The sequence below is a fragment of the Marmota monax genome, unplaced genomic scaffold (assembly GCF_021218885.2).
Source record: "Marmota monax isolate L192 unplaced genomic scaffold, Marmota_monax_Labrador192_F-V1.1 WCK01_AAM20220418_F8-fsc00596, whole genome shotgun sequence".
Classification (NCBI taxonomy): domain Eukaryota; kingdom Metazoa; phylum Chordata; class Mammalia; order Rodentia; family Sciuridae; genus Marmota; species Marmota monax.
Window position 1 is genome coordinate 54,404 of NW_026692069.1, and position 72,089 is coordinate 126,492.

Genomic DNA, 72,089 nt, shown 5'->3' on the forward strand with positions numbered 1-72,089 from the left:
TCCATCTGGATGCTCCACTATCTATAAATACAGAAAACTTAATAAAATGCACATTCATTGCCCCTAAGAACAAAGTAAGTCCTAAAAGAACAGAATGATTAGAAGAGACTCAATCTCTACAATGCCATGGAAAGTCTGCTGAAATACTTATTATGTCATTTAGTTTTGATTTGGCCACAGACATCACAGCAGTGATGATGTGTCCTTTTATATTCACTGACACTTTGTACCAATTTGTTCTATTTGTTCTTCAACTCTTTTAACCTTGTTTGCTTGGTTTAAATGCTGTCTGCCACATTTTCCCTATAATGTTATATTTCTTTGTCTTTGTCTTGAAGTGTTTTGGTAGGATTTTCTAAATTATCTACATAAACCATCATATTTGATACAGAAACTCTTTTTCTTAGTAATTTTTATTTTTGTGGCTTGCTTTGGGGAATGCAATCTCTGCTGCCTTTTTTTTCATACAGACATCGGCTCTATTACTGGAGCTCCTGAAATAGACCACAGTCCTGTAGGCTTTCATTTTATTCTACCTGCAGTTCACAGACATTAACCTCATTTTATATAATGGTTGTGCACTTAAAATCATCCTTCTTCTCACCATAATTTTCTTCTGTGAGAAATAGACAATTTATCATATGATATATAAATTCACAATTAAAATGAATATGCTCTGTTGGTGCCTTAATTTTTCATTTTATTTTGTAAAATTAGAGTATAAAAACTTTTTTTGTGGATTTGTGACACTCTTTTCTCAGAGTTTTATAATAGAGAAAATCACTATTATGAAGTATTTTCTTGAATAATAAACAACACTCACCAGTTAAGAGCCAGGTCTACTAACTCTCATTTCATCTTCAGCCAACTTTCAAGCTCTGTGAATGATCAAATGGTCAATGTGCTCTTTATTTATCTATTCCTATTTCAGGAACTGTTGGCATTCACCGATGTGACCATTGATTTCTCTGAAGAGGAATGGGAATGCCTGGAGCCTGCTCAGAGGAACTTATACAAAGAAGTGATGCTAGAGACCTACAGAAACCTGGTCTTCCTGGGTGAGCAGAGTTCCCTTCAGAATTCCAAATAAATCAGAACTCCTAATTGTATAATTTTCTTACCTTGCAGAATATCTTTTGGGTACTTCTGCTCTTCAAGAATGAGTTTCAGATTCTTGCTTTCAAGAAAAAGGATTGGGCAATTTTTGTTACAGAGAAGAAAATGTTAATGCCATTTATTTCAGTCCTTAATCTTTCTTTTTCCTGAAATGATGTATACTTTTCACTTAAAATTCGTGGTACTTATAGTAATGCAGTGATATAGAATGATGTGACCCACATGTCAAAATCCAGATTCTTCCCTTTATAGATAGAATAGAAGCTTCAATATTCTCAGTGATAATCCCAACAAATAGTCAATTCATTTTCCGATGAACATATTGCCTCTAAGCTGTATTTGGACACCCTCCCCTGGTGCAAAGAAGAGAGCCCTGAGCTATGTACCCAGGTGGGCAGAAATTCATGAAACAGAGGACACAATTGAGAGGTCCAAAGGCAAGAAGGAAGCCAAATTCAAATGTTGGTGGAGAAGTTATTATGCCACAGAAATGGTCTTGCAGGAGCTTAGGTTTATTTCCTAGATGTCCTAGAAGGACATCTACTGTCCTATATTGAGCATGGTTTCCTCTTCTTTAGTCCTCCTTCTCCTCCATGGATGTCTGTGTTGAGTCAAATCAACATCCCAAGCACTCCCCTTTGCTTGTGAGGTCAGCATGATCTGATGGCATTTTCATCATTTGACATGTCTCTCAGAAATCTGTGCACATTTCTGGAGACCTATAGATGAATTTATTATAATATAGTAGTGTCAGAAAGTAGTTTCTCTTTTATCCTTATGTTTTTATTAATTGAAATTTCCTTATCAGAGCTCATTATGAATACTTATAATGAATATTCTGTGGAACTTTTCTGTCATTAGTGAATGACTGCTCATTTTGCTTATATGGTCATAGGTGATAACTACAGTTATATAAAAGGGTTTGCACAATAATCAATCAATGGTTATTCTGAATTTTGTTAGTTAAATTTTCTTTTTATTTTTTCCTTTTCTGTATTTCATAGTATACAGTAGATTTTGAGTTGTACTGTAGGTTTCCTCCCATCATCTAATGTTTCTATTTTTTTACCTACACTTTATAATTCGATGGTCATTTCCAATATTTCACAAATTAGGGCAGTGTAAGATGAAATTAAATTATGTCTGATTTTTGTTTCCATTGTCAGTACAATTATATTTGCTTCTATCTTTATTTAATTTTTAATTTTTTCTTTTGCCAATAAAATTACAGATAAAATACTTTCTATCTCATAAGTTTTTATTTTAAAGTATGTTGCACATACAATAATCATTTTCACACCAGCCTCTGATCACTTTTGTGTGTAATATTCTTATACACTTTGCCTTCAAATTGCATCTTTAGATTTAGTCTCTGATAATCTGCATATAGTTGTAATTTTTTATTTGTTTCCTCTGCTTCCTTTAATTCTCTTTTCCTTCTTTTTTAATTGGGTTATCTTGTGGTTCACAGATTGTTATCATGATATTAATTGATTCCTCTTTCACTTCCCTTTATTCTATGAGTATTTTGTCTTTTACTTTGATATTTTATAAAAATCATTTTAAGCTTACACTAGGTTTTTAACTGGCAACAAGTTGACTTCAATTCATAACAAAATTTATTATATTTATGTATCCTTTGAAAATTATGTTATTGATGACACATTTATTTTTATATTCCATACATATTTAGAGGATTATGATGATTTTTATGTTTTTATACTTTAAATTCTATAGAAAAAGTGTTCTATGACCCATTGGTCCAGTAAAATTGAATTCTATATTGGTACATGAATTTTCCTTACAATGAAAGTTTTAAAATTTTATATGACTTGTGTTGCTGTGCACATTTATTTCATTTTTCAATATGAATAATTCACTTGAGTATTTTTGGAAAAAGAGGTCAAGTAGTTATACTGTTTGGGTGCACTTATACATATTTAAAATCTTTATTTTTATTCATGTTGAAGTATAGTATCTCTGGTTATAGTATTCTCAGTTGGGAAGTTTGTTTTATCACCCCTTTGATGCTATTCACCTTTGGGCTTAATCCTAAGCACCACACATAAAAAAATTAAAAGTGGAATGACCCTGTTATCCAGAAATACAAGTTCTAAATAGGTATCCTGAGGAGATTAAATCAGCATGTTGAAGAGAGAGCTCCACTACTGCTTCAGTTCAAATGTTGTTCACAGTAGTCAAGACATAGACTCCACCTATGTGCTCATCAGGAGTTGGATGAGTAAAAAAGATGGTATTTATACACAATCAATTACCAATAGAAAAGAGATATCTTTTCAATTAAAGTGACAAGGGACGAATATGCAGGACTTTGCATTGCATGAAATAAGGCGGCCACAGAAAATAATTTGCAACCTCATCTGACTCACATGTGGAACTCACAAGTGCAGAGAGTGAAATGGTTACCAACTCCTGCATGTTCGGAGTGTTGATGAAAGACCGCTATATATTTATTTTATTTTATTATTTTTTTAAAGAGAGAGACGAGGAGAGGTGGGGGGGGGGGAGAGAGAGAGAGAGAGAGAGAGAGAGAGAGAGAGAGAGAGAGAGAGAGAATATTTTTTAATATTTATTTTTCAGTTTTCGGTGGACACAACATCTTTATTTTATTTTATGTGGTGCTGAGGATTGAACCCAGCGCCCCGCGCATGCCAGGCGAGCGCATTACGGCTTGAGCGACATCCAGCCCAATATATTATTTTAAAGGATATAAGAAGTTTTGAGCCCATGGTGTGACACTTAAATACTAAGCCACATCCCAAGCCCTTTTACTATTTTTTATTTTGATACAGGGTCTTGCTAAGTTATTTACAGTCACACTAGTTTGCTGAGGCTGAATTTGAACTTGGGATCCTCCTGCCTCAGACTCCTGAGCTGTGCAGAATCAAGGCTTGTACCACCACACTGGCAAATGTACTGTATTTTTGACAAATGCTAATCGAATGAATACAATGATTTCTAAACACTAAAATGATGATTAGATAAAGTGTTCCTTAGCTAGAATTAGTCATTTCACCATATATTCTATTTTAAAATACCATTAAATACTTGGTAAATACATGAATTTAACAAATTTAATTTGTTAATGATTTGAATCAGTAAATAACCAAAGTTATAAAATTAAAAACCAAGTTATTTGTCTTGAACTCCATGTGTTGAGTTTATCTAGGTAATACTGACATAGGCTGTGCCTGTGTGTGTGTGTGTGTTTGTGTGTAATGTGTGCTTACCAATAAAAATATTTTTTTCATATTTCTCCTTAGAGACCATATACTCTTTGCCCCTATTGAATACCTGTGTTATTGTCATCCAACATTTGTTATATCCAGGTTTCTCACGGTAGACAGAAAGTGCTTTTCAGGCAGTCGCCACGAAAGCCAAAAATGTTCATGTTTACATTTCCCTTTTCCTTTTGAGAGAAAAGAAAGAAGTTGGTAGATTTTTCCTAATTGTAGAATTCTTGAGGAAAAAGGCCTGTAGTGAATAAAAGTAACACATTTTCCTTTTCTCTGCTATATTACTCTTCTTAATGATGTACTTCTCTTGCACACTGAATTCTCAGATGATTTGGGTAATTCTTACAAAGTACATTTGTCTGTCCATTGTTATTTAGTTCATATATTTATGGAGAAATGATGGTCTTTGATGCCACACTATTGAAGTTCTGACTGCTATAATTGTATGTTAGATTTGTAAAGTGTATTATAAGTATAATATGTAAAATAATTGTTATACTCAATTTTTTCCAGCCATGACCTCTCATCATACCCAGGATATTTTACCAGAACCGAACAGAGAACATTTATTTATAAAAGTGATAAAAAGAAGACATAAAAATTGTTACCTTGACTATTTACAACAAAATAAAATACAGAATAGTGTAGGTAACAATGAAGATCAGAAATCATATTATAAAGAAGACACATTAATAGCAACAGTTTTTAATAAAAATGTCCTTAATAATATCGACAGTCCTCAAGAAGATTTAATAGCTCAGAAAAGTATTCAATTTATAACTGAAGGACAAGTTTCTGAAAGTGTTGATTTTGAAAATTTCTCTACACTCTGTCCATCATTCTGCAATGAACAAAAGATTTATTCTTGTGCTCAAAGATACACTTTTAATGATTGTGGGAAGGCCCCTATGTACTCCCTACTGCTTAATCAAAATTCAGATATAGATTTCTGGAAAGTGTGCAATACATGTGATGAAACAAGCAACACCTTCAGTCAGGTCTCTATGCTAAGCAATTACCAGTGCCCTTACATTGGAGAAAAAAAAGCATGAATCTAGCAAAACACATAACAAATTTAGCTTTTGTTGCAATCAAAGCGAACATCAGTGTGGTAATTGTGCCCAGAACATTCACAAAGATGACAGATGTAAGAAAGTCCCTCCTCATTGCTCAAAGCACCATCGAAGTACTCAGAGCCAAGAGATGCCTTGCAAATATGAGGAATGGGAGAGAGCTTCTTATCCAACTGCAAGCATTCCTCAATACAGTGGAACTCATCCTGAAAGGGAGCCCCACATATTTAAGGAATATGTTCAAGCAGGAAGTTCCACACCACTTTCTAAAGACCACAGGTACCATAGCAGTGGTCAACACTACAAATTTAAAGAGTGTGGCAAAACTTTTAATCAAGGATCACTCTCTATTATGCACCCCAGAATTCATAGTGTAGAGAAACCCTACAATTGTGAAGAATGTGGCAAGTTCTTTTTTAAACACCTGGTATTAGTTTTTTTTAGCAGAAGAAGGCTTGTTCCTCAGAGTTGTTAATCTACAATTTCAAGACTTTACAGTGGATTATAAAATAGTTTATTCACATTGTGTATAAATTTTCCCACTAAATAAAAGTAAAAATTTTTAATGTTTAACATGTTAGGTGTTGAATCATGGTAATAAGTCAGAGATATTACTGTGTTCCTGTTTACTAAAGGTTCCATGCAACAGATAGTAAAAACATACTAAAATATCTCCATTAATTTTTTTTAGAAACATCAGCTCATTTGGAGAATAGTATTCGCATAAATCAGATCTTTATTTATTTTTTTCTGTTTGTAATTATGGTGATCTTAAGACAGTTATAGGTAAGATATAAGAACATGAAAATAAGCCCCAGATTTCTCTATCTTGAATTACTACTCTCAAATTTACCCTACACATTCTGGTCCCAGTAGTGGACACCTTTTTTTCCAGCAACTGAGGAGGCTGAGGCAAGAAGATCCCAAGTTCAAAGCCAGCCTCAGCAACTTAGCAAGGCCCCAAGAAATTTAATGAGACCCTGTCTCAAAATAAAAAATAAAAAGCACTGGGGATTGTGGCCCATTGTTTAAGCACCCCTGGATTCAATTCCTGGTACCTCCCAATTTTTTGTACCTTATACAATGAGAGAACTCCTAAGGGCCCTGTAATTTTGGAGAGCAACACAATTTCCCAACACAGGGTCTTTTAATACCCCAGAAACCAGGGGCCACCAGTGCAAATTTTGTGGAAAGAAGGGCCATTGGAGGGAGAGATCCCAATGGTTGCCCAGGAAGTCATGTGATCACCTGGACACTGACCCATCCTGGCTCCTGGCATGTGTGGTAGAAAACAACTAAAATACTGAAGAAGCCAAAGATTTCCTCATGAAGACCTCAGGAATAACCCCCAAGGAGTCTAGACTCACATTAAAAAATTTAGGAAAATACTTTTGCCCAGTAACAAGTATCTATTTAGCCTTGAAACAACCAGAATGGAACTATAACCAGAAACAAGTGCCCAATAATGAGTGTGGGGGAAAAAGGCCATACTCATAGAGCATTTTAACCTCCCACATAATTTATATAATTTTATATATAATCTGACTTTGGCTACTTTTCACTCTACTCTATAATTTATCATGGTTATTTTACATTGAGGATTAAAAGATAGAGAGTATATGGCAAAGTCTCTCCAAACTCCTCTACCACTGAGTCCTTATGAGATACTCCAGATTACACCTGTCCCTTTTTAGGTTTTAACAGGAACAGAAGCACTTGCCACCACACAGGAAAAATCAAAGTTCTTATTTAGATGAGACACTGGAGTATAGATAAGTCATGTTTAAAAGCTAATCACACCTGGGAATGGTGGCACATGCCTGTAATTCCAGCAGCTCAGGAACCTGAGGTAGGAGGATCTCAAGTTCAAAGCCAGTGCCAGCAATTTAGCAATGTCCTAAGCAACTCAGTGACATCCTATCTCTATCTAAAATACAAAAATGGGCAAGGGGTGTAGCTCAGTGATTAAGCAACCCTTGACTCAATCCCCAGTACCAAAAAAACAAACAACAAAAAAGCTAAATGCAAAATAATACATATTACCTTACATTTTTTCTTTGTGTTAACCCTTTGGGTCAATGGAACACTCACATTATCACTTTGATCTAAATTGATTGGATATGTAAACATTGCAGGATACAGATCAATTTTATGCATAGGAGACAAGGAAGCAGTGTATGTCTTTGGGTTCCTTGGATTTCAGGTTCAGCTACACAGTCATCAGCCATTCTGCATTCCGAGGCTTATGGCTCTACCTTTTCTTCTTTTCTCTACTAAAGGTAGTCTCACACAGAGAACTGCTTTAGTTTTGATGTCATTTTAGTTTTGTAAGGCAAGTTAAGTTGTAATTTGGGAGTGCCTGGGGGGTTACTGCAATTTTTAAGAATATTTCTAGTTTTAGATGGACACAATGCCTTTATTTTATTTATTCATTTTTTTTTTACATAGTACTGAGGATCAAACCCAGTGCCTCACATGTGCTAGGCAAGTGCTCTGCCACTGAGCTATACCCCCGGCTAAAGTTACAGAATTTTTGGAATAATTTTCAATTTACAGGTTACAATTGTCATATTGTGTTCAGAGGGAAGTGTTGATATACGTTTTTACATGATCCAATTAGTAAATCACTTATCTTTCACCTCAAATATCTTTCACCTCAAATATCATTATGGAGAAAATATTGAGAGTTTTTCCTTCTCATCTGTGAATGTACCACACATTCCTATGTGTACTCACCTTACTGTGTAATTGGACCCTAGAGCCCTAGACCTTGTTTTTCCTATAAAACTATGTTTATGAGCTCATCGTTTGCTTCCAACACATACCCAGAAGTGGGAAAACTGGATTGCAAGTTTATAAATTTTATGGAAAAGTCCAGTCACTCCAAATGTCTTCCTCTTTTCCCCACTGGTATCTATCCCTATCATAGGCACCAAGAGACCAAAAGCCACCATATGTGCTCATCAGCAAGTCATGACAGCAGGCTTTGGAATGGGAAGTTTATATATCCTTTATAAATGTGAGATGTGCTACTGGCAAGATGACCACATGGCGTGAGAAGATTGGTACATATATGGTGTCAACAGCCCACCTCCATTTCTGACCTCACTTCCACATTATTAGGGTTCAAAAAACCTAAGGCAGGGCCTCCCCCAGGCCTGCTAAAGAGTAGGGGCACTCCAATATGTGACATAAGAAGTGTTGCAGGCCATGGCAGCTTTTCACTATTACCAGCCAGCTCCACCCATACTGTGCACTTATGGCCAGCCCTGGCAAGAACTTTAATACCTGAAATGGGACTACAGTGAGTTCCTACTGTGATTCATGGTCCAATACCCCTGATAATGCTGGTTATCTGATTATGGGTGACAAGTTCTGCTTCCCCACATGTTGAAGTTCAAACTTTATAGAAGCATGCTGAGGAAAGCATATAAATCAGGGTTTATTTAATAAGGGATAACATAGACTTCTCCTGTGAAGGAGAAGGGGGCCCTAGCTGGTATTCTGGTATCCCAAGAAATGAGGTATTCTGCCCTTTTTATATGTCCTAGGTTTCCTTTGTACTCCTGCCTTTCCCCCTCATCTTTCTCTTTCCTGCCTAGGTGACTAGGCCCAGGAATACTCAGTGGGAGGGACAAAAGGTGGGAACCAGGTGGGATGAAGGGGGAAGGGCAGGGTGGAGTATCCAAGGACACATTAACAGCCTTATAGCTCCCTGTAGGGAGGGGAAATACCTGGGACAGGTTACCATGGCACAGGTTGGAGCTGGGGCAGGTTCTTGATAAGATCCCTCAGGAGGACTGTCTCTAACTTCCTAGACTCACTCAAAATTGGCCTCCTAGATCTAAACTGACTTGATTTACCTATCTATACTGACTGCCTGTCTAATTCTGGCTTCACCCCCAGATAACATAGGCCTAATTTGCGCAAACTGCAAGAGGTCTCTGCCCTACTGCGCAGAGACCCGCAGTCCTGAGCCAAATGCCCAGTCCTGCCACAATTAAAACACCACCCTTGAGAATGGAGTCTCTGAAATTGAGGCTGGAGGATCTGTTTTAAAGCCGTGTTGAGTGTAAAACTCTGTAATTGGGTAGGACTAACATCTGCACAAAGGCAAATGAACTCAGAATCCATCCGTTTTTTTGTTTTGTTTTGTACCTGAGCTTGAGCCATCAGGGAATATTGTTAGTGCACCATCCATTCGTTTTGCACATGCAATCCTTGGAAAAATAAATAGAGTTACTAATGCAAATTGAATAATTTTATAATGAGGATAATGACTCTCTACCTGACCAGGAAAATTAGCAATAGCTACTTGCCAAGTATTACAAATTTGAAAAAGCTACAATTACAAAAACTAAAGGGGAGATAGGACTAGGACTCCCCAATATAACCTTAGTGATGCTCTGTTTGTTTTAAATTTTCTAAATTGTGACTCAGAAGTTTGCACTGCAGCTGAGCGACACATGTCTTCCACAGCAACAGGCCCGTTAGGCCAAGTTTGGTGGAAAGATCTGCAGACTGGCCAATGGAAAGGACCAGATCCAGTGATTATGTGGGGTAGAGGTCATGCTTGTATTTTCCCAGAAGGTGCTTTCCATTCTATTTGGGTACCTGAAGGCACCATAAGGCATGGAAGACTTAGAACCAAGATTCAAACGACTGAGGATTGACCCAGAGATGCCAGACCTGGCTGCCCCCAACAGGAGGAATTCTCAAAGGAATAGAGGAAGGAAGACGGCCCAGAGAGACACAATGGTGAAGCTACCGTCATGGAAGGAGCTGAAGAATCTGATGCTGCAAGCTTAACAAATGATTCAACAACAAGAAAAAATTAAATCTCTAAGGATGATGCTTGCTGCAATATTAGCTCTATTGAGCTGTCAGGTAAATGGGAATCAGGGAGAAACCTATTGGACATATTTTCCATATGCACCTTTAGTACACCCAGCAGTGTGGACTGGAGAATCCATCTCAGTATTTACTAATGACTCATATATGATGGGAGGATTTACAGACACCCATATTACTCCCAATCATGTGACTGGGTTTAATTATTCTGGCTATAGTGCTCAATTGCCTTTGTTTTGGTCCCACGATAAACTTGCTGCTGTCTAAAAGTGTCCTTTGAGAAAAAGATAGCATTTGGGAGACCTAGACCAGCTAATTGTACTGTTCCTGGAGACTCAAAATCTTATATCACATCAGTTATTAAAATGGGGCTTTCTCATAACAAACCAGTCATCTCAGAAGAACGTCCACAAATACTTCATTTTACTAACCATTCTGTGATAGAAATTGTCATCTTTCATAAGATGGATTGTATAAATACTTTTCCAGTACAGCATAAGTTATCTAGAAATAGTGGGTATATTTTGGACTGCTCTCCCAAAATTGACAAAAGGCAATGGTGCAAGGGTATTACCATGACACCTGGAGGATTTGTAACATCTTGACCTTCAGCAAAGGTGGCATTCAAAAAGATGTTTGGCGCTTAATTGCTGCCTCAGAATTCTTTACTGACAAACCTTTACCAGATTTAGTAGGCAAAAACTGTAAGGAGGGTTCCTGTTATGGCCTATGGGCCTGTGTTCAATCTCCTGACATTTTAATTATTGGAAATGTGAAAGTTAAAAGAAAGGATGATAGATATCTTGTAACATGTAATAAATGTAATTTAACAAACTGTATCACCAGATATAATAGAGGGAAAGGAACACTGACACTCATCAGCCCTCTTTTGTCTCATTGCCAGCTAATATTTTAGAGCTGTGGTATGCTGATGCTGGTTTTCAAGTCTTACAACAATTTACATGTCCAGCTAGTGAGACCTAAATGTGCTCCTAGGCTCTGTAATAGTGGCAGTTGTTGCTTTAGTTTCCTTTATGGCTTCAAGGGTCACAGCTTCAGTGGCCCTATCTCAAAATATTCAACATGCAAATTTTCTTAAAATTTAGCTTAGAATACTTCCAAGGCTCTTCATAATCAAATAAATATTGATGAAAGGATTGAGGCTAAGTTAAATGCCTCAGAGGCTACAGTCATAAATATTGGTAATGGACTTTCAGCTTTGAAATTCAAGGAAAGACTCATGTTAACTATAAGTATGTGTATGTTACTGCTGCCAAATACAATGCTTCCCAATGGGAATGGGAGGTTAAAAACCACGTTAGGTATTTGGTAAAATAATAATAACAATAATCTTTTTATAATCTAATTATAATAATGATCTTTTATTTATATTAATATTAATAATTTTATTTATATTTATATTAATAACAATAATCTTTTTATAATCTAATTATAATAATAATCTTTTGGTGTTACATCATCATATTCAAGATATACAAAAAAGTAAGATTGATTTTTCAGATCTTACTTCTTTAGATAATCAAATACTTAAAGAATTGAATGAATTTAATCCTGGAAACATTCTTACATGTTCTGCATGGTATATCCTTGTACTGTTCTCTTTGCTACTAATTCTCTCTTGTAATTGAAGGATGACGAGCCTTTAGAACAAGAATTTGGGGACTTGAAATAGTGACCCATCACCTACTTTTTCAAATTAAGAAGGGAAAATATGTGGGAAGCCACTCTGAATGACCCACACCTTCCAGTACTAAAGCAAGAAGCTCTGACCAATCACTACATTGGTGGTGACTTGGCATTGTCCCAACTCAGTTAGCAAAGGTGTGTCTTTAGATGTAGGTGTCACCCCTGGGGTTGAGTTACACTCACCTGTCCCTTGTAACCCTGCCCCTTCTGGCCTTTTTGGATAGAACTTTCTAAAGAACAAGAATCCCCCCAATAAAAGCCCACTTCCAAAGGTACTCGTTCTCTCTCACCAGACTCTTGTGACTTTCTCTTGATTTCCCTTTTGGGGATCCTGAGGCCGATAGTGAAGAAGCCGTCCTAAAGCTTGTTTAAAGGTAAAGGGTGTCTGTGTTTTTATTTGGTGTCCCTACAAATTCACACGAGTGATCTTAAGTTCAGGTGCCCACACAGGTTGGGGGCAGCAGAGATCCTTTTGCCTCAGCCTCCTGAGCTGCTGGAATTACAGGCATGTGTCAACATTTTTGGCTGTGGTAAACTTTTGAACATGACTTGTATATACTCCAGTGTCTCATCTGAATAAGAACTTTGTTTTTTTCCTGTGTGGTGGCAGGTGCTTCTGTTTCTGTGAAGACCTAAAAAGGGACAGGTGTAATCTGGAGTATCTCATAAGGACTCAGTGGTAGAGGAGTTTGGAGAGACTTTGCCATATACTTTCTATCTTTTAATCCCCAATGTAAAATAACCATGATAAATTATAGAATAGAGTGAAAAGTAGCCAAAGTCAGATTATATATAAAATTATATAAATTATGTGGGAGGCTAAAATGCTCTATGAGTATGGCTTTTTCCCCTCACCATAATTATTGGGCACTTGTTCCTGGTTATAGTTCCCTTCTGGTTGTTCAAGGCTAAATAGGTATTTGGTTTTGGGCAAAAGTATTTTTCTAAATTTTTAATGTGAGTCTAGACTCCTGGGGTCTTCAATAGTGGAGTTGGCTTCTTCAGTATTTTAGTTGTTTTCTACCACACATGCCAGGCACCAGGATGGGTCAGTGTCCAGCTGACCACATGGCTTCCTGGGCAACCATTGGGATTGACCAATGGCCATTCCTTTCACAAAATTTGCACTGGTGGCCCCTGGTTTCTGGGGTATTAAAAGACCCTGTGTTGGGAAATTGTGTTGCTCTCCAAAATTACAGGGCCCTTAGGAGTTCTCTCATTGTATAAGGTACAAAAAATTGGGAGGTACCAGGAATTGAATCCAGGGGTGCTTAAACAATGGGCCACAATCCCCAGTGCTTTTTTATTTTTTATTTTGAGATAGGGTCTCATTAAATTTCTTGGGGCCTTGCTAAGTTGCTGAGGCTGGCTTTGAACTTGGGATCTTCTTGCCTCAGCCTCCTCAGTTGCTGGAAAAAAAGGTGTCCACTACTGGGACCAGAATGTGTAGGGTAAATTTGAGAGTAGTAATTCAAGATAGAGAAATCTGGGGCTTATTTTCATGTTCTTATATCTTACCTATAACTGTCTTAAGATCACCATAATTACAAACAGAAAAAAATAAATAAAGATCTGATTTATGCGAATACTATTCTCCAAATGAGCTGATGTTTCTAAAAAAATAATGGAGATATTTTAGTATGTTTTTACTATCTGTTGCATGGAACCTTTAGTAAACAGGAACACAGTAATATCTCTGACTTATTACCATGATTCAACACCTAACATGTTAAACATTAAAAATTTTTACTTTTATTTAGTGGGAAAATTTATACACAATGTGAATAAACTATTTTATAATCCACTGTAAAGTCTTGAAATTATAGACTAACAACTCTTAGGAACAAGTCTTCTTCTTCTAAAAAAAATCTAAGTTAAATTGTTTTCTTCAGTTTTCAAAAGTGAAAATGTTGAGAAGTCTTTGATTTATAATAAATTTACATCCTTCCAGAGTCAAGTTTTCTGCACTATTTTATAGTACTTGTGATAATTTCTTTATTTCTCCCACCTCACCTAGGGATTTTTAACAAATTTTAAAGAAAAGTTAAAAGAATTTTCTCATTTCCCTCTCACATATATCAAGATACAAAGTACAGATAAGGGCTTTGCTATATTTCTTATATTTCTAAAGATGTTTTCTTTATTGTAGATATTTTGCTGTTTTTTAAGGCATATATTTCAGGCAAATATCTTTCCCAATTCCGTATAGGTATCAGGTTTCTAATGTTAAGGAAAACTTGAAATTTGTGTAAAGGCTTGGGCACAGTATTTACACTGTTCTGGATTCTTTGCACATGAATTCTCCAGTGATAAGCAATGTTTGAGCCATTGCTAAAAGGTCTGCAACAGTTTTTACATTTGTACTACCTCTCCTCATTATTATTGGCTGGTGATGAGTAAACCATACTAAAGACCTTTCCGACATTCTTCAACTTGAATCTCTGCATTATGAATTCTCTGGTGCTGGGTAAGGCTTGATTTATACCTAAAAGCTTTAACACACTTATTACATTTGTAGGGCTTCTCTCCTGTATGAAATCTCTGGTGCTGAGTAAGCCCTACTCTTTGAGTGTATCGTTTGCCACATTTTTCACATTTGTAGGGCTTCTCTCCAGTATGAATACTCTGGTGATGAGCAAGGCCTGCTCTTTGAGTATATTCTTTCCCACATTCTTTACACTTGTAGGGCTTCTCTCCAGTATGAATTCTCTGATGTCGAGTAAGAAATGAATTACACCTAAAAGCTTTGCCACATTCCTTACATTTGTAGGGCTTCTCTCCAGTATGAATACTGTGGTGTAGAGTGAGGTGTACTCTTTGAGCAAATCCTTTTCCACATTCTTCACATTTGTAGGGCTTCTCTACAGTATGAGTACTCTGGTGTAGAGTAAGACCTGCTCTTTGAGTATATTCTTTCCCACATTCTTTACATTTGTAGGGCTTCTCTCCAGTATGAATTCTCTGGTGTTGTGTAAGGTTTGATCTTCGATTAAAAGCTTTGCTACATTCCTTACATTTGTAGGGTTTCTCTTCAGTATGAATACTGTGGTGTAGAGTAAGGTGTGTTCTTCGAGTAAATCCTTTCCCACATTCTTTACATTTATAGGGTTTCTCTGCAGTATGAGTACTCTGGTGCTGAGAAAGACCTGCAGTTTGTCTATATTCTTTCCCACATTTTTTACATCTATAGGGCTTCTCTCTAGTATGAATTCTCTGATGTTGAGTAAGATACGAACTACACCTAAAAGCCTTGCTACATTCCTTACATTTGTAGGGCTTCTCTCCAGTATGAATACTGTGATGTAGGGTAAGTTGTGCTCTTCGAGTAAATCCTTTCCCACATTCTTCACATTTGTAGGGCTTCTCTGTGATATGTATTCTCTGGTGTTGAGTAAGTTGTCCTCTTTTAGTAAAACTTTTCCCACATTCTTCACATATGTGGGGCTTCTCTCCCATAGGAATACTTTGGCATTGAGGAAGGGTTGAAAAATTCTTAAGTTTTTTTTCACATTCCTTACATTTGTATGCTTCTTCACTGCTATGCCATCTCAGGTTTTTAGAAATTGTTGAGCAAATATTAAAGGATTTGCCACATTCTTCACATTTGTAGGATTTCTGTCCACTATGAATTCTGTGGTGCTTAAAAGAGGGTTGTTCTTGATTATAAGTTTTGCCACATTCTTTAAATTTGAAGTGTTGTTCACTGTTATGGTACCTGTGGTGTTTGAAAAGTGGTGTGGAATTCCCTGCTTGACCACATTTCTTAAATTTGTAAGGCTCCCTTCCAGGTTGAGCTCCACTATACTGAGAAAGACTTGTAGTTAGATAAGAAGGTCTCTCATATTCCTCACAATAGCAAGGCATCTCTTGGCACTGAGTACTTGGATGGTGATTTGGGCATTGAGAAAAGATATTCTCCCATTTCTCATTTTTGTAAATGTTCTGTGCACAATGACCACACTGATGTTCTCTTTTATTGCAACCAAAGCTAAAGTTGTTATGAGTTTTGCTACATTCATGCTTTTTCTCTCCAATGTAAGGGCACTGGTAATTGCTTAGCATAGAGACCTGGCTGAAGGTGTTGCTTGTTTCATCACATGTATTACATGCTTTCCAGAAACCTATATCTGAATTTTGATTAAGTAGTATGGAGTACATAGGGGCCTTTCCACAATCATTAAAAGTGTATGTTTGGGCAGAAGAAGAAATCTTTTGTTCATTGCAGAATGATGGAGAGATTGTAAAAACATTTTCAAAATCAGCACTTTCAGAAACTTGTCCTTCAGTTATAAATTGAATACTTTTGTGAGCTATTAAATCTTCTTGAGGACCGTTGATGGTATTAAGGACATTTTTATTAAGAATAGTCACTTCTAATTGGTCTTGTCCTTTATAATATGATTTCTGACCTTCACTGTTACCTACACTGTTCTGTATTTTCTTTTGTTGTAAATGGTCAAGTTTGCAATATTCATATCTTCTCTTTATCACTTTTATAAATAAATGCTGTCTGCTGGGTTCTGGTAAAATTTTCTGAGTATGATGAGAGGTCATGGCTGAAAAAATGCAAATAACAATTATTTTACATATTGGTCTGAGAATATACTTTACAAATCTAACATAAAATTATAGCTGTCAGGACATTAATATGGTGGCAGATTGAAAGTCATCATTACTCCATAAATATATGAACTAAATAACAATGGATAGACAAATTTTCTTTGTGAGAATTATCCAGTGTCTAAGATGAGTATACTATTAATGAGAGTATTATAGCAGAGGAAATTCACAGTATCCAAAGGAGTATATCACTAAAAAGTGTAATACAGCGGAGGAAAGGAAAGTATATTATTCACTACAGGCCTTGAGAATTCACCATTGTACAATTAGTAAAAATTAACCAACTCCCTTCTTCTCTCTCAATAGGAAAAGGGAAATGTAAAATGTGAATATTTTTGGCTTTCTTGAGGACTGCCTGAAAACCACTTTCTGTCTATCATGAGAAAGACCTAGATATAAGAGATGTTGGATGACAATAACACAGACATTCAATAGGGGCAAAGAGTGTATGGTCTCAAAGGAGAAATATGAAAAAATCTTTTTAGTGGTAAACATACATCATACACACTCACACACACACAATCCTATGTCAGTATTACCTGGATAAAGTCAACACATGGAGATCAAGACAAATGACTCAGTTTTTAATTTTTATAACTTTGGTTACTTATGAATTTATTTCATTTACAAATTAAATTGCATGTGTTTTCTAAGAATTTCATGGCATTTGAAAATATAAATAAATGATGGCATGACTAATTGTAGCTAAGGAACATTTTATATAATCATCATTTTAGTTCATAGAAAACATTGCATTCATTCTACTATCAAAAATATATACATTGGCCAGTGTGGTGGTACAAGCCTCAAATCCACACAACTCAGGAATCTGAGGCAGGAGGATCCCAAGTTCAAATCCAACCTGAGAAAACAAGTAATGCTGTAAGTGACTTAGAAAGACCCTGAATCAAAATAAAAAATAATAATAAAAGGGCTTGGGATGTGGCTTAGTATTTTAGTGTTTCGGGGCTCAATACTTCTTTTATCCTTTAAAATAATACATTGCGGTCTTTCACCAACACTCTGAAAACACAGGAGCTGGTAACCATTTTACTCTCTGTACTTCTGAGTTCCATATGTGAGTCAGATGAGGCTGCAAATTACTTTCTGTGGCTGCCTCATTTCCTGTAATTCAAAGTCCTGCATATTCAGCCCTTGTCACTTTAATTGACAAGATATCTCTTTTCTATTGGTAATTGATTATGTATAAATACCATCTTTTTTACCCATCTAACCCCTGATAGGCACATAGGTGGGAGTCCATGTCTTGACTACTCTAAACAATGTCTGCACTGAAACAGTAGTGGAACTCTCTCTTCCACACACTGATTTATTCTCCTTATGATATCTATTTAGAACTTGCATTTCTGGATCATAGTGTCATTCCACTTTTAATTTTTTTATGTGTGGTTCTTAGGATAAAGCTCAAGGATGCTATACCAATGAATTACAATCCAAGGCCCTTTAAAATTGTTTGAGACATGGTATGACATGCCTCTTGCATGTCTTCCCAATTACTTGGGATTTCAAGCATGTAGCACTGTGCTTTCTATTTTTCAGTTCTTTACTAACTTTTATATTGTTTTCCAAAATGACTATTAATCTACTACTGGCTGGCTTTTATATGGACAAATCTAAAATTGTACAATACACAAAGAAAAATGAACACTTGGCTAATCAATGGGAAAAAAGTGAAACACAAGTAATTGAACATTAGGAAAGTAAGAGTTATGAATTATCCAAAGCACCTAAATAACCTTTTGAAATAATTTTAGTTTAGTGAACTAAGCAAGAACACAGAAAACTGAGAAAAATTCAGACAAAAAGTCATTACTATAAACAAGCAAAAATCATGTAGTTGAAGACTTTCTTAAGAAATAGTGTCTGAGAGAGTCAGGGGGGGTGGGCACAGCTATAATCCTGTCAACTTGGGCAGCTGAGCCAGAAAGATCACAAGTTTGAGGGCAGCTTCAGCAAGTTAGTGAGACTGTCAAAAATTAAAAATGAAAAGGGATGAGGCAAAGGGCGGTAGAAAGGCAACTGAGTTCAATTTCCAGTATCAATTTTAACAGCCTGAGAAATTATTAATAGGAGCAAAAAAAAGAAGTCCAAATTAAAGAATCTAAATTATGTCTAAGTAGAAACAAACAAAAAGACTCAAAGTTCGTTGTTCTCAATTATTCAGTGGTCACAAAGAGAGAATCCTGAGAGCACCAAAAGAAAAATGTGCAACTAAGAAGCATACTTGAATATAATTATTAGTCAATTTGTTAATGGAAGCTTTGCAATACAGAAAAAAAGTGGGGAATAGCATCAAAGGGGTGACAAAACAAAATTATCAACTGAGAATACTACAATCAGAAATACTATACTTCAACATCAGTAAAAATAAAGACTTTAAATATGTATAAAGGCACCCAAACATTATGCCTACTTGACCTCTTTTTCAAAAAATACTAAAGTGAATTACTCATATTAAAAAAATAAAATAAGTGTACACAGCAACATAATGCATATGAAATTTTAAAGCTTTCTTACTAAGGAAAATTCATATACCAATATATAATTCAATTTTGCTGGACTAATGAGTCATAAAACTCTTTTTCAATAGAATTTGAAACATAAAAACATAAAAATCATCATAAACCTCTAAATATGTATGGAATATAAAAATAATTGTGTCATCAATAACATAATTTTCAAAGGATACATAAATAAATATATGTATTTTGTTATGAAATTGAAGTCAATTTGTTGCTAGTTAAAAACCTAGTGTAAGCTTAAAATTATTTTTATTAAAATATCTAAGTAAATGACAAAATACTCATAGAATGAAGGGAAGTGAAAGAGGAATCAATTAATGCCATGATAACAATACATGAAACACAAGATAACTCAATTAAAAAAGAATGGATAAGAATTATAAGAAGCAGAAGAAACAGATAAAAATTACAACTGTATGCAGATTGCCAGAGACTAAATCTAAAGGTGCAATTTGAAGGCAAAAGTGTATAAGAATATTACCCACAAAAGTGATCAGAAACTGGTTTGAAAATGATTATCATATGTGAAACTTACTTTAAAAGAAAAACTTAACAATGTATTTTATCTCAAATAAATAACAATGTATTTTATCTCAAATGTAATTTTATTGGCAAAAGAAACAAAAATAAAATAAAAAAGAAGCAAATATAATTGTATTGCCAATAGAAACAAAAATCAGACATAATTTAATTTCATCTTCTCCTTAATTTGTGAAATATTGGAAATAGCCATAGAATTATAAAATGTAGGTTAAAAAATGGGAAAATTAAACTGATGTGAGGAAACCTACATTATAACTTGAAATCTACTGTATAAAATAAAATACAGACAAGAAAACAAAAATTTAACCAACAAAATTCTAAATAAGCATGGTTTACAATACTTTTACATAACTGTAGTTTCCACCTGTGTCCTTGTAATTAAAATGAGCAGTCATTGTGAAACACCAACATACACTCTATGGCAGAAAAGTTAAACAGAGTATTCATTATAAGTATACCTAATGAGCTCTGCTAAGGGAATTTCAATTAATAAAAACAGTTTAAGGATATCAGAGAAACTGCTTTCTGATACTAATATATTACAATGAATTCACCTAGAGGTCTCCAGAAATGTGCACAGATTTAGGAGGGACACACCAAATAATGGAAATGCCTTCAGATCATGCTGACCCTCAAAAGCAAAGGGGAGTGTTTGGACTGTTAATTTAACTGAACATAGACATCAATTGGGGAGAAGGAGGAGACTAAAGAGGGACCCATGCTCAACATAGGACAGTAGATGTCTTTCTAGGACAGCACAAGAATTAAACCTAAGCACCTGAAAGACCAATTCTGTGGCATAATAACTTCTCCACCAATATTTGAATTTGGCTTCCTCCTTGCCTTTGGACCTCTCAATTGTGTTCTCTGTTTCATGAATTTCTGCCCATCTGGGTATATAGCTCAAGGCTCTCTCCTTTGCACCAGGGGAGGGTGTCCAAATACAGCTTAGAGGCAAATGTTCATTACAAATTGAATTGACTGTTTGTTGGAATTATCACTGAGAGTATTGATGCTTCTATTCTGGTACCACAGATGGAAGAAATTGAATTTTGACATGTAGGTCACATCATTCTATATCTCTGAATTACTGTAAGTACCACAAATTTTAAGTGAAGAGTATATATCACTTCAAGAAAGGGAAGAACTAAAAACTAAAAGAAATGGCTTAAACATTTTCTTCTCTGTAACAAAAACTGCCCAAGCCTTTTTCTTGAAAGCAAGAATCTGAAACTCATTCATGAAGAGAAGAAGTTCCCAGTAGAAATTCTGTGAGAAGAAAAAATTATACAATTAGGAATAATGATTCATTAGAAATTCTGAAGGGTAGCTCTACTCACCCAAGAAGACCAAGTTTCTGTAGTTCTCTAACATCACATCTCTGTATAAATTCCTCTGAGCAGGCTCCAGGTATTCCCATTCCTCTTCAGACAAATCAATGGCCACATCCCTGAATGTCAACAGTTCCTGAAACAAGAATAGGTAAATTAATAGTACATTGACCATTTGATAATTCACAGAGCTTGTACATTTGCTGAAGATGAAATGAGCATTAGGAGAACTGACTCTTAACCAGTGATTTCTGAGGGACACACCAAATAATGGAAATGATTTATTATTCAAGAAAATACTTTGTAACAGTGATATTCTGTCATCAAACTCTGAGGAGAGTGTCACAAGTACACAAAAAAGTTTTATACTCCAATTTTATAAAATAAATTGTAAAATTGAGGTAGCAACAGAGAATATATACATTTTAATTGTGATTTTATATATCATAAGATAAATTATCTATTTCTCAGAGAAGAAAATTATGGTGGAAAAGTAGGGTGATTCTAAAATTTTAAGTGCACATCCATGAACCAGAGGCTTACTAAAATGAGGTTAATGTCTGTGAGCTGCAGGTAGAATAAAATGAATGCCTACAGGACTGTGGTCTATTTCTAGAGAGCCACTGTCTGCATTAAATAAAAGGCAGGCAGAGGCGAAATTCCCCAAAGCAAGCCACAAAAATAAAAATTATTAAGGGGCTGGGGCTGGGGCTCAGTAGTAGAGTGCTTGCCTAGCATGTGTGAGGAAATGGTTTCAATTCTCAGCACCACATTAAATAAATAAATAAATAAATAAAGTCCATCTACAAAAAAAAAATTAAAAAATAAAAAATACTAAGAAAGAAGAGTTTCTTGATCAAACATGAATGTTTATATAGATTATTTAAAAAATCCTACCAAAATATCCAAAGACAAAGAAAAAAATTACTTTATAGGGAAAATGTGGCAGACAGCATTCACACCAAGCAAATAAGGTTAAAAGAGTTGTAGAAAAAATAGAACAGATTGATACAAAGTGTCAATCAACATAAAAGGACACATCAACATTGCTGTGATATCTGTAGCCAAATCAAAACTAAATGACATAATAAGTATTTCAGCAGACTTTCCATGGCATTGTAGAGATTGAGTCTCTTCTAATCATTCTGTTCTTTTAGGACTTACTTTGTTCTTAGGGGCAATGAATGTGCATTTTATTAAGTTTTCTGTATTTATAGATAGTGGAGCATCCAGATGGAATGTAAATAAAGCAGGGTTCACTTATTCAGCAAATCTAATGACCCAGAAACATCCCCAATGGGAATCTAAGATACCAAGACAATCCAATGTCCATTTATCAAAAAGAAAACCTTTTGAATCTCACAGGTCACGTATGCCTGGCCTGGCTTTGATGAAAGTGAAAGAACAGAGGACTCCTGATAAAGGGGGGACATGTGCACCATATGTTTTAAACAGAGTTCAAGTTGACTGTTTTGATAAGAAAGTGAAGCAAAGTGGATTTAAACATGTTAAACATAATACTGGAACAGTGGAGAAGTAATAGTCTGCATGTTCCATAGTAGTTTGAGAAGAAAATTCAAGTGTGCAAGATTAGCAAGACACCAGAAAACTAAAACTAAAGAAACCCTACAAAGAAATGGTTAAAAATAAAAAGAAAGAAAGTCTTAACATAATCCTAATGGGATAGCAGTGGGAAAAGTAGGTTATACAAAACTCAAAAGTAGTACAATCAAGCAAAAATATAAAAAACGATTCTAAGAAATACATGGTAAGATTATGAGCAAAAAACGTGGATGTGTAATCGATGTGATTCTGCAATCTGTATACGGGGTAAAAATGGGAGTTCATAATCCACTTGAATCAAATGTATGAAATATGATATGTCAAGAGCTTTGTAATGTTTTGAACAACTAATAATAATAAAAAAAGGAAAAAATGATTATGAGCAATGACTAAATAAACTGACTTGGTTTTTCTTTCTGTTTTCCCTTTATGTTTCTCTAACCATGGGGAAAATTAGGTCAGAAAAGACACACAGAACATGGAATGTGGCAGAATATGCAGCAGGTATTAAATCCTAAAAAATGACCAACTGAATTCATTGACCCATCCTTGCTATTCTTCTACAGCATCATATTAGAGATTCACCCTTCCTGATTAGGGCATGGTGGTGCACAGTTGTAACCCCAGCAGGGGATTACAATTACAAAACAGACATTTTTAATGTCTGTTTTCTGCAACAGAAAACAGGAAGCTGAGGCAGGAAGATCAAGAATTCCAATCCAGGTTCAACAACTTAGAGAGGCTCTAAAAAGTTTGGTGAAACCCTGTTTAAGATAAATGTAGAAAGGGGCTGAGGATGTGGTTCAGTGATAAGTGCCCCTGGATTCAATCCCTAGTACTCAGAAAAAATAAAAATATAAAAAGTCTCCCTGCTGATTATAACTTTGATGATTACCTCTATGTTAACTATAACCATCCAAACAGTCACAAACAAATAATTGAACAGTTTGCTCTTAGTGGACAGAACAAAATATTTGTTAACTTAATATTGGCTTTAATTTCCCTCCTGCCTCTAGCCCCATTGAGACTGACTGACCTCAGCCCCAGCCAACACACACTCTTTTTCTGTCCCCTTCTAAGTACATGCTGGCTTCATGGTAAAGCATTCTTTGATCTTATATCTGAATTTTCTTTTGTTGGTGGTATTACTGGGAATTAAACTAAAGGGCACTTTAAAACTTAGCTATATCCCCAACTCTTTCTATTGTTTTGACCTTTCATGGTTTCACTAAGTTCTCCAGGCTGACCTTGAACTTGTGAGCTTCTGTCCTACATGTCTGTGTCCCTGGGACTACTGGCATCCACTACATTGCCCAGCTTGATCTAAACTTTCTATTCTTCATCAACCCCACCCACTCCCACCTGCCAGGTGTTCCATTTGCTTCTCCCAAGGAATGTGTCAGGGTCCTCTTCATGCTTTGAACATAACCCTTGCTCTCTTCCACTGAGACTTATTTTAAAACTGACTTGGTTTTTTCTTTCTGTTTTCCCTTTATGTTTCTCTAACCCTGGGGAAAATTAGGTTAACCTACTTTGTGTGTTACGTCAGAACTTAAGCCAGGTTATATGTCCTTCAGCTCATGCTCCACAGGAACCAAGAAATACAGACTTTACAGCTGGCACTGGAAGTTCTAAAAAATATCTCTCTCAAGGCTAAAAGGGAATTATGACTCCTGACAGCACACAGCCTGTGGGTAGACTTTGAGTCACTACTTTGAAACCTCTATTCACTAGCCATTGGAATCACAGCTTCTGAGACAGGAGTCCCCTCTATTTTTCTTTTGGTAGCAAAGCAATAAAACTTTCTTTTTATTTTTCTCAAAACCTTGTTCTCATTATTGGATCAGGACTAGGGATAAGGACCAAGATTTTGCTATCAGATTTAGTCACCATGAAGAGAACTGAGAGTGCCCCTCCAGCCTTCTCAGGCAGGCCTGGCACTCAGAGCAACCCCACTTCCACACTGAGGATGCAAGGTGCTGATTAATCCATTGACAGCTGAGTCTGGAGAATTAGACAAATTAGTGCATTTGTCTCAGGTTGTCCTGGATGAAGGGTAATTGTAAGTAAAGGAAAGGTCTGATGGGTCTTTCCAGGAGCTGCCAAGGATACTTGGCTTCAAGGACCTCTTGTCTTCTCTTCATGAATAGTGTGGGTTTTTCTAACATGGGTCTACTCTGGGAAAAGGAAAATGAATGCAATGAAATCATGCCAACGTGGACATCTGGCAAGCTCCTCCTGTGTGCACACTGAGACCCTGGAGTCTACACATCAGGTCCCCTACAGGGGAACATCTGGTCCCTCTATCTGTGGACATCTATGGCACAATTGGTGTCAGAGTTCTGGTAAAATAGCAGCTGGGGACCTAAGAGATGTTTCCCCAGCTAGTCTTTTTTAAGGGGTTCCTTCTGTTGCCCCTGGTTGGGGGATCCACTCTGGTTGTCTCTTTTTTTTTGAACTGAATGTCACTGGCCCTTTAACACATAGACAATAGTGCATTGATCCCACCTGTAGACTCTTGGAAACAATCCTGGCTGAGTGGGCCACAAATAGATATAATTCTGCCTAAGGAAAAGCTGATGTTTTACTGTATCAGGCCACTGAATGACTTTCTGAATTGTTATATAATTTTGCTACTGGAATTAGTCTGTCAGAGATAGGTAAATGGAAGAAATTCTACATAGGCAGGTATCCATGCAGTTACATAAGGAGTCCGACTGGCCTAAGACTAAGTTCATGGTATAACCCTCCTGTGTGCAAGAATAGCAAGACACCAGAAAACTAAAGTTTGCCCAGCACTGTTTCTTAGCCCAGTTCCAGGCATCTGCAGAACATCCCACTGTGGGTCAGAAAAACCAGCCTTATGTCAGAAGATAATTTCCAGAAAAGCTGCTGGGGTTTAGAGAAGTAAGTGAAGATGACTCGGACTGTGCCCTGCCTTCAACCTCCTTTGCCCAACCTGGGGAAAGAGACATAAAAGAACATAGCAGTGGCTGTTGAAACTTCTGTATTATGACTTGAGACAGGGATGGTCTCCTTTTCAGGTTTACAGGACATTCCACTTGCTCAGGGTACACTCAGCAAAGGGGAAGAGCTATTATTCCTATGAAAATATCCCATCAGCCTAAATTTACAGGAACATGGACAAGATAAACAATGGCAGAAAGAAAAACAGCTGTGGAGAAAAGCAGATGGCCAGAGTAGAGAGAAATCTCCAGCCTCACAGGCTCTGGACAAAAGCATCAGCTAAGTTCTGGTTAAAAAGGCCAAAGGCCCTGGGCTCCCCAGGCTTCACTGCAGCCACACCACAAGCACAGGGCTCATGACCATGTGGAGATAGATAGGAGCCACTTGTTGGCTTCAGAGCCAGGTCCAACCTCCAAGTCCTTGTCAACTGAGGCCAGGGAAGTTGAGGAGAGGAGGTATGGTAAAAGACAGTCCCTGGCCACGTACCTAAAGCTCTCTTTTGTTTTAATTGGGACTTAGAGTGTTTTCTGAGGCAGCTCCCCATAACAATACCCACTTCCTTTCCATCCCTCCCCTTTTCCCCTTTGCCCTATCTAGAGTTCATCTAATCCTTCCATGCCCCATCCCCAGCACATTATGAATCAGCACAGCATCCTTAAATCAGAGAAAGCATTCGGCATTTTTTGTTTTGTTTTGTTTTGTGTTTTTTTTTTTTTTTTTTGGGGGGGGGGATTGGCCCCAATAGGTTTTTCACTGTGATAGTCCAGCTTATAAAGCTGCAGAATGCTAGGCTAAAATTTTGGTGGCTGATATCCAAGAGACAAGAAAAACGAGTTTAGAACAGGACCCAACCTAAAGGAGCTCTCCCAAGGAGACCATGAAAGCAGGATCCCTTGATACCTTTTTGGGAAATTCCTTCAGGAATCCATGGGACAAGGCCTTTGTCTATATTCACTTACAATTAAGAAAATAGACATTCTCCTCTCTCTGAGTGCCCACAAACCCTAATTTCTCTTCTCAAATTCTTTTCACCTCAGATAAGTAGGACCACATCAGGACAGAGGCTAGGAAGGCTTTTTAAATTCTATTTTAACTCTAATTCTTTGAGTTTCTGATTTGGGTCCAGTGTGCCTATGTTAATATGTTTCCCTCATTAGACCTATTTTATCTAATTATAGAGTGTTTTTGTTGTTGTTGTTACACTCTACTTTGCTCAGTGATTAATTTACAAGAGTTAGCTCTCAATCTAATAGGTTTAAAAATGCTGCATGGCAATTGATCTTTGTTTTGTGTATGTGTGTACACTAATGATTGTCATGTCTACTTTTGTTTGGTTAAAAAAAAAAGTTTAAAAACGATTTTTGTCTTCACTAAAAACAATGTTACTTAAAGTCCCAACAGGTATAAACAAATAAAAGTAAAGATGTCTTTAAAGGTTACTGACTCACAGTTTTTGTTTTAAGGTGGTCAAATGACTGATAAAATGGTGATGTCTATAAAATGTCTATCATCTATTATTTTCTAGAATTTTTCTTCATCAAGGAAGAAATGGCTAATGCTGTTCAATACATTTATCTGATATCTTGATTTTTAAAAATAAGTAAACTAGATTTGACATATCTGTGATTAATCATACATGTGTTTGTTAGAGACATATGATTAATTTACAAAGATAAAGTGCTAACATTATATATAGTACCAAATACTCTTAATTTTTTAAATTTTATGGGTGATATATTTGATTATTGTTTATGTTTTTATAAATAGGTAAACAAACAGATAAAAAGTTAAAAGCTTCTAGGTATAAAAAGTACTTAGTAAAAAAAGAAATTGTTTCTAGGTAAGAAAGTCTTTATGTGCTAAAGTTGAAATACATTTACATAAACAACAAGGGGGTCGAATTCAATTATAAAAGATATATGTAAGTGAAGGGTAAATTTTAAAGGGTTTGTGTGAACTAAGTTGTTTATATGTAACTAACACAATCAGTTAAACCTATTCAAGCTTTATTTCTAAAGTCAAATATTAATGTACTAACAAAAACCAAAGTTTAATATATGTAAAATGACAAGGATTTTTTAAAACATTAATTTACTCTTTTTTAAAATTTTTTAATTTGTTTCAATTAGTTATACATGAAAGGAGAACACATTTGTGCACTTTCATATGTCATACATAGATGGGACATAATTTCTCATTTTTCTGAGTGTACATGTTGCAGAATCATATAGGTCATGCAGTCACCTATACATAAAGTAATAATGTCTGTTTCATTCTACTATCTTTCCTATCCCCACATCCCTTCCCTTTCCCTCCCATCACTTCCCTTTATCTAATCTAAGGTAACACTATTCTTAAGGTTGTGTCTGTTAAGTTTAATTCTCTAGAAAAACTAGTCTTAAAAAATTAGGGTTTGTACAACTCTGGCTAAACAGCAACTATTATTTTAGAGTACTGCACTACATTACAGAATCTAAACTGGTTAATATAAAACTATCAATGTAATTGTGGTACAATTACTCTTCTTTGGATATTAAATGTGTTCATATCTTCAAAATATACAAGTCTTTAAGGTAGAAGGTTTAAAAGAATATTTTATCAAGCTGGTGTTCCCCAAACTAAAGTTGTCTGAACTAGTAATTTTAGACTTATATGATAAAAAAATTATGGGGGATTTATTTATATCATTTAATGTTCTGTAACTGAACCTAAACCTTATGTTATTTTTTACACTGGGGTGAAAATATAAATGTATTTCTAAAAGATAATGAAAGGCTGATCTGTTTAAATGTTAATAATGTAAAACATAAAAACATTTTGCCACTTTTCCACAAAAATAAAGTTAAAAGCTCTCCTAGCCTTTCTTTGATTCATGTTTTAGATTCAATGGCATATTGTGTTAGCTACCATTCATATAGACCCAGGAAACAATATATGTAAACTTTATAAAATAATAATTTTTAAAAAAGGCAAAGATCAACTTCAAAACTAGAACATTTTAGCTAGGACTTGTGAAGAGCTCCACCTTACTACCTGTGCCTCCCACCTTACTACATGGCCTTCAAATTGGGCAGACTTCACTCACTTAAAGTTATATTCCAAAGATTGATTTTATTGTCAATTACTGTGATCTCAAGCACAGAATATAATTGTATAACTCAGTCAATGTTTAAAATTATGTACAAACTAAGTATGTTTTTATTCTCATTAATTTCACTTTGAGCTTTTCTTATAAACTTTAACTGATATGTGTTAATGCCTTACAAAAGTACAACTTTCAATATAGTAACCTAAGTTAATTTCAGATATTAAGCCATTATTTATAGACAGATAGTATATAATATGAAATTCCAGTACTAATACAGACCATACAGACCACAATTAAATAAAAGGGGTAAAAATTACTGTAAAGTTATAAAAATTATTGTTAAAGCTCACTACATTTACTTTAAGACTGGTAAGGCTATCTTGCTAGATGTTTACAATTAAGGGTTAAAAATCAAGGTTAAAATAAAATGATCAAGAAAACTAATATTTGACTCTTGCCCTCTGAGTCAGCTTGATCCCAGGGAAAAGGGAACTTCTGTTAGAGCATGGCAACTCTATGTCACATGACCCCTCCAACAAGAGGGATTACTGGGATTCTAGAAAAAGAAAGCCAATCAGTTCATATATAGCAAAAGAGGAGGCCCACTTGAAATGGGAGACATTAATTATGCTTCCAAGGGAAGCCACATGGTCAGGAAGATCTTGACTAATCCTGGTGGATGGCACTAGTGGAGCTAAAAGGCTACTCATCAGTTTCCTGATAGTGATCCCCAAGGGAAATAGGCTGACTCTCAACAGTAGATAGGAACAAGGTCATTTGGGCCAACTTGATCTTAAATATCGAGCAAAAATAGTTAAAACCAAAACAGCCAATTCTGGACATTAAAAAAAAAAGTTATTTTAATGTAACTTAAGATGTACACTTGTGTTAGCCCCCCCCCACCGCAAAACCAATAAGACTGGAAGTGACAAAAGAGAGATTCTTAGGCAGGAATGCCTGATAACTCTCAAGAGAAACTGCCAAAGTCAAAGTTTTTAGTCCTTTTAAGGTCTACAGATCTTCCTAACCTCCTACACAGGTAGGCTTCATCAATGCTAGTTGATTATCTAGCCCCAAGTAACAAAGGTAAAGCAGAAAGTTTTGTATCAATCTCATTTCAGTACTCAAGTCTTTTTGTTTCTCTCTCATAGAAGCACCCACCCTTAGATGACCATACAACATGTTCTTCCTGAAACAAACTTTTGCCATGGACCCATGGACCAACCCAGTTTCTAAAAGGGGACTCCAAACTGCTTGCGCTACCCTACATTGTCCCCTCTCATCTCTAAGCAAAAAGAGTGGTCAAAGCCCTTTTCCTTTTCCATAGGAGTAGAAAAACTAGAGGGGGAAATGAAGCAAGTATAATAGTCGCAGTAGAAAGGTAATCAGGTCAGATCACCAAAATGGACACTAGTTTGGGTCCAGAAAGTGGAAGGCTGCCTCCAGGGAATTAAAATGTTAATGCCACCAGAGCCCTTCCTCCACCCTTACCTGTCGCCACCCCCTCGCCAGCAAGGAAGACACGACACAGGATTCTTCTTTCAGCGGTTTATTCAGGCCTTAACTCTAGCTTTCTCTCAAGCGCGCTCCTCCCCAAGCACCCACACACAGCCTAATAAAGCTTACTCAAGTCCAATCCAAAGCTGCCACTTTTCTCATAGGGTGTTGAGGGACAGCGCACCAACTTTTCCTAATAAGGAGTTGTTTACCAAGATCTACAACGGAGACCGGCGCCATCTTCTAATGGCGGCAACGGTCTACAACACGGCTCACCACAGTTCCCCCTTATCTCTTAAAAAACAATGCAGGTGAAAGTAGAGGTCCTATCCCACTGTGCAAACATGGCTGCAATGTATGGCTCAGTCCCAAGGAGGCGCCTTCCCTAGATCTGACACCATATCAGCCGGCGCCTTTTTTCGTGGGACGGGGCGTGGACGTCAAACCCGTATGCAATAGGACATGCTTCCCTTGAGGTCCGGAGATCGGATCACTCAAGTGCAGTGCCTTGCCTCGCATCCTGCATCGTGCTGACGGCGAAAAGGAAGGGGGATTTTACAAGTAGCCGGTCAGTGACTATGAGGTTGGAAGTGGCAACACCATCTCTCAGCCCCTGAGAAAACGAAGGGTCCAAAGCATAAAGTGCAGAACCAGCATGGAAGCCCGCCTGCGTGCAATGGCAACAAGGCCTGCAGAGTGCATGGGCCTTCCATAACTGGGAAGGCAGGAAGAGGAGGGCATGCCAATCCCAGTGCAATGTCAAAGATAACTTGGGGTGCAATGGCCAAAACCCGGGAAATTATTGCTTAAGTTGCACAAGCCAAACTAAAAGCCTGGAAGATCATAGCCTTTTTTTGGCTATGACGAGCTCTTAGGCGACAGAAAAGCCACAGACAAAGGACAACCCCAAAACAACACATCGCTCCAAAAATGCCTACTCCCACCCATTCCTTAAAGAAAGAAAAAGCAGAAGACAGCCAATTCGTAAATTGGCCCAATGTCACAGGGTCCACACGAGTGTTGTTCAACATGGCAATTTGTGTCAGTTGGGTCTGGATCAACTTCTCTGCTTCCATGGACCAGTTTCCGGCCAGGTACTGTCCGATGATTTGAGAGGTATTTCTGGAATCATTAAATCTGAGAGATGTTATACATAGATGTGCACGATGATCAACACAACCCAAATGTACTAGGTCTGACAATTCCTCAATCTGAGCTTGGAGGAGATCCACCCTTTGATTAACGGCCAAAATTCCTGATAAAATATGTTGATTGATTTTACTTTGAGACTCTAAAATGCTGGAAGTTTGTTGGATGACCTGATTAACCGTGGCCGCAGTCTGCACTTGACTAGCCATGGCCACTCCAGCAGTGACCGCTGCAGCAGCAGACACTGCAACCGCTGTCACAATAGCTGCCGTGATTCCAAAATCCGTACGGCTCCTGAGCACCTCAATAATAGGGAAGGAGTCCGGATCCGCAGTAACCGGAATCGGGACGAAAGTCGGGATCTTCATAACAACTGCCGTGCTCCAGGATCCATTCCAACACTCAGACAAGACACATGTACAATTAGAACAGTCAGTCATATCCGATCCTGTAGTATTGGTATCATTGATCAAAAGGAACAGAAACGGAGAATGAAGACAGACTGCTGCAGGGGGCAGTGTAGCATTGGACACCTGAGAATTGTATGAAATGTTTTTAAGCCTCCTACCATTATCAGTGTCCTGTACAGAGCCAGACACATTAAACAGCCAACTCTGGACTCCTCTCAATTGAGCCAGAGCAGAGACATCGGCTGTGGCCCCCTTTTCATTGGAAATCAACCATTGAAACCAAGACCAGCCTGTTCCTGTAGTGGAATTAGCCTTGGAAGAATTATACAAATACCTTTTAAGAGAAGGGGAAAGAGAGAAACCCACAGCAACTTGGCGCTTCTCCCAAGAATGATCTTGACAAGGCGTGAATGTCGGGGGGAAAGAATAGTACGGGGTACAATAAGGAGAGGCCTTAGAATAAGTGGCATTACTAGCATTAGAAAAAGCCACTGGGAGTGACACCTGGGAAGTTATAGCCAAAGTGGTGATATTCATTTCGGTCGAATTTGTAGTCTCTCCTGAGCCCTCCTTCATCCCCGCACTCACTTGGCTAAGCACCGCAAACAAGATTCCCAATGAGACCCTACTGTTCTGTAAGGGGTCCTCCCAATTGGTCAAATTGTTGCGCTGTAAGCGAATACAACGGGTTCTCAAGAAACTGAAGCAGAAAGTTTCCGTGATATTAACACGAGAAAGGTTGAAAACCTGTTCCCCGTCTCCTCTAGGGGAGACACAAGGGGCAGACATCTCACATGAAGTAGAAAAAAGAGTGGGGAGGACACTAGAATTTTTATGGACCGGCATCGGCATCGGCCATGTCCGAGCTACCGCCCACCACTGCATCGGTAACATCTGGACCATCATCGTCTGTGATAGAGCCAGGATACTCAGCAGAATGAAGGGTCTCATCATTGGACTCTTGTAGGGTCCCCCGTTGTTGGTCAGTTGTCTTCGAGACTTTTCTCGTTAGTCGTTCAGGGATCCACACCGGTTCCGCTCGGACCTGTGGGAAAACACAGACAGAACCTCGTGCCCATGCCAGCACGGGATCAGGCCCATACCATTGTCCGGAAAGGACATCTTTCCACTTAACATACCCAAAATTCGGGGCAGAGGGCGAACAATGCCTATCTGCAGCAGAGCGCCCTTGAATGTCCAGATTTAAAAAATTGATAGTAAATAGAGCCAGGGAGAGGCGCTCTTTCGGGGAGTGGCCTAAGCCAATTCCCCCTTTTTGTTTTAGTAACATCTCTTTTAGAGTCTTATGAGCGCGCTCTACAACACCCTGGCCTTGTGGGTTGTAAGGTAAACCATGGACAAGTTGGATACCCATCTGGCTGCAAAAGGAAGAAAATTGTCGCCCAGTATATGCTGAACCATTGTCCGTCTTAATGGACTGTGGTAATCCCCAGGCTGCCCAAGCTTTCAAGCAATGTGTGATAACATTTCCAGCTTTTTTTCTAGACAAAGCAGAAGCATAGATAATGTCAGAACAAGTATTTATAGATATATGGACATATTTAAGTTTACCAAAGTCAGGAACATGAGTAACATCCATTTGTCATATAGTTAAAGGCCGTAAACCATGAGGATTTATGCCTATAGAGGGAGGATGATGTAAAATCACACAATTAGGACAATCCAACACAATCTGTCGAGCATCAGCACAGGAGATGGTAAAGCGTTTTTGAAGTGCTCGTGCATTAATATGAAACTTACTATGAAAGTTTCTAGCTTGATCTAAGGAGGAAATAGGGAACACCCAAGAAGGACGAGTAGCAAGATCTGCCTGGGCATTGCCCGCAGAAAGAGCACCCGGTAAACCTGTGTGGGCTCGAATATGCAAGGGGTAAAAACAGGCGGAACGATTCCAAATCAATGTTTGAAGATGGAGAAAAAGGGAAGACATTACTCCTGATGTGTGCATGGAACCCACTGTTTCTAACACCTTTAAAGCTTGAACTACATAAACAGAATTTGAGATTAAATTAAAAGGAAATGGACATTGTTCAAAAACTTTTATGACAATTTGTAGCTCCACCCATTGTGGATTACCAGGAGCAAACTGATGTTGGATAGGAGGCTGATCATTTACCACATAGGCTCCAATACCAGTCTTAGATCTATCTGTAAAGATATTTGGAGTTCCTGGAATAGGCGTAGAAGAAGTGATTTTAGGGAAAATGATAGGATGTTCCTTAACAAATGTAATAAGAGGATGTGATGGATAGTGATTATCTATCTCTCCTGGAAAAGAGCATCGTAATATAGCCCAATTATCCAAGTTAGCACATAAGACCAGAATTTGTTGACATGTATAAGGAACAATCACAGACGTTGGAGAGAAACCAAAAAATTGTACACTTTGTTGTATCCCTAACATAGCTAAGGAAGCAACTGCATCAGGATAATACTCAAGGGATTTTCCAGGGGACATACGTGGATGTATCCACAGTAAAGGACCATCTTGCCACAAAACTCCAGTAGGTTGTCGCACAGTGGCAAGCACACATAGTTGGAGAGGTTTATCCTCTTGAAACCTACAAAGGCTAGCATGTTGTATAGCCTCTTTTACTTTAACCAACACTGACCTGGCTTCCTCAGTAAGAAGTCGAGGGGAAGTAAGATCTGAATCGCCTTTAAGAATTTTATACAAAGGTTTTAATTCAACATTGGGAATATGTAGGTAGCTTTTAATCTAATTTATATCACCCAATAATTTTGGAAATCATTTAGCGTCTGTAATTTATCAGTCCTCAGAGTTATCTTTTGGGGTGTGATAGCTTTACAAGAGATAGTAGCACCAAGATAATTAATGGAGTCCCCTATCTGTAACTCATCAGGTGAAATAAGCAAGCCTTTTAACTGCAGCAAATGTACTAAGTCAGTATAAGCGGCCTCCAACATGCCTTGGGTCTTTGTTGTTAACAAAATATCATCCATATAATGTACACACCTTAATGTTGGATATTTTTGTCTGATTGGAGCAATAGTCACACCGACAAACATTTGACACATGGTAGGACTATTTGTCATGTCCTGCGGCAGAACCACCCACTCAAACCTCTGATCAGGCTACTTGTGATTACACGAAGGCAAGGTGAAAGCAAAACGTTCTGAATCTAGAGGATGTAATGGGATGGAAAAGAAACAATCTTTAATGTCTATACATATCACTGGCCAATTTTTAGGGATAGTAGAAAGCAAAGGCAACCCTCTCTGAATAGATCCCATGAGTTGCATTTGAGCATTAATAGCCCGTAGATCGTGCAGCAACCGCCATTTTCCAGTCTTTTTTTTTTTATAACAAATATGGGTGTATTCCAAGGAGAAGTGGATGGCCTTATATGTCCTAACTTTAACTGTTCTTGAATTAAAACATGTGCTGCATTCAGTTTCTCAGAGGAGAGTGGCCACTGAGGCACCCATACTGGCTCCCCTGATTTCCAGGTAATGGGCACCTGATCCTCAGCGGCCCCTAAGAAAAACCCAACCCATGTCTGTTAAGTTTTGGTATTGATTGTATGGGACGTCTACATCCCTGTAAATTTTTACCTAATCCAAGACCTGGTCTATATCCCATGTCTTGCATCATCTTTTGGGCAACTGCTGAGTATTTATTACTAAGTTGAAACCCCATGTCCTTCATAAGATCACGTCCCCATAGGGAGATTGGAAGATCAAGTACATATGGTTGAAAAATGCCAGAATGTCCTTCAGAATCTTTCCATGATAGATGTCTACAGCTGACTTGTGGAGCTTGAGCATATCCTAAACCCCTCAGCGATTGATCCGAGAGTTGCACCGGCCACCCCTTTGACCAGTCCTTCATTGCTATTATGCTACGATCTGCTCCAGTATCCAGTAATCCTAAAATTGCTTTGCCTTCTATAGTTAATTTTAATGTGGGACGGTCATCCATTTCTAAGGACAAAAATACACAATTTCCCCCTGTTGTTCCAATCTTATCGTTTAATCTCAAATGGGAGCCAGCAGGAAAACGGGTGTGTAGACTGGGTAAAATTAACAATTGAGCAATCCGGTCTCCTGGGGAGATGGACACAATACCTTTTGGAGCTTCTACCATAACCTTTACTGTTCCTATTGTATCCGGATTAATAATTCCAGGGAAGATGTAAAGGCCTTGTAAAGCGGAAGAAGCACGCCCAACTAACAATCCTACAGTACCAGGTGGCAAAGGTCCTTTAAAGTCAGTTTCCACCAATTGGACTCCCATTTTTGGTGTTAATACGAGTCTGGAGGCGGAACAGAGGTCCAGTCCCGTGGCACCTGTAGTGGTTCTCCGCGATCCTTGGGATGTCGTAGAGATGGCCATGTTTCGCTCTCCATGGTCCCATTCTCCATTGCCCCATATATTTGCGGGCCCTGAGGTCGAGGGCCCTTCCGGCCGTTTTTTGGCACCTGTCTATCTGATATTGGCTGGCCATGGATGTCCTTGACTGATCTGCATTCATTAGCCCAATGCTTACCCTTTTTGCAACGAGGACATAGTCCCGGCTGTCGAACAATTGAGGATGACCCTTTTTTGTCCTGTAACTGACATGTTCAGGGACAATCACGCTTAAAATGTCCCTCCTGGCCACATCTAAAGCACTTTCCTGTATGAGGGGGTGGCTTTCGGGTTAGCTGGAGAACGGCAGCAGCCAACCCTGCATTAGTAAGTGGCCCACCTATTTCCCTACAGACTTTCATCCATGCCTCTATTCCTTTATTTTTATATGGGGTTATAGCTGCTTTGCATTCCTTAGTACATTGTTCAAAAACAAGTTGTTTGATCAAAGGCATAGCTCTATCAGGGTCCCCGAATATTTTCCCCGCTGCATCTACCATCCGAGCCACAAAGTCAGAAAAAGGCTCTGTAGGGCCTTGGATGATCTTAGTTAAATTACCAGATACTTCCCCTCTGTTAGGCAAGGACTTCCAGGCTCGGATGCAGATGTTGTTGATTTGCTCATATACTTCCGGTGGGTACCCTGTTTGTTGATTGGCAAATCTGCCCTGTCCCAAAAGCATGTCCTTATCCCAGGCAGGGCATCCCGCCACATGGTTTTGGGCCGCCTGCTCTACTGCCCCCCTAACATAAATGCTCTCCAATCCAGATACTTTCCTGGAGAAACACAGGCGCGCACCAGGCTCGCCCAATCAGACAGAGTCATACAAAAGCGAGAAAGGCCCTCCACCTGGGTAAGTGTAAATACAGCATCCACACCATAGGTTCGGACTGATTCAGCCAATGTCTTGACAATTTTAAAGTCAAGGGGTTCATGATATCGCCCCCGACTGGCATCTTGAAACACAGGGAATGCTAGACCCATGTCCGAATGAACCTTTCTCCATGTTTGTGCATGAAACGTCCTATTGAGTCTTGGGTTAGGGTAGGGTGGAGGGTCAGGAGGAACCTCCACAGCATCCTCCCCCTCTTCCTCATATCCCACATCTGTCTTTGGGTTCTTATGTTCTGTGTAGACAGCCTTACGGGGATCACCTCGCCCTTTAGTTTCACCTTTTCCCCTTTTCTCTCTAGCTTGCCGTGATAGCAATTTCAATACTTCCTCATTGTCTGAACTACTGTCTTCCTCAAAGGCTTTCAATTCAGTCAAATCTGGATAAAGTCTAGTCTTTGGCTGACTTGAACGTTTATCATCTCTATCACTTCCCCCACTCTTAATACTTTCAGCTCCCTCGGACCTCTCCTCATGCAATTGTTCAAGAACCTCCTGTCCTTTGGTTAGGGCGTCCTGACATCTACTGTCAGACAAACAACCCTTTACTAACTTCCATAAAGGAATCACCCCACCTTCGAGGGTCCCTTGTTCGTGTGCAAAATCTAAATCCTTACCTAGTTTTTCCCAGCTGGGGGTCGTGAGACTGCCCGAGTAAGCAAACCACGGGGCCGCTAGATCTACTTGTTTTAAGAACATCTGCAAAGTACTCTGTTTAACTTTTAAACCTTTAGATCGTAGCAGTCCATCCAAGGCTAACAGAATAGGGCTAGAAGCAGAGGCGCCCATTGCGTTAATGCAGAAAGCGAAAGCAAAGAAATAAAGTGAAAGTCCAAAAAATCCCCGCTCTCTCTTTTTACAGAGGAGCGACCCGCTAATTTTCTGCAGATTCCCACTTACCTGGGAACTTACCGGTGCACCACCCTGACCGCTGAAAGTTCTGGATCCTGAGATTGAGAGGTATTCAGTTCCCCGTACGGGCCACCAATTGTCGCGACCCCCTCGCCAGCAAGGAAGACACGACACAGGATTCTTCTTTCAGCGGTTTATTCAGGCCTTAACTCTAGCTTTCTCTCAAGCGCGCTCCTCCCCAAGCACCCACACACAGCCTAATAAAGCTTACTCAAGTCCAATCCAAAGCTGCCACGCGGGGTTTTCTCATAGGGTGTTGAGGGACAGCGCACCAACTTTTCCTAATAAGGAGTTGTTTACCAAGATCTACAACGGAGACCGGCGCCATCTTCTAATGGCGGCAACGGTCTACAACACGGCTCACCATATTTACCCAAATAACCTATTCCTGCTTCAACCTGTTGCTAAATCTCTCCTACAGGTACAACATAAAGCTCGTAAGTTCCTTTTTGAGAACCAGCTCTGAGGGACTACAGATTTCCAACACCCGTTTCAGCCAGGAGACTACTTCTGCATCAAATATTTCCTAAAAAAAAAAAAAGACTAACACTCAGTTGGATGGGATCATACTTAGCCATCTTAACCACTTGAACAATCATGAAAGTAGAGGGACTCACAGCATGGATTTATCACACCTAAGTCAAGACAACAAAAGTGTCTTTTACTACAGAATGGACCGCCCGCAGAGACCAGAGCCATCCTCTAAAGATAGGACTAAAAAAATACTTATATGTTTTCTCTTAACTTTGACTATGTTATAAGGCCCAAGCTCCTGAACCTTGTAGATACAATTTCATCATCTCAAGTGAGAAGATTCTAGCCTGATCAGATGGGTGGATCTGGAAACCAAATCAAAAAGCTGCTTGTGTTAACCCAGGACCAAATTTCACTTTAGGTGATATGTCAGGAAACGCAAACTGCCTTGTATTCCCTAACAATGCAATGGAGCCATCTGATTTTCCCACTGACATCTGTTCTTATACTGTTACTGGAAGACCCACTGTGTCCTATTTTGTTCCCAGTCAAGCATAGTTTGCTTGTGACCTCAGACTGGCCCACTACATCTCCCCAGCCAATTATCTGCATTATGGGACAGGTATTGCCCCAGGTTTATGCCTACAGTGGGCCAGAAGGCACTCACCTCCTTTTAACTAGAGATGTTTTCTAGGTCAAAAGAGCAGTCTGCATTCTTATTCCAGCCCTCTTAGGGTGAGCTGTGGCAGGATCAACTGTGGTGGGAATTGTGGCCTTAATAGAAGGTGAACTATGCCTTTCTGTCCTGACTCAAGAAGTAAGGAAGACCTAGATCATTTAGAACAAGCTATTAACCACCTTTATGACCAGGTTCAATCTCTGACTGAAGTGATTCTTCAAAAACAGGTGAGGTTTAGACCTCTGTTCATGTCCCAAGGGGGACTCTGTGCAGCCCTGAAAGAGGCCTGCTGTTTTTATATGAATAAGTGTGGTATCCTCAAAGCTCCCTAGCCAAGGTAAAATATTCAAGATGAAATTGAGAATGAGAACAAAATGAGTCTATATTCCAGAGACAGTTTAACTAGAATGCCTGGCTAACTACCCTTCTCACTGACCTGGTTGAACCCATAGCCCTGATGTTTATAGGATTATACATTAGGCACCTGCATTTTAAAATGCCCTTTTAAGTTCATTAAACAGTGCATTTCTTCAGTAAAGTTAATGTATAGGAATGGCCATCACAACCCCATACCTCACCTGGAAAGTGAATCAAACATTTAATTGTTTCTAGAAAAGGGGGAAATGCCTTGGTCCAGGTTATATGTGGCTTGACCAAACTTTCTGTTAGCCTGAAATTCCATTTTATGTACAAAATTATTCTCCTGTGACAAAACTCTCTGCAATCCTGATTCTGCTTAACACAGCCTGCTTAGAACCACACAGCTTGGGGAAATGTTTCTGTTATTCTTGTACAATGTAAAATTGTTTTCTTTTTTGGTTCCCCCCACCTTATCTTTTTGGCAATGTACCCTGACTCTACTTGTCATTTTAACCAACTTCTTATGTTGCTATGGTTTTGACTTACTCATGGCTTGCACATTTTTGCTGTAAGGATGCACCCTGCCTTATGCAAGAGTTCTAAGTTTACAGGGGTCACTTGCTTGCTGCCCTTCTGGCCTGCTGGTGAATAATGTCTCATGTCTTGTTTCAAGACTCACCTTGTGATTTAACCTGTAACGTCCCACAACATGTGAATGACCTGCTTAGAGCCATCTGCAATCAAGAACAGCACCTCTGAAATACTTCTGCTGTTCTAAACCGCCCTCTTCATGTGAAAATGAGGCATCCACCAAAATCCCAATTTGTAAAAAAGTCAGGTTATCCAATGAACTTGAGTTTATATGTCACATTGAAAGTAGGCTATATTAAGACGTCAGGATCAGAGACAGTTATATTGTGCCAGAGATTGTTATGGCTCTGCCATATTTGGGTTCCTAATTTTAGTAATAGATACATATTCGCATTAAGCCCTAAAAAGAATAGAAATCAAATATTTGACTTCTACACCATATTTTCAAGCAACTTTTGAGAGGTTAAAGCAAAGCCTCATGACAGCCTTTACCCTAGGCCTGCCTGACTCACAAAGGCATTAAGACTATATATGAATTTCCCAGCACCATATTTTCACCAATGTATGTTTTGGGCACCTTTGTCTAGTATGAGATAACTGTATTTGTCTGAGTTTGCCATTGTGTTTTCTGTCCTATTGTTCTACGTATCTATCTTGATGACAATACTTTAACGTTTTGTTACTGTAACTCTTAGTACAGTTCAAGGTCTGGTATGGTGATGCCTCCTGCTCACTCTTCTTGCTTTGGCTATTCTGGGTCCCTTATTTTTCCAAATAAATTTCATGATTGCCTTTTCTATTTCTATGAGGAATGTTGTTGGGATTCTAATCAGAATTGCATTAAATCTGTATAATGCATTTGATGGTATGACCATTTTGACAATATTAATTCTTCCTATCCAAAAACATGGAAGAGGGCTGGGGATGTGGCTCAAGCAGTAGTGCGCTCGCCTCGCATGCATGCGGCCCAGGTTCGATCCTCAGCACCACATACAAACAAAGATGTTGTGTCCGCCGAGAACTAAAATAAATAAACATTAAAATTCTAAAAAAAAAAAAAACAAACATGGAAGATCTTTCCATCTTCTAAGGTCTTTTTTAATGTCTTTCTTTAGTGTTCTGTAGTTTTCATTGTATAGGTCTTTCATCTCTTTTGTTAGATTGATTCCCAAGTATTTTATGTAGCAAAATGAAATTAAAACACTATCTCTTACCATGCACAAAACTCAACTCAAAGTGGATCAAGAACCTAAAAATTAGACCAGAGTCCCTGCACCTAATAGAAGAAAAAGTAGGCTCAAATCTTCACCAACTCATATTAATTCCTGACTTCTTAACCAGACTCCTAAAGCACAAGAAATGTATAATTAATAAATGAGATAGATTCAAACTAAAAATCTTCTTCTTAGCAAATGAAACAATAACATGAAGAAAGAGCCCACAGAGTGGGAGAAAAATCTTTACTACAAGGACATCAGATATAGCACTAATTTGCAGGCTATTAAAAGAACTCAAAAACCTTAACACACACACACATATATAAATTATAAACATTATATATCTATATATCTATCTATCTATATATATATCCCAATCAATGAATGGACTATAGATCTGAACAGACCACTTCTCAGAAGAAGATATATACTTGATCAACAAATATATTTTTAAAAATGTTCAACTTCTCTAGTAATTAGAAAAATGCAAATCAAAACTACTATAAGATTTTATTTCATTCCTCCAGTCAGAATGGCATTATACATTATGCCATTATAATAAATGTTGGTGAGGATGTGGGAAAAAAGGTACCCTCATACATTGCTGGTGGCACTGCAAATTGGTGTACCCAGTATGGAAAGTAGTGTGGAGATTCCTTAGAAAACTTGGAATGAAACCACCACTTGATTCAGCTATCCCACTCCTCAGTCTATACACAAAGAATTTAAAATAAGCATACTATAGTGAGGCAGTCACATCAATGTTCATAGCAGCTCAATTCACAATATCTAAACTGTGGAGCCAACCTAGATGTCCTTCAATAGACAAGCAGGTAAATAATCTGTAGTATTATATGTACAATGGAATATTACTCAGCATTAAGAGATAAAATTATGGCATGTGCAGGTAAAATGGATGGACTGAAAACTATCATGCTAAGAGAAGTAAGCCAATCCCAAAAACCCAAATACCAAATGTTCTTTCTGATAAGTGGATGCTGATCCATATGGGGGTGTAGGGGGGAAGAATGGAGAAACTGTACAAATGGAAGGGAGATGAGGAGAGTGGGCATGGGGATAGGAAAGATGGCAGAATGAGATGGACATCATTAACCTAGGTACATGTATAACTGCACATATGGAGTGACTCATGTACAACCAGAGAAATGAAAATTTGTGCTCCACTTATGTACAATGAATCAAAACACATTCTGCTGTCATGTATAACTAGTTAGAATAATTTTTTACAAAAAGACTATATATGAACAAGAAAGAAAATACAGCCTTTAGAGTTCTCCTATGGACACTGGTGACACTGCAACCAGTATCCTATCTGTGAAAACAACTTGAACACAGTAAAAGAACTGTCCTCTGCTTTCGTGGCATGATGGCCACCTGCGATTTACTTCAAGAGGTTGAGAAACCCACTCTAAGAAAACCCACTACTCTTGTGTGTTGAGTCCTCATGTTGCTCAAACAGAAAGATGTGTATCCGCGGGCTGCTGGGAGGGTAGAAAGACTCCAGGCCATCCTATTAAACACTCCAAATGTCAGCCTCAAGAGAACAATGCCCACTTTAAGTCAAGCAATCTGTGCCAGCAGAAGGTCATGGGCCAACACAGTATGACTGCTCAGAGAGCTTGGGGACTCTTCAACAAGTGGGATTTGCTTCAGGAGCCTATCATTGAGCCAGACTGGGCCTCTTCACTAATAAAAGCTAGTTCATGGACAATGGCCTGTGGATAGCTGGATACTCCGCAGTCAAGCAACAACAGATATTTAAAGCTGAGCCTTGAAAAACCCAGAGATAGGCACTGCTGCCTGGAACTAAAATGTGTCTGGCTCAGGGTCAAGTCATCCTATCAAATGGGAAATTCTTCCACAATTATTCTGCTTACCTAAGTATTGAATGATCTTCCCACCATGAGGCACTGTGCTGGGCCCTCCTGTCTGAGCACCTGGAAAATTCTCTGGGATAATCTTTTGACTTCCTTAGAATTGTTTTATCTCCTTTCCCAACTCTGAAAACCCAAGAACAAGGAGAAACTCTGCCTTCCTTTTCAATATGAGAAGCTAAGTGGCTGACCAACAATGCATCTCCAAAGAACTAAAACTAGTGTTGGGGGAAGACAATCCTAATGCCCCAATCCATGACCTCCTTACAAAACCTATACCAGAATATTCCTGTATTCTCCAGGGTATCATGCATACATATATACAATTTTTAGTTTTTTAAGATCATTTTAAGGCAGGGTCTTTTAAAGATGCAGAGAGTCTCACTATGATGCTGAGAATGGCTTCAAATTTGTGATCCTCCTTCCTCAGCCTGTTGAGTACCTTGGGTTACAGGCTTGTGCCACCACACCTGACTTATTTTTTAACTTTTATAGAGAAGGATTCTATAGGTGGAAGCAGTGGTAAAAGTTCAAGTTAAGCCTCATGAATTTAGCCAAGTGCTATCTTAAAAGTAAAAATTAAAATTGACTGGGGCCAGGTACAGTGGCACCCACCTGTAATCCTAGCAACTTAGGAGGCTGAGGCATGAGGATCATGAGTTCAAAGCGAAGCTCAGCAAAAGTGAGGTGCTAAACAACTCAGTGAGAACCTGTCTATAGATAAAATACAAAATAGGGCTGGGGATGTGGCTCAGAAGTTGATTTCTATCCCCAGTAACTACAACAACAATAACAACAAAAAGACTGTGGATACATCTCAGGGGCAAGGAAACCCTAGGTTCAAACCCCACTAACAAAAGGAAAGATTATGCTGCCATTTAAAATAACATAGATGAAGCTGGAGAACATCATGGTAAGTGAAATGATCCAGACACAGAGAGAAATATTTTGCATACTCTATGTGTGGAATCTGGGGGAAATTTTGAATGCACAGAGAATGTGTGGTTACTACAGAACAATCCTTAATAATAGTGTCCAATATACTAGATATTCCAAAGATAGTAAAAGTTTAGATTTTCCTATTACAGAATGAAGTAATTATGGGAAATGATGAATTTTCTTAACACACATCCACTGTATGTATTAATAAGATTTGATGTGATATTTTCATATAAGCATGCACATGTACTGATCATGTCCAACAACCCTTCTTCCACTCTTGATGCCCCAGAACCATTCTCAGACAGAGTGAAAACTCTACTTTTACATCAGTTTTATTCCATCTGCCATGTCTAATAGACAGCAAGTGATATCTCTTTCTGGGTTTGTCTTTTGTCACTTAGCATTACATTATTCAGTTCCATCTATTTTGCTGGACATGACAGGATCCCACCTTTGTCTATGGATGGATACTAATACACCATTGTGAATACACAACATACTTTCTGATGCATATGTTAAAATGTTACCTATATCACTTATTTTTCTCTTTGTATATAATGCTAAACATGTTATTAAATAACATAAATTTATACAACAAAAGAAAATTTAGAATAATAAATTATGAAAGTATGCTCTTGGCCTGATTTTATCCAACTGAAAAGAAGTAATCAGGAGCATGAAAATAAATTCATGGTCCTATTTTATATTAAATTTGATGATAAATAAGACAAAAATATGTTCATTTTCTCTAAACCTGTCACTCACTAAAGAAATTTGGGAATCTTCAGTAGATTCTATTACACTGAAAACTTCTCTTCTACAAACAATGAACAGCTGGGTGATAGATGAGCAATTCATAATCTTTCTGCCAACTTAAACTTCCAGCATTCTAATTATTTCACTTTTGACCAAGTCCTAACCAGAAGCATTTTTTAAACAATATATCCACTGCAATGTTTATACTCATATCTTCTATGATCCTACAATGAAACCTCAGGGACCCTGTTCTTCAAACTCAGGGAGCTCAGCATGGATTTTGAATCCTCTTCCTCACACTTTGAAATACCTAGTCTCCCTTCATCACAGCCCATGATCCCATGTCTCTGTGTTCATACCAGCCTTCTCAACTCCACCTCCCCAGGTGCTGGCACTCCCCCTCCCTCTGCCACAGTTACACCTTCCGGCCTGCTGCATCTGAGCCTCCATCTGGTCCCCAGTTGACCCCCGCCCCTTGCTCCTTTCCCCACTCCTACAGCTTGCAGTCTGCCAACCTCTCCTAGCAGCCATAGTCTCACGTCCTGCCCAGCCTCTCCTTCATCCTAGGATTAACCTCACTTGCCTCCTATCAGAGAGCACTCGGCTGGGCTGGGGTCAGTGCTGCAGCCCAGCCCACTGTTGCCCCTTTCTCCTCCCCTGTTTCTATGAACCAGTAAAGAGGGAGTCACACTTCTCTTTTACCGTTTGCTTGCTTTGCCTTTAACAAATACTTCCCTAGAACTATATGAAAAAGGAAAGCAGCATTAGCCACTGGGTAGAATGGAGGGTGGTAAGAGGAAGAGGGCAGGGAGAGTTGTTGGGGATCATCAATGCTCTGTGTCTTGTTGGAGGCAGTAGAGACAGGAAGTGCTCCCTCTATGGTAATTCAAGGATCTTTATCATTTTGAAGTTTTCCCTCTTCTTGCTCAATAAGACCTAATTTATTACATAAAATTTGGGGTAAGAGCATAAAGGAGGGATTTAAATGGGCACTAGAGGACACTTTTAATAGTGAATATGATAATTTTGTTGATTGAAAACCTGGTTTCATGGATGTGTACATGTACATATGTTTAAACGTAAAAGCATAAACCTTTGATGTATACAAGTTAACATATGTCCATCAAACTTGCATAAGACTGTAAAAAAAATGGAATGCATCTAAAGCTGAGGCTAAAAAGAAAATATAGAGTCTTTAACCAGTTAACTATAAAAAGATGAAGAATGTATCAGCAAGTAATCGCACTCAGTAATTTGGAAAAAACAAAATTTATAAAAATAAAAACAAAGAAAATGCTAACCAAAAAAGCAAAATTTGAAAATATGGAAACACACACACACACACACAACACAGGGGATCACTAATGTCAAAGGTTGTTCCTTGAGAAGACAATTGAAATTGAAAGAACTCTGGTAAATTTGACAAATAAACATTGCATTAACTATATATTATATAATTCTATATATATGTACATATACAACATGTTTCAATTAATGATGAGAATATATTCTGGAAGATGTATTGTAAGATGATTTCATCATCATAGAGAGTGCTGAGGAGCCCTAAATTGTATGAACTACTATGTGCATAGGCTATATGCTACCACCAATGTACATAAAGTCTATCCTTAACCAAAACACCATTATTCCACACATGTATATTACAAAGTTACAGTGTTCAGTGTAGACCATGTAGTTAAAGAAATAATTAGGCTGTGGAACTAAAAATAAAACCCTTCATACATCCCTTGCTATTAGACAATGATAAGGGAATAAAAAATGGCATTTCCCCCCCCCCAAAAAAAAATGCAGAAATAATGGGACATCTTTGTGAAAATAAAAATGCTATTGTACCCTTCACCCATATCACATAAGAACTGATTTTCAGATGCAATAAATTCTGAACTCAAAAGAAAATATAAAGCATTGGAAAGTCAGTGTAAGAAAGGGTGGACTAGGGTGCATATAGTGGTGCACACCTGCAATATCAGTTGCTCTGGAGGCTAAGGCAGGAGGATCACAATTGTGAGGCCAGCCGCAACAACTCAGCAACATCCTGAGGCAAAATAATATTTTTCAAAGGGCTGAGGATGCAACTCAGTGATAGGACCCCTGACTTCAATCCCCAGTATCACAAAAGAAGAAGGAAAATAACAACAAATATAAAAGAGAACTATTTCTCTGCAAAGTTACACAACATTTTTTAAATTTATAAATTATACAATACCAATAAAAAACTCTATTTATCAAATGATACCAATAAAAAGTGCAAGGAGAAGTCACAAAGTCAAGAAACTCATCTTCTCACATATAATCAAATACACAATGAAACGTTTAGAGAGAGACCCCAAGAGAAAAGCAAGCAAGAGCCTTGAAAAATCACTTTTTAAAGGACACATCTAAGTGTTCAATAATCATAGAAGACTCAACCTCTTTAGAAATTAGAGAAATGTAAAATAAAAAAACACGTAATACACAGAAAATTAAATAATATTGATGACTATATGGAGTAAATGAATGCTCATGAAGTAAAGATGAAGTTTAAGTTGTCATTATCTATCTGTGGAAACTATTTTGCCACTAAAGATACATGATACTCCTCCACCAGAAACAGAGGCTCCTAGAAATGGCAGCAGATGTGAACCCTAATGACATAGAAGGACACAGCTATATTGCCCAAAGACCTGAGGCCCAGGGGTGTGCCTAAGGAGCCTGCACACTCAGGAAGAGGAACAACAAATGTGGGAAATAATGGTTTCTAGGAGCCAGACACATTTATGTCATAGTACATACAATTATTAAAATAGTATACTACATGTCAGTTTTCAATAAGTGTCACACAAATGTTGCATTTAACACAAAGCATGTTTTAAAAAGAAATGTGTAAACTTTAGGAGAACATAAAATACACAGAAGAACATAAAAGACTCAATTACACATCCCATGTATAGATGACAAAACTCTTCATTATCAAGGTGATCATTTCCCCAAGTTAATCTAGAATAATATCCCATCAAAATTTTATCATGCAAAAGTAGCAGCTATCATTTCCTGACACTAATGTATATGAGTGAACTATACTATTACAAAAATAAAGACCCCAGAATCACAATACAGAAAATTCCACAGGTACATTCATATGTATATAAAAATCATTTGTATTGTTAAGTGCAACAGAAGAATCTACACATCCAACCATATCAAGAAACGTATTTAATGTGAATGAACGACACAACGCAACCTAAAGGTAGATGTTAGAACTGGAGGCACAGACTACTGGTAGAGTGTGTGCAGCAAGGGTGTGGCCCTGAGTTGTAGTCCAGTACTCCCCAAGAAGCAGAGGTTAAGCAGGATAATATTCCAAACAGAGCAGACTAGGGGGCTGCTGACTCTCCCTTCATGAGACACCAAACATCTGCTTCTGTTTTGAGTCCCTCTTAAACAGACTCCTAAATGAGTTGAGAGATGTATATACAATGAACAACTGAGAAAACTACTCATCATCAGATGAGTAGGAAAAGTTGAGGTACACTTGGGCATAACTCATGCCTTAAGCAATGAGCCTATAATTCGGACAGAATACTCCAAATCTAGTGTCACCTTGAGTAGAGATGATTGGGGTCAAAAATAAAGCATATTTAACTAAATTGCCTGTAGTTGGACCTGAATTTATCTGGTGCACAGAGAGGAAGGGACTAGAAATACACCAGTATCAAGACCAGAGGACAAACTAATGGTTTTCTATGGCTGTGCATAATCCCTGGGCTTCTTCCCTGGGACAAGTAGGAAGAGTTAAATCTCCAGGGGTCCCAGTTTATTCCTAGAAAAGATTTGCCAGCAAATTCTGCAAATTGCTGTTGCTAACAGCTGAGCTTCTTTGTAGCCAGCACCAGAGTTAACAGGGAAACACAGTCCACCACAGGAAGCCCAAGTGGGAGTACAGCACTTCCTGAGCCCACCCACCCACCACACAGCTACTCAGTAGGAACCAGGCCTGCCAATTCTTTCTTTAAGAAATTTGAGGGGCTGGGGTTGTGGCTCAGCGGTAGAGCACTCACCTAGCACGTGCGAGGCCCTGGGTTCGATCCTCAGCACCACATAAAAATAAATAAATAAAATAAAGGTGTTGTGTCCAACTATAACTAAAAAAATAAAATATTTTTTTAAAAAAAAGAAAAGAAATTTGAGCATGCAAAATTTGAGTGTCCCAACTTTAACTCATTTCATTCAATGAACTGCATCCAAAACCCCCAAACCCTGGGAGAAATGGCAATTGAGCATGTGTGTATCTCCCCAGATCACAGAGGAGGGGCTTCACATTGGTGTGCAACCCTTAAGTGGGCTACAGACCTCACCAGGAGTGAAGAAAAATGGTTAAAAAGCACAGATCCTTGTTTTGCTTGTGTGTTGTGGTTGTTATTTTGTACCAGGGATTGAACCCTCAGGAAGTTTACAACTGAATCACATCCCTGGCCCTTTTATTATTTTTTATTTGGGGACAAGGTCATGTTCAGCTGCTTAGGGCCTTGCTAAGTGGCTGAGGCTGGCTTTGAACTGTTGCAATCCTCCTGCCTTGGCCTCCCCAGGTGATGGGAATACAGGCATGCACCACCATGCCCACCTACACATCTCTGCTTATTCTCTTTATTTCTAGAAGAGGTTCACAGCTCCTTCTTCCAGTGGCTACTGGGCAGCCTGAATTCTAGCAAGCTTGCATCAGAATTTAGTGCTCCAGTCAACTGTAAGACCTCCTGCAGCCTAAGCAAATGAGGTCTCTGATCGTATGGAAATGGAAGAAAGAACCCCTTTTACACTGTTTCTAGAATATAAATTTGGTACAGATTTTTTTTATAAATAGCATGAAAGCTGTTTAAAAACTAAATATAGAACTACTATATGATACACTGATAATAATACTGGGTACACAGCCAAAGAAACTGGAATCCCTCTGTTAATAAAAGACTTCATACTCATCTTCACTTGGCAGTATACACAGTAGCCAAGGTAAGGGAAAAAGTGTCTTTTGGATAAAGGGTGCACCAGGAGATTCCTCCCACCTGCAGGACACTCAGCTACTCTTGAGAGACTACACCCCTAAATTCAGACAGCTTTCTAATAGGTTAAGACCCAGGTACTGATGTTCATGAGACACTCCAAGAGAACTTAGGCCAGCTGTGGGATCCTCGCATCAAGCAGTTCTGAAACATGGGATCAGGAAAATATCAGAGGGGATAATGAGAACCCAGTGACATAAAGTCTACATGGGGGAAAGTCATTTTGACCAGGTAAGGACGGACACACACAAGTTTACACCATGTAAGACTTTTTTTTTTTTTTTTTGTACCAGGGGTTCAACTCAGGGCCACTTAACCCCTGAGCCATATCCCCAGCCCTTTTTTGAATTTTATTTAGACACAGGATCTTACTGACTTGCTTAGGACCTTGATAAGTTGCTGAGGTTGGGTGGAACTCAGGATGTTCCTGCCTCAGACTCCTGAGCCACTGGGATTACAGATTGTTGTAACAGACTCAGGGCCACCAAGCCTGGCACTACCAAAGTTTCATACAGATTCACATGAATGTTGTATTTCACATGTGAACATGTTTCTTAAAAGAAATATGTGGGATTTATGAGAAACTAAAATATACACAAGTACATAAAAGACTCAATTATACACCCCATTTACCAATGACAAAAATCATCATTAAAAGAATGACCATTTCCCCCACCCTTATCTATAATATTTATTATCCCATCAAAACTGCTCTGTACACACATGAATATATCACAGTGAATTTCACCATTATGTTTATCTATAAACCAGCAGTTTAAAACTATAAATAAATAGAAGAAGACCAGGAGAGGAGGGAGAATGGGGAGGTGGGAGGTGAGGAAAAAGGGGAAGAACCACTAAAATGGAGCAAATTACATTCATGCTTGTATGATTATGTCAAATAAACCCCAACATTATGTATAACTATAATGCACTAATAAAAAAAATTCAGCATGCTTTATTTGTAATGGAATAAGGAACCAAAGAGTAAATTTCTAAAAGTTATCCATACAGTTAAATATATCATTTAGCCAAGAAACCTTTTAATTATAAGAGCAAAAGAAGGAGCTATCATTACTAGATAGTGTATATCATGAAAATATAATAATATCATAATGATCATGGAATCACAGAATAAAAAATCCATAAATGAATCCATATAATTGTGTGTTTTTTTGTTTTTTTGTTTTGGTGCTGGGGTTTAAACCCAAGGGCGCTTATCCCCTGCCTTTTTTTTTTTGTATTTTATTTATTAATAAGGTCTCACAGAGTTGCTGAGGGCCTCACTAAGTTTCTGAGGCTGGCTTTTAACTCCTGATCTTCCTGCCTTATCCTCCTGAGCCACTGGGAGTACAGGTGAGCCTGGCTGAAAATCGTACTCTTAAATTCAATAGAAAGGTCTGTATAAATCCGACCATATCTAGGCCAGTCTCAGCAACTTAGCTACACCCTGTCTCAAAATAAAAAATAAAAAGTACTCATGTAGCCCCCAAAAGAACCACTAGCAAAATGAAGCTTCTCTTCTTGTCTGCAAGATTGTTACAAAGAATGTTAGCATTTTTTTTTTCTTCCAGAGCGCTCTCTGTGGTTTGAGCTTGCTCTTTCAAGTAGAACACAGGTGTGCAGACAGATGTCACACACTCTGCTTCAAGAAAGCTTGCTGTACATGTTATTATTTTTGTTTTCCTTGGTAAAATAATAACCTGTGAAACCTCTCTATATCCTAAAATTATGGGGAAAAAAAAGTAGCTGCCCTGTAACCACGCACTGACTATAAATCTCAGAGAAGTTCCCTACCAGGGTCCCCGCATTGCTCCCTCTGGACGGCTGCAACTTAAGTAAACCTGCTGCCCGCGAATTCCTCAGGTGCCGCCCCCTCCGCCCTACATCAGAACCAGGGATGGGGCTCCTGGTAAAGCACCCTGCGGAAGGAAGGTTGGGGAGGAGGGAGAAAAAGCAAGAAAGCCAGCTAGCTTAGGAGGACGGCGGCAGCGAAGCCCAGAGCCACTGCTCCTCTCCTGCAGGAAAATCCCACGTGGAGAGAATTCTCCGACAGCCGCCCACCTGTCAATCACCACCCACCTGAGAAGACCGGGCTGCTGGCGCTCTAGGCCAGCCGAGGGGGTGCAGCAGGCTGGGCAGGAGCTCCGCTGCCGACACGCTCCCCACCTGGCTGGCCAGGGGCCTGAGGGGACACTGCCAGGAGGAGGGCTCAGGCCGCGGACCCCGGAGTCCCCAGCAGCTCCTGGCCCCACCGTAGCCAGTCCCGCGGTTCCAACGACCTCCCTCCCCGGGCTCAAGAGGCCCCGCCACACTCACCATTTCCTGGCGCTCGGGAGTCAGGCGGCCGCCAGGAATCTTCAGCACCTGCAGGGCAAAGCCACCTGGGACCCCAGGGCTGGCGACAGAAGCCTAGAGCCAGATAGCGAGAAGGGCGGCTCAGAAGGAAAGGGCCCGGCCAGATCACGGAAGCCGCCCTTGTCCTCGCTGGCTGAGTCGGGATTGGACGGTTCTCCCCAAGTGCTCTCCGCTGCACCGGGCTGCAGACCCGCCCCGCAGGCTGAGCCCAGAGAGCCTTCTTTCTGAGTGACAGTAGACGACATCCAACCCAGGAATCAGTGAGGCCAGAATGACAGGTTCCTGGTGACAGCTTTTACTTTTCCTCCTGAGGTCTGCGAATTGTATAAGAGGGCCTCAGGCTACAGCTAATCCTAGGCAAAGTTTCCTTATAGAAGAGTGATGTAGCAGCGCCAGCGGACATGTGCGATGAACCTCGCATACAAGGTGATTTCAACTTAAGAATTATATGTCTGCATAGTATTCACGAGTGGAAATAATATATTTACAATTACTGTGCAATTTCATTTAACTTTTCTTCTCTCTCTCGTTGTTTGAGTAGATAGAATGAACTGGGAAGTAATCCCCTAAAACAGCAATGTCCAATGAAAACCATATGTGAAGCACAAGGATAACTTAAAATTTTCTAATATTCACTTTAAAAATTTAAAAAGAGAGGGGGAATTGATTGTAATGCTATAAACCAATATATTCAGAATATTATCCAGATTATTATCATTAATGTAGCCCCAAAAGAATGTGAATAGGATTTTTTTTTTCCTGCAGAGACCTGTGGTTTGAAGCTTCATCTTTCGTGTAAATGCCAGTTTTGCAGACAAATGTTGTAACAGATTCTGTCTCAAGAAAGCTTGCTGTACAAAAGTTATTATGTTTAAAAAAAAAAAAACCTGTGAAACCTGTCTGTGCTAAAAATATGTGTGTGGGGGGGAAGTAACTGCTATGTAACCACCCAGTATAATGTAAACACCCACTGAGGATGAATCTCAAAGGATTCTCCAACCCTGGATCCAGAGAGATTTTTCAGCCTTAGCTCCTCTGGACCACTAAAGCTTACATAAACCTGCTTCCTACAAATTCCTTGGGAGTTCTACCTCAACTGTCCTACATCGGTGTGACCCATATAAAATTACTAATGAAGCATATGTACTTTTGGAACTATATCCCCAAACTCACTGGATTTTAACCTTCTAGGATATCTTATTTTGCAGCAAACACATTTCAGATTTGACTATTATAGGCCCCCTGTTTTCTGAAACATAAAGAGCCTGGTCCCCTGTTTTTTATGCCAGAGGTGACAAATACAGTTCCTTAATAATATTTCTCCTCAGACCCAACATCCCAGGGAGACAGTACCCTGAGTGAGAACAGGGAAGTGTCCAAAGCAGGTCACTCTTTCCCACTAGAAGGTTGTCACAGCTCCATTCCCATTGCAGATATAAGACAGCAAACAAAGGAAAATGGGGTCTCAGGAGGTGGGGGACACATGTCTTCAGATCTGTCCACAGTCTTGACTCTATTGTTTCAAACATGAAATGAATACTTCTTATTTGGCAATTTGGCCTTAGACCTAATGGCCAGGCTATGATGTCTGTTTCATCCTGTGGTCAAAACCCCACAGCTAATTAGCAGCTGGACTGGGACTCAGCATGAGCTGTACCTTATTCCAAAGCCAAAACCCCTCCACCAAACCAAAGGACTCATGCAACATTGCTTATTCTCATCAGACTTGGAATGTGACAATTATTTTGTAAAGCAGCATTTGTGATTATATGTATAGAATACAGTACCATGTATTTCATATCAAAACACAAACAGAACTGTTATGAGGAACCACTTCAGAATACACTCTAAATTCAAATTCAAATCAAACAGAGCATTATTTACCTGACCAGAGACTGTCACCCACCCATAGAGACTAAAGCTCTGTGGGAGAACAGCAATTTCCTGGCCTGCGTCTTGGAAATTTAAGGATAAAAACCACAGCTCAGGGGCTTCTCTCAGTGTCATGCAAGCAAGCCAATAGTAAGAGGGACCTAAGCAGGACTGGAATTTTCCAGTTAGCAAGCAAGCAAGTTACAGAAGCTAAAAACAGCAGGTAGCTTAACCACATCCAGGTCTGAACAAGTGTTAGACAACTGTATCCTGAGTTTCAGCTGAGTTGGGGGAGATAATCTATTTTAAAGTCCTGTAGACCCATAAATGTACTTAAACTCAGGATGTAGCTCACCACAACTACCATCATATCCTGAGTTGGGTACATTCTGTGGGGTACAAAGTACAGAAAAATAATTTTGTTTAAAAGGAGACAGCTTTCATTTTTGTTTCTCAGAAATGGGTACTGCAGTTCCCTTTCACAGGAGCAGTAACAGGAGAACAAAGATAGATTCTAAAATAGCCAAGGTGGAGTCCCTATGGCCACACTTGTGTTTGTATAGCCACAGTGACTCCACTGCAATTATCCCAGTACTAGAAACTTATTTGATTATTGCAGTTGTACTCATCATTTTAGTACTGATATCCATAAGCCATATGTCTAACATGATCAAACAAATACAATTATTCACAACTATATAGGTTTCACCTTGTCTATATCTATATTAACCTATCAGCATTTATTTATCTATAACTATGCAGGCATATTGACTTATCACCATTCACTGTTCCATATCTTTTTCCTCTAGCTTAAATTCTATGTGTTACAGTTACATGATTTTATTACTATTACTTAGGCTTACTCCTGATGAACTTATCTATGAATTTATGTCTTACTGTTGCTTATCTATGTTACATTACCTAATTCCTATAATCTATGACCTATGTCTATGACTTATTGATTATATTGACCAGTTCACACCACAACAAAGACTTCTCATATACCTGAGACTCCCAATTCAGGATCTAGGGAATCTTGGCTCAGTTTACATCAAGGGTAAACACCATCTAGAAGTAATCTCAACTCCCTTTTGCAAATAAAAGTATAGGCTGATTTTTAAAATGTGGTAGGTTTAATCAGGGTTTACAAATTATTCATCAGGCTTCTCTAGAGGGATATAAAAGACCACTGAGTCCTGTGATTTCAAACACAGATAAACATTAGGCTATAGAGAAATGTAGCAAACAACTTCTTTATTGTAGACATAAAATAAGAGGAGGACAAAGAGGGACCTATGATTATTGGCAGTGCCATGAATCATCTGATATAGGAATCTATATCAGACCAGGAAGATTCAAAATGTTGTATTTGAGCATGTGGATAGCATCAGTGCCTGTGGGAAAAGGTTATAATAAACTTTCAAAAGAAAACTGGTGTGAGTGGCAGATAGTGGCTAAACAATTAGTACCTGCAAGGCATCTTCCAGGGTTTTGTCAGTGATGGAGCCACAGCACATATGTGTTTAATAGCCTTCATGAGGATCTTCATCTGACTGAGTCCTCCAAGAACATCCTCAAAACAGGGAAAACGTAGGCTTCTACATATCAAATGGCTTCTTGGCAGTATGCATCCCAACTGAGAACTGCCCAGACAGGACTGTATGAAATTCCTTCAAACCTGCTCCTGTAGGGAGAAAACCTCTCTCCTCCTAGAGAAAATATTCCAGGAGGATCTTTTGACTTAAGAGACACAATTTCTTGTCCTTTTTTGTTTTGTTTTGTTTTGTTATGGCAGGTCTTTAGAAACAAAGCTATCAACCACTTGTTCCTCCTAGGGCCAAATGCTTATAGACTACAGAATAAAATAAATAAATAAACAAACAAACAAATAAATAAATAATTCTTTTTTTTAAGCACATCACAGGACTTAGAATCTGAATCAGGGAATAACAATCTTAAATGGCCAAGAATCAACTTGAAAGATGACTCAAGCTGATCACCTGAAAAATTAAAAATGAATGGAACAGTGTGATTTTATTTGCCACATAGATGAAAGAATAGCCCCCCCAAAAAATGCCAACACCCAGGAAATACTGGCTTCAGAAAAGCAGCTATAGTCAGAGATTTCTGGTGGCAATCTTAGAGCTGCAGCTTCAATGTGACCATGCTCTGCCTGTAGCTACTGCAATGTTACATGTGCATGTTCTTTCAATCAGTATTTTATTTCCTCAGATTCTATCCTCATTAGGAAACCAGTTTGTTATCAGATAAATTGTGTCCCCCTCCCCAAATCTTATGTTGGTGTTCTAAATACCCAGTGCCTCAGACTGTGACTCTATTTGCACATATGTTGCTTACAGATAAAACTAGTGTTAATCCAAGTATTTGGTGTGGGGCCTAATCCATAAAGCCACTTGGCCCACTTATAAGAAGTGACAATAAGGACACAAATAAGCATAGAAAAATGTTGTGCAAACATGGAGAGAGAAGATGGCAATCTACACGTCAAAGAGTGGGCCTCTGGGCTGGGGATGTGGCTCAAGCGGTAGCGCGCTCACCTGGCATGCGTGGGGCACTGGATTCGATCCTCAGCACCACATAAAAATAAAAAATAAAGATGATGTGTCCACTGAAAACTAAAAAATAAATATTTAAAAAATTCTCTCTCTCTCTCTCTCTCTCTCTCTCTCTCTCTCTCTCTCTCTCTCTCTCTCTTTAAAAAAAAAAAAAAGAGTGGGCCTCAAAAGAAATCACTCCAGCAAGCATGTTGATGTATAGCCTCTAAAATTAGGACAAAATTAATTTCTGTCCTAAAGCCCACAATTTCGGCAGTGTCTTATGACAGCCCTATGAAACAGATGTAGCCCTCTAGAACACACATGCATTGTCCCTGCAGCATGCTGAATGAAGGTACAATTGGATCACATCACCTTCCACCAGCACTGAAAGGCTGAACTGCTGCAATAAATGGCATTTCTTACTGGAATATTCTGAAGGCAGGTGAGAAATTAGCTCCTTACCTAGTGGAACCATAGTGATATTGCTGTGGGCCTGCTATACAGGCAATGACCAAACAGACTCCATTTACCCTAAGACTCCATATCATGTAAGAAATGCTTCTCCCATAGGAAAAACCTGTCTCTGTACTCATTAATAGTTACCTAGCACAGCATACTTGGCAACACAAAATGGCAATTCTTATACAATGTAAAATTGTTCTCTTTGGTTCCCATTTTTCTTGGGCAATGTACCTTCAGAGATTGATTATCTAGATATTAGTAAAAATTTTCTAACTTGTATGCAACTAGGGTCATTCTGACCTACTTCCCTTCTGCTTGCTTGCTGCTATGCCAACCTGAAAGTCCCTTGGGGAATACCAGTGTACCTATTGCATTGTTTTGCTAACTGCTCGATTCAGCTTCTGTTCACCTGCTTGCTTGCTGCTATATCAGCCCGGATGGGGTTTTTGTGGTTTTTCCTTTAAATACCCTAAAGTGCTGAAGCTCTAGGCTATTTTCTGCAGAGATGACTTGGTTCTGTAAAAAACAACCCCAGCCAGTTGGAATAAAGACTCTTCAATTTGGACAAAAGTGGAACTTCTGAGTGACCTGCCTCACAGGAATATATTTTGTGATAGGGCATAGTTCCAAAAAATATGTAGCAGAATTTAACTTCCTTTGTGTAATCCTCATGTCTCTTCATGTAAATACTTTCCTGGTAAGACTGTTTTTTTTGTTGTTTGTTTGTTTGTTTGTTTTTTGTCTTGTAGAAGGACTAGAAGAACAGTGTAGTCAACTGCTACATGGGCTACCTGGGGACCAAAACTAAAGCAAAAACCAGTAACAGTAAAAAAATACCCATTGCCCAGTACAAATTGAAAATGATGCCAAATGCTTTCTCTGGTATTTCTACAAGTATATAATCTGGAGCTTTATTCCTACTAGGTTTCAAGAGGTAGTAAATACAGTCCAAATACTTTTGGGAAAGATTATGTAGATCATTCAAATGGTAAAGTGCTAAAATAGAGCTTAGAGCAGTCGCTATACTTGGGTATTTGTACTGGCTCTATCCTGACAATCTGAAGTACTTGCCTATAGAAACCCTTATGTGGTGCATTTCATTTTTTTCTCAAGGAAACACACTTAATAAATGGTTTCCTGATGATCTGCATGAAACTCTGCAAAGAGATCACCTGATATCCAGTACAACATATAACTCTGACCACCCTAGCTGGTACCATGGGGATGCTTCCATTCAAAAATTGTATACCCAGATGTGAAATATATAAAATAAATATAGACCTCCATCCAAGGGTAACACCAAATTACAGAGTAAGATCCCTGGATAAATAACTCAGTAGAAAAATTATGATCCAATGTCTAAATATCCCCCCTGGCCAGCCATGCCCAGTGGTATTAATATGAAAGACTGCCAGAGTTCTAACATCTAGTAATATCCTCCCATCATTGCAGGTCCCCTGCAATTCCCCTCTACACACCCCCACATACATGTAAGGGGAAGGTGAAAGACTTTTCACGTGTGCTCACAGAAAGGGCTTTTCTGGATTGGTTTTTCTGGCCTGCCCTCTTTTACCTGTGGGTGCTTCCTGATGAATGGACATAGGGTCTGATGTTTGGCTTTGTCAACATCTATAAATGCTCCCACTCTGAACATTTTTTGTGGCTACAACCTTGGAGCTTTTGGACACATCAAGAAACAGATTTCTCTCTTGAGCATCTTCCTTCAAGTGAATTGGATAAGGGACAGTTTCTAGAATGTGTGCCTGGTTAAAAGATTTCTCATGCCAAAAACTTTAGGCCACATCTTCAAAATTTATTTCAGTGAACCTCTTCCAATAATTAGGCCTCCCCAAGTACTCCTAGGGATACTGACTTTTCATCTTCTCAACTGTATAAAAGTATGCAAACAAAGATGGCCTTTCAAATTCTTTGGGCAGTCATCAAGGCAGCCAAGGGCCTTAGTTTAAGAAGACAGATTTGGCTTCAGAATTTACATTTTATTACCATTCCTGTGACCCTAGAGAAGTGATCATGCTTTTCAGGCTTTACACACCCACACACAATGGGGATCACATTGGCATCTACTTCCTGTAAGATCATAAGTGTAAATTAGACCAAACCCATGCAATTTACATTTTGGTGTAAACTTTGAAATGAGAATAACAATGGGTGAGAGACACCAGAGGACAACCTCTAGGATGCCTGAATTCCAGCAGATCTTGTGCAGGTCCTTCTCTTCTGGGACTAACTGCACTCTGCATCAGCAACATGCTTGTTGAAATCAAATGAACCTCACATGTGGTTCATTTCTGATAATAAACCTTGCCCTGTTATCCTGCTATGTTTAGAATTAGATAGATGTGTGGCCTAGCACACACCTTGGGTCCCAACACTAGGCAGTTAGTGACTCAATACTTAACAATAGTGTGCAATAAAATTGAAGGGACACTGCTTCTCTATCAGAAAATACAGTTCACTGCAACACAGTTACCTAGGCTAGGTGGCTTAAGAACAACATCAATTTATTTTTAACAATTCTTGAGCATGGAGGGGGTCCATTTGATGCGTTCCATGACTAAAACACTCAGGGTCACTCTAGGTGAACTAGGCTGCACAAAATAATCACACAAGAGACAAAGATTCTTTTTTCTTTGGGTCCTATGATGGCTCCTCTGACCTTAGGGGTCCATGAAGAGAGAGAGAGAGAGATATCACATGCTGATGTCTATTTTATTGAGGAGAAGCCATTCAAATGAGGCAAGGGATCAGGTTTCAGGGGGTTGAATGTAGCTTCATGATGTCTGGTGTCAGCAGATTGACTGACATCTAGGGAGGCCATGCCCATCTCATGAGCTGTGTGGGGATCATGGCAGAGCAAGTGAAAAGACCAGAGCAAGGAGCACCCAAACAGAGGGGCAATGGTGGTTCCATCCACCCTATGCGGTCAGTACCCATAGTTCACACACACAGCCCATGCTGGCTTGTCACATCTCCACACTCTCATCACTCAAGGTCAAAGGGTGCTCAGTTCCTGTGTGGCAGCTCCTGACATATTTCCCCTTTCGTAATATAAAAAAAGGAAACTGGGGAATTATATCTTTCAGTCACTGGATTCTTGGTCTGAGGTCATCATGATCTATTATTGAAATGCAAAAAAAAAATTAGTCGAAAACATATCACTTTAATAACATAATCAACTTGGAAGACCCAGGTTATTATTATTACTCTGCCAAATACTTATCAGAAGATTCTTAATCTTTTCCCAATTTTATTGGAAAGCATTGTGTTTGGTCATAGAAATATAAACATTTTTATTTGGCATGGCATTTAAGCCTTTCCACACCATAGAGCAGAGAGCTCATTCACAATATTTATTACAGTGGCTTCTTAGAGCATTTTAACTTAGTTCCAATCCTTCCATCAGCACTTATTGACTATGAAGGATCTTGGAAATAATTTAAGTCAACTTTTAAGAAAATCCACATATTGTAAGTTTTAAGACATAGCTACAAGGCTGTAATTGTAGAAGCAAGGAATAATATTTAAAGTAGTCACGTCAAGGATCATGACACTAGGAGTTTGCCTAGGTCTAGTTAATTGGCTTGCACTTATTTCAAAGCCTGAATGTTAATTTCAGCATATTATAGCTCTGAAATATTAACTGGCAATAGCTAGTAATATAATAAGTTGTATTTTACATGCTACAGGATATTCATCATCCTTCCTCTTAATTCTCACATATAAGGACTTTATTAGGTCTGTAAGTAATGTAAATATTCTGAAGGTAGAAGTCAAACATCAAAACATCCTTTTGGGTGCCATCTTGCTGAGGGTTAGGGTATTAACAATAAACCTCCAGGTGTCATGGCATCCTTGCATAATCATCTTTGTCAATTCTGGGAGACCAGTCTAAAATATGCCCATTATTTCTAGATATCTTAAGTGGTACTGGAAAGACATTTGCATAATCTATCCACTTAGAAAAAATATTAATTTCTATTATAGAATGATTAGGGCAATAATACATTGGTGGCTATTTTATGTAAATAACTGGCCTGAATAGGAAAAATCTATTTTAATAATCTTTCTGACTATTGTACAGATAAGTAAATTTAGTCTTAATCTTTAAGGACCAGCATGATTGACTGGTTTAGGTTTCTTATATGCTGTCTTTTTCTCAAAAGATATTCCCAGACAGCCTGTTTACCATAGAATCAACCTATATGTATAACTGACAATTGTAGTCAGTACAATTAATCTAGTTTCATGGGTGGTCTTTCCATCCACAATGCAAGACATATTAAATGTGGATCTGAGAAATGGGTTCATAGAAGTTTGTTCATAAATTTTTACTTACCTGACAAGCTCATGTAACTGCATGGCTATAAACTCTGCAGTTGGGAGATTTACCTTCCTGTGTCAGGTTTTTTCAGTCATTTTTACAGTGACTGGTTTAAACTCTCCTTTGAAATGTGATGGTCGTCATTATAAAAAATTTATGTATGAAGACTTAAATTGGGTGTCAACATACCTTATATACAGAGATATGAAAAATTGTGGTATATATGTGTAGTATATACCTTAAAGATTAAGACTAAATTTACTTATCTGTACAATAGTCCTTTTATTGTAATGCAAAAAAAAAGTACATGTATAATGGCATAAATTGGTGTGAACATATTTTATATACACAGATACAAAAAATTGTGGTCTATATGTGTAATAAGGATTATAATGCATTCCACTGTTGTCATGTATTTAAAAAAATAATAAAATCAATGAAAATAAATAAATAAATAAAATAAGATAACTGAGGTAAGGAAGTTGAGGTTCTAGATTAATGTCCAACAATTGTGACTGGGGGAACTGGGCTCTAGGCTAAAAATTACCCTAATATGAAACACTGCACTTTATTTTCTAAATACTCTAAATTAAGAAAAAAATAAACTCTCCTTTGAAATGTGAGTTAATTTACTGAATCATGTTCAGCAGCAGTGAGATTCTTAATATTACAATTAAGAAAAAAATTAAATATTTTGTAAGCCTCTGGGGTCCTGTTTTCCCACCTTTTCTTTTCTTTTTTTTTAAAAAATATTTTTATTAGTTGTTGATGAAACTTTATTTTATTTACTTATTTTTATGTGGTGCTGAGAATTAAACCCAGTGCCTCACATGTGGTAGGCAAGTGTTCTACCACTCAGCCACCCTCCCCTTTTCTTTATTTAATAAAATTGAGTAAAGGCTTGGCATAAGCCATAGTATCATCAATTTAAGTTATAAATAGTACAAGTATTTAAATGATAAAAAAGATTAATCTTTTATTGATTATTGTAATTTCCCAATACAATTTAAAAAGAACCCTCAATCTCTTTTTGAGAGAAGGTCTTAAAATATATCTATATTTCAGAATTTATCCTTTAAGTATTATTCTTTAAATAATATTAATTATCTTTTAGAAAATATGATTAAGGTTACTTCTCAGTGTAGGGAGTAATATATAAATCTTACCATATTTTTTATGAATAATAGGTCCAGAGAGCTTCTATAATACCAATGAATTTCCAACAAGGTTTTCAACTTTTATTGTTCAAAACTAGTATTCAACTTTAATTTGGAGAACCTCAGTCCGAATAAAATGTTCTCCCAAATCTCATAATTATCCAACAAACAAAAGTAATATGCAAGAATCAGCAGTGTCTTTGAATCAATCAAATTTAATCTCCAAGGAGAATTGTCAAAATTGGGATCTAAGGGAGCAGTTTAATATATTTAGTGTTTAATCAAGGATATGAACTTATTCACCAAAATTAATCCTTGCCTTAAACAGTAAGAATCATTAGTCAATAAAGACCTTCCTTAAAGGAAATAAACTTAACATCTTAATAGGTCTTTATCATGTCAAAATATGGACAAAATCATAGCTCATACTAGCATAGTAAAATCAAGAAAATAGCCTGAAATACTTGAATTAATCAGTTAAAATGTTTATAGTCAGTTTACAATCTTTTTCTCAATTGTTTTGACTTTCTATATCACCTGTTTAGATAATGATATAAAGATCTTTCTATTTAGGAAAATACTTTTATCATTAAAATATAGAATATAAAGATCTTTTTTTTATCCAAAGATGATTTCTTTCTTCTTCTTAGGACCTCCAATGTGTGTTTCCTCTCTGTTGAAGCATCTTCTTTTCCTTTTAGAATTCTTCGGGTTATACTTTGGAATAATCTCTGAAAACCTTAGAATCTAAATATCTTAATGAAAATATAGTTAAAGTTCTTGGATATTCCTGTAGATAGAATTATATTTGTTTATCATTTTATAGAGTTTGTACAATAATTTGAGATTACTTGATTATCTTTTGAAAGTAAATTTATAGTAAACTACATTTATCTCAGATATCTGTAACTGAAAGGCATAGCATCAGATAAATTCATATTAATTAAACAATTAGACATATGTGCTAATTATCTTATGTATAAACAACAATAAGTTATCCTAATACCTAGGATTTAATATATATATATATATATATATATATATATATATATATATATATATATATATATTAAGAATAAGCACATAACTTATAATTGTAGTAACTTTATGTAACCACGTGGATTTTAAGATATTTGGATCCATTTCAATTTATTTTTAACTAGGAGTGCACTCTTATATGTGACGTCACATGATGTAGCTGAATTAAGATCTTGGTGTACACATTTATTCATTTCTTGTAATTATAAAATCAGGAATGAGAAAAGGATTTCTTGATTATCACAGGAATATTGCCGGCTTTTGTTCCTGTGACGAGCAAATGCATCCTCATAACCTTCAAACTTAAAAGCAAAATATAAAGAAACATGTATTTCTTATAATTGCTATATTACCTCTGCAATTTATCTTAATAATACAGCTATAAAGAAAAAAATAGATTATTTAGCTTTGAAAATAAGTCAGGCTCAGGGCTGCAACTTAGAAACTTGTGGAATTATATTTTGTCTGAAAAAGAAATTTCATTAGCATTTACAGGAGGGCATTCTTAAAAAAATGCAGGCTCTGTGTAGTTTCAGCAGCACATCTGTATGGAACAGGAAGTACAGGCTAGTGGCTGGAAGGCAGGACCAGAAGTCCTGACTGAGTGGCAGTGGAAGGACCAATGGGAAGCCCATGAAAATACAGGAGGCAGGACTAGGAAGCCTGCTCCGGCCAGACTTCAGGTGTTTACCATGGTGATGGAAACAGCATGAAGCTGGCTGCCCAGCACTGGGGCAAAGGCTCCCTGAGCTTCCCTAGCCAGATGCATTCTGTCAGGTTGGTGGCGGTGACTTAGGAACAAAGCACCAAGCAGCCCGCCCCCGCAAAAGAAACATGAATCAGGCGCCCACGGAAACACCTGTCAATCAGTGGGATGTCCTGGCCAATCCTGGAGTTCAGCCAGTTCCCCCAACCAACTCCAGTGGGACAAGGAATACCTAAAATCCCTTTTTCTGTCCCAAGCCCTTCCCTTCCTACCATAAGCCCCATAAAATTACAGTCCAGTCGAGCCCCCACACAGTTTCTCTTCAGACCCTCCTCCTGTCCACTCTGTTGGACTGATAGAGTTCTGCCCCGGAGTGAGTCTCAATAAAGCCTCATTCAGTGGTCTTTTTAAATCTGCCTCCTTTGGTTGCTGCCTGTTGCCTGACTTCACAATGCCAACCTTAGAAGTTGTGCATGTGTTCTTTATATATATGTATATATATGCACACACATGTATGTTTGTGTGCTCATGAGTGAGTAAGAAGTGGAAAATGGGTCATATGAAGAGATACAGGGAAGAGATTTGCAGAATAATAGGTATTATCATTCCAAAATAAACATTATGGGAGAGGGCAGAACCCTACTGAACTCTGCTCACCTATGGGCTAGACCAGTCCCTTTCTATGTCTGGGCCTCAGTCTCTGAAAATGCAATGAGAAGTTCCATGTGAACCAGCATATGTATGTACTGAATGGGGACATGGTTTTGAGCTCCATAAATATTGCACAAGGTACCAATGTGGGTCAGGCTTGCATGTGAAGTTTTACTGACTTTCTGTTATGGCTTCTGCAGATGTACATGAGGCTTGGAACAGCCAGATCTCTGTTACAGAACCATACACTTATGCACAATGCACAAAGGTCTTGGCCCTTAGGGCAATCCCCATGCATTTACTCCACATCCAGACTCCTCCTGCTGTGAATAATAAGCAATAATTTGTAAGAAAAACCCAGGCAACTCACAGTGGGGAGGAAATGAATGAGTATCCGACTAGCCATTTCAAAGAAAGATACCAAATGACCCCCATGTATATGAAAATGTGCTCCACAGTATTAATAATAAAACTCAATTTAAAATTGCAATGCAGGGCTCGGGGTTTGGCTTAGGTTGCAAAGCTCTTTTTTGGTATATGTAAGGTCCATTTCAATTCTCAATGCCAGACTCATTTAAAAGACAGACCACAATGTGATACAAATATGCAATAGCTTAAGACCACTGATGAGAGTTATAAGGATGTAAAGCAAGTGAAATATTACACATAGATATGAATTTAAATGGTCACAACCACTTCCCAAATTCTGTGATGGCCTCTTTTGAGATGAAAGTAGACTGTAGCTATTTCTCAGAGATCCTACTCTAAGACATACACCCAGTGGAAATGCCAACCTGTGTTCTCCATGTGAAAGAACATTTACCTCAGCATTATGTATAAACTGGAAACCATTCAAATATGTATCAGCAATGAAAGGATAAATAAAATGGTCTAGATCAGTTTTAAGTAGGATTCCAAACAGAAATTAAAATAAAAAATCACCAAAAAGTATGTAATAATTGTGATTCTCATTGTGGACCTCATTGAATCATAATGACAGGATTGGGTGGGGTCCAAATATCCTATATCCCAGGCCACTAGTTACCTCCACAGTTAGTGCATGGCATAGGATCCTTTTATCCTGGCTTGATCCATTAAATTTTATTAATTTTTGCCTGATTATTTGTGAACTTGCAGGAAGAATAGTGATTGACCACATAATAATCTCTGATTTTTCTTTTAAAAGACTCTTGTGGCTAGATAGCCATGCAGACTCAGGTTTAATTTCTCTAAAAAACCTATAAACAATTTAAATATGACATGTCATTGCACACCTTGGTAATAAATATAAAGTTTCAAATTATATCCTGTTATGAGGAGAAACACATGCTTTTTGGATTTATGTAAATCAATGCATACCACTGAAATAATAATTATGAATAATTTTCCAATCTTAGATAGATCAAAGATGGACTTGAGGTAAATATTTCACTTTTGTTCACAAAAGCATACCTGTTAGAATAGTTTTCTTTTTTGTTTGAAGCATTATTTTTAGTTTTCAATGGATCTTTATTTTTTTTTAATTTATTTTTATGTGGTACTGAGAATTGAACCCAGTGCCTCACACATGCTAGGCAAGCACTCTACCACTGAGTCACAACCCCAGCCCAGAACAGTTCTCATTTGTGTAAATTACTCAAGGCAAGCCAACTTTATAAAGAGAAGGGGCTTACGTTGCTTACAATTTTGAAGATTCAACAGCATGGCACCTGGACCACCTCAACTCTCTATCCAGTGATTCTGGAGATTGAAGCAGAAGGATCACATATTCTTTTTTTATTTCTTTTTTTATTAGTTGTTCAAAACATTACAATGCTCCTGACATATCATATTTCATACATTTGATTCAAGTGGGTTATGAACTCCCATTTTTACCCTGTATACAGATTGCAGAATCACATCAGTTAAGGATCACATATTCGAGGCCATCCTCAGCAACTTAGCAAGGCACTAAGCAACTTAGATATACTCTGTCTCAAAATTTAAAAAAAAAAATTAAAAGGGCTGGGGATGTGGCTCAGTGTGCCCCTGGGTTCAATCCCCAGGACCAGAAATAAATAAATAGATAAATAAATAAATAGTTTGAACGGATTATTTAATCTTACATTTCAATACCCCTGGAATCATTCCTTTTTTGAACGAACGCAGATGAGGCCCAGGAAAAGCATCCTGTCCCAGCTCAAGGATTGCTGTTTGAGGTGGGCAGGCGTGGGTTTTCCATCAGAATGAGATCTTCCCAGTTTGGCAGCAAACAAGGATGAAGTTCAGGGACTGGCCACGTGGGGGCAGTGGAGTCCCACTAAACAAAAAGCATCTCTTAGCACAGCCCAGCTTTGGAAGGCCCTTCAGGTCCGTTTCACCGTCTATTCTATGGATTTCCCAGGCGGCCATGGGAACTGGGTAAAAGCCTCTCTGGGACCAGGGGCCCGGTTCTGACGCCAGTTCTCTCATTCTCTGGCTAGGATCTGAGGGAAGTGCGCACCACTCCTGCTCCCTCCCTGACCTCTCCTCTCCTCTGAGAAAGGACTCACAGCCAGGAGTGGACCAGGGTCCTAAGTGGCCAAGGCTATGACAGCACCTAACTGCAGAGGCAGGGGTGGGATGATCCCAGTGAGCCAGGCTGAGGAGCAGCTAGCAGGCCAGGAGGAAAGAGTGGTGGAGATGGCTGGTAGGACCTGGACTTCTAGGGGCGCACCAGCTGGTAGCCAGCAAGGGCCTGCAGGATCTGAACCAGTCAAAGGGCCCTGGGCGGCTTTGGCCTCGCCCACGCAAAGCCACGCCCCCTGCCCGCTTTGCCCCAGCTGGTTGGGGAAATGCTGGGGATGGAATCCAGGACTCGCACAGGCTGGGCTAGTGCCCACCCCACACCCCAGCCCGGTCCTTGCCCAGTTCCTCCAGAGTCAGTTTCAAACCCAGAACCTGATTGAGGAGGCCGCAACTGCAGAAGGAGGAATCCTGACCGCGACCCCAGGGCTGAAAAACCTCCAGGGTATAGTGAACTTGGAGGACTAGGCAGAGTCTCTGGACATTCAATTACTCAAGCATTTCTTTCTCAGCATAGGGCCGGGACCACGTGGAGGCTCCCAGGGCACCTGCAAGTGGGGACACTTGAGACCAAACCGTGTCAAGACCCCTACTTCTCTAGAGCGTCTAGGGGCTGCAGATAAAGAGCCTGAGTTCTGGCCAGAGCAGGTCTGCTGAGCCTTGTGCCTTCTCAATGGCCCTTCCCCAGATCCCAAAAGCACTTTCAGAGTAGAGACCCTTGGAAGTTGGGCTAATATTTACAATTACTTCAATTACAGCCATTTGAATCAGTGTGTGATGGTATCTCAAAGTGTTTTCAGTTTGGTTTTCCAAGTTGACAAGTGATGTGGATCACCCTTCATATGCTTAATAGGCATTTGTACATGTTCTTTGGTGAAATGTTTACTTTGCCCTCATATTAAGGGTGCTTTCCTTGATTCTTCTCTCATGACTGAGTTGAATTTTTTTTTTTTTTGGTACTAAGGATTGAACCCAGGAATGCTCTGCCACTGAGCCACATCCCCAGCCCTTTTTATCTTGGGATAGGGTCTCACTGAGTTGCAGAGGCTGGCTTTGGACTTGTGATCCTTCTGCCTCAACCTCCCAAGTCACTGGGATTACAAGTGTGCCACTGCACCCAGCCTGAATTTTTTATATATTCTAGAAACAAGTCCTTATCACATATGTGATGTGCAAACACTTGTCCCTGCTGTAGCTTATCTGTTTATTTTTTAAATAATTCTTTTTGCAGATAAGAGGTCTTTAATTTTGATGAAGCTCAAATTTTTTTAGATCATTTTTTGGTATCCGTCCTAAAAATTCTTGCCTAATGCCAGATCATGAAAAGGTTTTTACCTGTGTTTTCTTCTAAAAGTTTTATAGTTTGACTTTATACATTTGTAACTATACTCAACATTGTTTTACCACTAAATTCTATTACATCACACAGAACTATGCAACTGTATTTTTATTGCGTTTAAATTCACTCAACAGCTGGATGTGGTGGCTGTTAGGTACAGGACAGGCTGAATTAAGTTGTATGCAGGGCATGCCAAACAAAGTTAGCTGCAGGGTGACCTGGCCACTCAAACCCTCTGTCTGGTTCTTTATCACCTGTTTGCTTCAAGCCCAAACACCCAAGCCCCCGCTAAAGGCTGAACACTCAACCCGCCTGCTCAAGGCTGAACTCTTAACTCCCCTTGTGCCAACAAGGCAGCTTGCAGACCTGGAGACCCCATTAGATTTGGGCTATAAAAATTCCCTCCTGCCGGGCCCCTCTCTCTCTTGCTCGCTTGCTCTTGCTCTCTCTGTCTCCCTCTCTTGCTTTCACTCTCCCTGGCTCTCTCTTTCTTCTCTCTCTCTCTCTCTCTCTCTCTCTCCCTCTCTCTCTCTCCCCCTCCCTTCCTCCCTCTCTTTCTCTCTTCCTCTCCTTCTTTTTATCCTTTTTTGCACTGCTGCCATAAAGATCTCTTGGTCACTCTGAGTGTTGTGGTCACTTTCCTTTCAGTGGCCATGCCTGTAATCCCAGTGGCTCAGGAGGCTGAGGCAGGAGAATCAGGAGTTCATAGTTGGCCTCAGCAACTTAGGGAGACTTTAAGTAACTTAGCAAGGCCCTGTCTCAAATTGAAAAATGAAAGGGGCTGGGGATGTGGCTCAGTGGTTGAGTGCCTCTGAGTTCAATTCCCCATACCAAAAAAAAAAACACAAAGAAACAAAAAAACATGAACTCTAGTGGTGGACACCACTGCTCAAGAAGCACAAGGAGAAGAGATGCTACCTTCTACATGCAAGGATAGCACAGGTGCTCCTTGACAATGAGGCTCCATCCCTAAAACACATTAAAGCTGAGTAAATCCTAAGTCCAATATGCATAGAACACCCCAATCAGCTGCATACCAGTAGCTGAGCCCAGCCTGCCTGAAACAGGCTCAGATCACCTTGCTAGCCTACAGAGGCAAGGTCACCTAGCAAAAAGTGAGTTTTATAATCAAGGGTTGGCCCTCACCTGTGATTTATGAACACCTTTTTTCCAAAACCACCAGCTGTGCTGTGTCCTCTGTGGTCACATGGGATCTGAGGCTTGTGCCTCTGCCCGGCTGAGAACCTGTGGCTGCCTCTCCTGTCCTGTCCAGCTTCCCTCACTTCCTGACAGGTTCTTTTGGGAGTTCTGCCTCAATAATTCATAGACACAAGAACTCCAAGGGCTGTTTTGAGGGATTCTGGCCTAAAACAACATCCTTTTGCATAGGTTAATTATATGTGATTATCCCTGTGCTGGCTTATTTAAAACTGTCAATTTCCTCCTTGTCCAAGAAAGATATTTTTATGGGGTATGCACTTTTAGACTGGTATTTATTAGACTTTTTTTTTTTAGAATGGAAGCTTATTTCCCCTAGATGTTGCTATATTTGGAGCTGGAGTGTCCCCCAAAGGCCAGGTATCATACATGTTGAGGTAGGCATTGTAGATGGTGCAGTGAGGCCCCTTGTGAGGTCTTTAAGGAACTCCAGTGCCACCACAGAAGTCACACCTGGAGAAGTACACACAATTAAAGTGCTGATTGTTCTCACAAGTCCTAGCACAGCTTGCACAGATGGCCACCCCGTCATCTGAAAGAGCCTGGCCAAGGCAGGTGGAGGGACAGAACAAGGGCTGGTGGCCTTCACAGAGGGTCATTGGTAGGGAATTTTGGGCAAAAGAAAAGCATTCTTGCTGGGCTTCTTTTTTTTTTTTTTTTTTTTGTACTGAGGATTGAACCCATGGGCGCTTAACCACTGAGCCACATCTCCAGTCCTTTTTTATATTTTATTTAAAGATAGGGTCTTGCTGAATTGCAAAGTGCCTTGCCAAATTGGTTTTTTTAATACAGCTCTAACAAAACTCCTAAGACTGGATCATTTATAACAGCAGAAATTAGTTTTCTCACACTTCTGGAACAGAGCCATCCATGTTTAAGATGCTGACAGGGCCGGTATCTGTTGAGGGTTGGTCTCTGTCTCAGACAGGATGCCTTTTGCTTCATTCTCCATGGGGATACATGTCTAGGGACAAGTGCATAGAGTACTGCATACATGGCATACGTTAAAGGCACTTGAGTGGCAGGTCATTCCCCTAGTGCTAGGCACATGAGCAGCAGGCCACTTACCCCATAGGCATGGCTCTGGGTGTGAGGCCACATGTTGCAGTCCCTGTGCTTGCTCCACATCCCTATCCTCAAATGATTGCCACAAGGACAGTTAGCAAGAAATTGCATTGGTGGCCGCCTGTAATCTGCTTAGCTCCTGCCTGAGTATATATACATGATAACTGCACAATATAATCAGACCTGATTCCACCTTGGTCTCTGCAGCCACATTTTCCTCTACCCTGTTCCATGGACCTCCTCGCCGGATGAGAAAAAGCCCACGCAGATGTGAACACTGTCCCCCTGTGGCAAGGGGATGGGAGGGCACAGGGAAGGGGCCTACACTGCTTCCCTAATTCCCTAATGGAGAGAGTGTTAATCTGTTCAAGAGGCTCCACTTCCTGGAGGTCCCACTTTTAATACCACCATGGGGCATTAAATTTCAAAGCATGAATTTTAGAGGAAACTCACAGCACGGTATGGGGGAAAGGATGAACTGGGAAGGACATCATGGGGTTATAGCTTAACCCCCTGCGTTAGGGCTGAACCCTCAGAAATGCATGGTGACCAAGTGGAAGTCCAAAATGTGAGTCACGGAATCCATAAACAGCAGCATAGGTCACATACACTTAAGCCAGAGAATGGACAGGTGAGCTGTGGTAGGTCCTTGCAATGGGGTATTATTGGGCAATGACATCAAGCACTGATCCACGCTGCTATAGGAGGAAACACATTGTGCCAAGGAAAAGGAGTCAGTCAGTAAAGACTGCCTGTGGCTGATGTCATTTATAGAAAGAGCTCCCAACAGGTGGATCTGTAGAGACAGAGAGCAGAGGAGTGGCTGCGGGGGGGCTGGAGGCAGGAGGGCCGATAGGGAGTGACAGGTAATGGGAAGGGGTGCCTGTGATTCCTGCTGC

At 38.8% G+C, this 72,089-nt stretch overlaps 1 protein-coding gene across 2 annotated transcripts; it reads right to left on the bottom strand.

Annotated features, from left to right (window-relative positions):
- Positions 1-13,733: 13,733 nt before the first annotated feature.
- Positions 13,734-52,530, bottom strand: LOC124099504 (zinc finger protein 345). Of its 2 annotated transcripts, XM_046454648.1 has the most exons (3): positions 52,200-52,530; positions 21,051-21,177; positions 13,734-16,560 (listed from the first exon to the last, which is right to left on the bottom strand). In XM_046454648.1, exons 1-3 carry the CDS (start codon positions 52,200-52,202, stop codon positions 14,411-14,413), a joined length of 2,280 nt encoding a protein of 759 aa, XP_046310604.1. In that variant the 5' UTR covers positions 52,203-52,530; the 3' UTR covers positions 13,734-14,410. The 2 variants fall into 2 exon arrangements, with proteins under 2 accessions (XP_046310604.1, XP_046310597.1); XM_046454641.2 differs by lacking the exon at positions 52,200-52,530 and having other exon boundaries at positions 21,051-30,048.
- Positions 52,531-72,089: the final 19,559 nt, after the last annotated feature.

Coding starts and splice junctions, on each gene's coding strand:
- LOC124099504 (XM_046454641.2), bottom strand. CDS start 21,216: ATGGTCAATGTACTATTAATTTACCTATTCTTGTTTCAGGAACTGTTG. Junction 16,561..21,050: donor CAGAAACTTGGTCTTCTTGG/GTGAGTAGAGCT, acceptor GCATTTTTTCAG/CCATGACCTCTCATCATACT.